The sequence below is a fragment of the Nyctereutes procyonoides genome, unplaced genomic scaffold, assembly GCF_905146905.1.
Source record: "Nyctereutes procyonoides isolate TBG_1078 unplaced genomic scaffold, NYPRO_anot_genome, whole genome shotgun sequence".
NCBI lineage: Eukaryota > Metazoa > Chordata > Mammalia > Carnivora > Canidae > Nyctereutes > Nyctereutes procyonoides.
The window spans coordinates 48,857,250-48,928,489 of record NW_026575052.1 but is presented as its reverse complement, the minus strand read 5'-3'; positions in this window follow the sequence as shown (position 1 = coordinate 48,928,489).

Below are 71,240 nucleotides of genomic sequence, written 5' to 3'. Positions count from 1 at the left end.
GACTCTGGGATCGCACCCTGGGCCAAAGGCAGGCGCGAAACCGCTGAGCCACCCAGGGATCCCCCCTTCTCCTTTTTCTTTTCTTTCTTTTTTTTCCCTCCTCCTTTTTCTAAAGAACTTTCTATAAGCAACTAATTAATTTCATCACATCCTTTCTGTGGAGCCCAGAACAGGGAGGGAGGGAGGGAAAAGAAGCACCTTGTCCCTTGAGGACAGTCAAGTGGACGAATGGCTACCCAAGCTGCTGCTAGGCAAGTCTCTCTCAGAGCTTCCACTCCCCCACTTTAGAGCTGGGTGCAGTGTGAGCCCAGCTCCAGGAAGGAGTGGGGGTCACCCCATCTGCTCTTAGCCCTGGCTAAGTCTCCAAACTGCCTGACAAGACCTGTATCATTTACTCCTTCCATTTGCTCCCACCAGTCAATTTTTCTCATTCCTTCTCAGGCAACTAACTTATGGGCTCAAAGATTAGGCACAAAGGACTTGAGAAGGGATACAGATGAGTGTAGAAGAACATGAGACATTCTTGGGTGGCACCAATGACCTTTCTCCTGGACGCTATGCCTGCCCGCCTGGTGCAGTGAATGACCTGGAGTGCAGTTTCTGCATGCAAATGTGCCCAGGCATCTTAGCCACTCCATTGACAGCCTGGGGCTCCTGGAGAGTCCCTGTGCCATCTGATCTCTTGTCACCCGAGGAATGGGACCCCACTAAGCCCTGGATGCACACAGCATGGACTGCCATGGAGAGATGGAGCCTGGCCTAGGCCTCAGAGGAAATCCAGAACAGGAGAAACATAGTGTGGGACATTAATTGTGCACTTACTGACACCAAGTCCTGAACTAGCCACACTGTGCATGTTAGAGCTCGTGTTATCCTCTGACTCTCCAGGAAGTTCTTAAGGAAACTCCAGTTTAATAATGCAAGAACTTGGCCCAAGATCACATGGTGAATAAGTTGTGAAACCAGAACTCAACCAAGACTTTTATGATCTGAGCAGAACTTAAAAGTGTAAATCACATAGTGCCATCCCCTGCCTAAATCACTCCTACCACTTCCCATTGCCTTCTGCCTGAAAACTTTTTCCTTTCCACAGCTGGTGAGACCCAGCACCTGCACCTCTGACCTCACCTCCTCTCCCTGCTCATCACACCCCCCTGAACCTGCTGCAGGCCTCTTTTTGTTCCCCTAGCACATGTGCTCATTATCCACTCAAGGCTCTTAAACTTACCATTCCTCTGTTTGGAACATCTTCATGGAGTTGCTCCTTCTCATCCTTCAGGCGAAATGCCACCTCCCTGGAGATCCCTTCCCTGATTACCCAAGCAACTGTGTGGTCTTCCTCCTTCCCTCTCTTATTCCTTCATCTCAATTTTTATTCTTTACACCATTTGGTATCTGAACCTATTTACATGTTAGCTTGTTCCTTGTGTCTTGCCACTAGAACATAAGCTCCTTCAGAGTGCTCACCATTGTATCCCCAGGGCCTGGTGCTTAGTAAGTGCTCAATAAATGTTTGATGGACAAATGACCTCAGAAAATCTTTCTTGGGCCCCAAGGGAGCAGCTAGAGGAGAAAGGGGGCACACTGGGCAGAGCACTTGGCTGCTGGCTTGCAAGCTACATTGAGGACTGATCCCTGAGGCTCTCCCCATTGAAGATAGTCCACCTGTCTATCTGTCCATGAGATGACCTGGCCTGCCTTTCTGCATAGGAAGTATGTGTAGACACATATTCTCAGACTTTGCGTGAAGCCAGGTGGAAGGCAAGGCTGCCTGGCATATCTGGACCAGAGCTGGGTACCCTTAAGCTCCCTGCGTGCTCCCAGCCTTTCTTGATCTTGGCTGAGGTTCATGGCTGCTGAGGAGTCCACCCAGTCATGGTCACGCCAGGGGCTGGTGGCAGGCATTGCCTGGAGGGGAGGGAGAGACTGCTGCTCAAAGAACCTGATCTTTTGCATTTGCTGACATTCTTGGATTTGGCATTTACAACCTCAGGGTTTTATTCCGAAGAGGCCTTTTGCATTTGATGTAAATATTATGGTGATGATAGGCGACACTGAGAATACCCTGTAGGAAATGTAATTCCACCCCCACCAGGCTGGGAGCCTCTTCCTGCTGCTGCTTTGGGTTGTTATTCAGGGGATTGATTCCTCCCAGTTCTTGGGTTAACCCAGAAGGGCCCCCTCCACTCACAGGCAGCAGGGTCTGGGAGTAGTACATTAGTTATTTTTCCAATTTGCAGAGGCACTTTCATCCATCAATATGGGAAGCAATCGGGGCAAGTCTGGAGCTGGCTCAGGCTGCATCTATTCTCTGGGTGGGGGAATGGCCCATTCTGGAGGAGGTTTGGGCAGTCGTCCACTTTAGAACAGTACAGTTGGGAGATCCAACCCAGTAATGGCACTGTAGTTCCCCAAAGTCAGCTGCTCTCTCAATCACTTCCTCAATGAGTCTCAGTTATCACAGGTTTCCCAGCAGGGTCTAGTCTTGAATCTATGTGTCTGTCTACTCTCTGTAGCATTGGACACTTCCTCCAGCTGTAGTGGCCCTTCGTGCCATATTCCTACTGTCTTCCCAAACTCCTGGGGAAATGCTATTTATAATCCCCAGGTACAGTCCCAGTGTGGATCTAGGACTGGAGAGCTGTTCCCAAATGGCTTGCAAGACAGAAGAGAGGGATGGCACCTCTACCTTGATATCTCTTTGATATGCTGTGTGGCCAGAGATAAATGATTGAATCTCTCTGAGCTTTGGTTTCCATATCCTTCAAATGAGGAAAATTATATCTATGATGTAGATCTAAAGAGAGAGTACATGTAAGGGGCCATACCCAGCACTTGACGTGAAGTGAGTACTCAAGAAATGTGGGCAGTTATTATTAGGTACAGAGAAGGCTGTGAGGGATAGGGTGAACAAAGGGCCAGTTGCTAGCCTGGAAGTCCAGAATTTACAGCTTGCCTTCTTGGCTGTGCTATGAACTTTATATCTATAAAGATATAAAGATATATCTATAGTGAACAGTCACTCAATCAATAAACATTGGTTATTTGGATGTGTAGTGAGTGCTTTTATCATCATCAGTTAGCCAGTATAACCTAGAGCTCAGGGACGCCCAGGTGGCTCAGTGGTTGGGCACCTGTCTTCAGCTCAGGGCATGATCCTGGAGTTCTGGGAACGAGTCCCACATCTGGCTTCCTGCATGGAGCTTGCTTCTCCCTCTGCCTGTGTCTCTGCCTCTCTCTGTGTGTCTCTCATGAATAAATAAATAAAATCTTTAAAACAAAAACCAAAAACCTAGAGCTTAGATTCTGCAGTTGGAGAAACAGTTTGAATCCCATCTTGGCCTCTAGACACTGGACTTTTCAAAGTTTTGTTTTCTTCATGTATAGGAGGGAGTTCTGGGGGTGCCTGGGTAGCTCAGTCAGTTAGGCGTCTGCTTTCGACTCAGGTCACTATCGTAGGGTCCTGGGATCCAGCCCAGGTCAGTAGGGCTCCTTGCTCAGTAGGAAGCCTGCTTCTCCTTCTCCCTCTGCCCCTCCTCCCCCACCCCCTGCTTGTGCTCCCTCTCTCTGTGTCTCTCTCAAATATATAAATAAAATCTTTAGAAGAAAAAGATGAGAGGGCTAATAGAACCACATCAAATGTGAAGATTGTAGGATACTGTTGGGCATATAGCAAGCCCCTCCTGAATGTGTACTGTGGGGGATGGGGAAGACTGCAGATTTGGGATCTGAAGGCCTGGGTTTAATCTACTTCCACCTTCTAATTTACTGTCTTACCTTGGGCAAATCACTTCACCATCGAAGTCTCTATTTCCCAACTGGAGGAAGTGGGATAATGTCAGCTGATTTTAGACTGCCATTAAAAAGGCTTAACATGGGATCCCTGGGTGGTGCAGTGGTTTGGCGCCTGCCTTTGGCCCAGGGCACGATCCTGGAGACCCGGGATCGGATCCCACGTCGGGCTCCCGGTGCATGGAGCCTGCTTCTCCCTCTGCCTGTGTCTCTGCCTCTCTCTCACACTGTGTGCCTATCATAAATAAATAAACAATTTTTTAAAAAAAGGCTTAACATTTGCCATAAGAAGGATGCTCCACATGTGTCTGGGGAGTGAGTGAATGATGTGGGGGATTTTAAGATATGGATTCCAAGAACTTGGATTGGCATCCCAGTTTTATCACTTACTTTCAGCGTGCTTTGCGACAAATGACTTCACCTCATTGAACCAAAAGGAAAGAAAGTTTCTTCCTCTACCCTCAAGGTCTTCCAGCTGGACTAAGGATTCAATTTACATGAGACATGTTAACAAGAGAAGAAAACCCAAAGGTTTATTACATGTGCATGGAGGCCCAATAATGAAATGGAGACCTAAAGAAATTACCAAGGCAGGCAGTTTTTATACTTCTTAGATGAAGAGACAATAAACTTGTGAGGAATTGACAAGACAAAAATGAACTTTGAAAGCTTCAATTAGTAAGGGATTCTCAATGGAATTTGAGCTGGAGTAGTAAATTAATAATAAGTAACAAGGGTGTTTATACAGTCTTCTTGGCTTTAAATTTCCCATCTCTAGTGGTAAAGATGTCTCTTTACCTCCTGGTATAGAAAGGGTACCTTTCACATGGGAGATTTACTTCCTGCTTTCAGGGACACAGAGAAGGGTCTGAGTGTCCTTCTTGCCCAGGCTGTCTCTTAAGGAACTTTTATTTTGAATAATTGGTATGCCAAATTGGCACATTTGGGGCAGCCTGCCTTTGATCCCCACAGAACCTCGGGATCTCTCAGTAGAAAACAAGATAATACCTAGCCCCCAGCATTACTGCAGAATAGACAGTTAATATTAAAATGCCTCGTAAACCATAGGGCACTGTGCTCACTCTGGTTTAATATTACTTTGAGCAAAGCCCTGGGTGAAGAACTATGAGGGCTCCAAAGATATGCAAAATCCTTGGCCCTGGCTCTGGAAGAGCTGTGAGAGATTTGGGGATAGAAGGCACAAAGCAGGGGCAGAACTCCGCAGAGTTGCACACATTGATTTTTTTTTTTTAAGATTTTATTTATTTATTCATGAGACACACACACACACACACAGAGAGAGAGAGAGAGAGAGAGAGAGAGGCAGAGACACAGGCAGAGGGAGAAGCAGGCTCCATGCAGGGAGCCCGACGTGGGACTCGATCCTGGGACCCCAGGATCACACCCTGGGCTGAAGGCAGCGCTAAACCGCTGAGCCACCCGGCTGCCCTCACATTTATTGATTGCACACATATTTACAGAGTACTAGGCATGCTGTTATAGGTCTGTTGGAGGTTTTAGGCTAGGCCCTCTGGAGAGCCTGGAAGGTCAGGGTAAGGCCCCTGGATCAACTGGTCTGGGGGTGGAGGTTTCTGAAAGCATGTGTCAACTGTGCTCCTGAGTTCCCTTGTGGGGCAGGCAGGTCCCTGGCTCACTCAGTCAATTTCCTCAGTCACTCTCTGAGGGAGCAGTGTACCGAGTCCATTGTAGGGAGAACATTTGAATCAGCCATTCAGTGGTCCTTTTCCAAAGGTCAGTGGCCTATCTGGCCACTGCAGCTGGTGGCCACAAAAGACCTGCTGAGAATCCAATCTAATGGAACAGCAAAGGCTCCAGCCACTCTTCCTGGGAGCCCAAGGGTGAGTTGCAAGGTGATTTCACTGCTATTGCTTTCTCCCTTTAGACACAGGCTGTCCTCAAGGGCAAAAATAGCAGCTCCAGAGGCGGGAGTGTTGTGACATCATCCCCAGGTTCAGCCAGCAAACCCCTCTCCAGACAGCTGATCCTGCTTGCCCCTTGGAGACCAGAGCCAAGCTCCTACGGGATGATTTTGGTGGCCCTGGGCCCCTTCCAGTCCCCTGGCTCCAGTTCTGGGCTGTGTCTGTGAACAAAAATCTTCCTACCTTGGGTTTTTACCTGGGTGAATAAAAGTGCACTCAGCAGTGCTCTGTGGCTGGGCACCTGCCCACCTCCACCTTCCCAGGGCTAAGCGCCGCAGACCTGCGGGGGTCTACAGCCTTTCTGGGCCAGGGGCACACAGGCTGAGTTGGAGACAGAGGATGACACCCAGCCTGGAGGCTGAGCTGAGGAAGAAGACATTCTGCATCCTGGGGAAGAGGGAGGGAGGAAGTAGGAAGGGAAGTGGGTTTGATTAGAGAATAGAGTTTGTGCTCAGGTGTGTGTGTGTGTGTGTGTGTGTGTGTGTACACACACACACTCTGCATTAGAAGATAGCAGGACTCCACAGTCTCTACTGATTAGAAGGATTTTGAAATTGATAAATTACTTTGTATTGGGGCAAAATGATTTGACCAGATTCCAAATGTCTCAGAGAAGGGAAGCTTCTCTTTGGGCCAACTATTGATTGTGTTTAATAGAGCTGGGACTTTCTCACTTAAAAATAACAAAATAAACATCTAAGAGAAACCACTAACTCACCTCTCTGCCTTCCTTCCTTTCCTCTTCCTTCTCTCTAAAAACAGAAAGGAACCCAGAGACCCAAACAAAGCTGGGGTGAGGGTGGGGCAGTGGGGGCAGTGCTGATATTAGAGCTATGGAGTTCCTCTGGGGCAGATAGATGGTAGGGGCTCAGGAGAACAGGGGACCCTGGGTTGGTCCCATTCTTCACAGATCGATTTTTGCCAACAGCGACTGTCGGAGCCTTTGATAAATCACTAACCCAAGTGATGAATGCCCTGAGGCCGGGTGGGGTGGGGGAAAGGATGCTGGTCTGGGAGGCAATTCCAGAGGACAGGGGTCAGTTGGAAGGTTGGTGAGCAGGGGAAGCCAAGTGAGTTAAAGCTGAGTTCTAGATATTCTGTAAGATACCCCTGGATAGCTAATCCTGGCTTTATCTTTCAATAGGATTTGACCACAATCATGAACTCAACAGTGCTTCAAAATTCATTTTCATTCTGTCTCTTGTCTGTCTTTTGCTGTCTGTCTCACTGTCTGCCTCTTTATCTGCCTTCCAAATGGACTCTGATGGTTTTCTCCCAGCAGAAAATTCCCTTGGGCCTGCTGGGAAATGGAAAAGAGTGTGAGGAGTAGCAAGTAGAGGGTTGGCAGTGGGTAGTGGGTGGAATGGAGTTAGGTGGCCTCTTGAAATGGGTAAAAGTTAGCATGGGGGGGCATAGGGAGGGGCAGAGCAGCAGAGAGAGGGTGGGGCTGGGGAATGAAAATATGAATTTGCAGAGCAGCCCTGACCAGAGAGAAGCCAGTTTCTAATGTCTCACTTCTCACAGAGGGAAAGGTCAGTCATGTGGTTTTCTCATCCGTCTCCGAACGCAGTGAGAGCAGAAACCTGCATTGATTGGGCTGGAATAGCAAAAAGTGCAGAGAGGGAGAGAGACCAACCCAGAGCCATAGAGGTGATCCCTCATCATGGCCAGATCCTGCCTTATGGACAACCCAACTCATAGACCATGAGTCTGAATTAGTTCTGGGTGACCTTGGACAGTGACTTAGCCTCACTCACCTTCTAGTTCCTCATCCATAAAATGGGATAAGAGAACAGATTTCTCATGAGATTTATATTAATTAATATCACATATATAAAGTACTTAGAACTGGACCTGCCTCATAGCAAGCATTCAGTAAATGTTAGCTGGGAACATCATTATTCTCCCCCAGTAGCAGCATGGCAGAGTCTGAAGTCCTGAAAACTCAAAGTGTGTCAGCCACACTGGAGTCAGAAGAAGGAACTCCTGGCTCTGCTTGAGGGTGGAGAATTCTACCCAAATGACCCGTCGACAGGCCAAGCCTGTTCTGTGCCCTGTCCCTTCTGTCAGTGCTGATGTGCCATGGGCTGAGTCTCCATCGCTCTGTAAAGGCAGCTGAAACTTAGTTCTCTAGATGCCTGCCCGGCTCCTGACTGGCCCAATGGCCTACAGGCTCCTGCCCACGCTGGTTGGGCTTGCCCCTCCTTACCCCCACCGACCTGGCAGCCGCTTCCAGGCTCCCGCCCTGGCTCTGTCCATGGTGCTAGCCCACATCGCAGCCCGACACCTGCCCACCGTGCAGAACTTCCCACCCCAACCATCTGCTTTTGTCCCCCCAACTTTAACATCTCTGATGATCTCCCCAGTCACCGAGAATGAATTCTGAGCTCACGTTCTGGAACGCTTCCAGGAAGAAGGAAGCGGTGTTAGTATAAAGAATCACACAAAAGGCCGCAGGTAATTATGTCTCTTTTAAGCTGCTAACAGGATTGGCCGTTTGATAAATGGGAGGATTTGAGGCTGTTTTGTCACTGACAAGCTGTTGTAAGATCATATTGGAAGCTGAAGACAGTTTATCTTCATGTGTGTGGTGGAGAGAGGGGAATTCTCCGTGGATTTTACACCCTCTTCAAATTAATGTGATTTCCTAGGCCGTCCTGTGCACAGGAGCAAGTGATCTTTATGACTCACCCCCTGATTAGATTACCTGGCTCAGCAGCCACCTCCAGCCCCTCTGAGTGCTCTCTCCCTCTCTAGGCCCCTCCCTGCTCCACTCTCCCTCCACCTTTAGCTTCCCTCTGACCTCCTCTAGCCCTGGTCTCAGGGCCAGTTGCTGAGCAAGCCTACAGCTCAAATACTGCTGGCTAGCCCAAGAGGTGGGGAGATCTGATTTCTTCCATTTCTCTGGAGGGAGCAGAAGAGCAGGAGGTGGTATTCTATGAAGAGGGAGGCAATGGGAAAGGAAAGGAGGGAAGCAGAGGAGGCGAGAATGAAGGAGACAAAGAGGGAGTCTAACCAGAGAAACAATGCCAAGCCAAGCCGAGGTAAAGAAAAGAAAGACTAGAGGGGGGAGAAAAAACAACAGTAGCAAAGGGAGAAGAACGGTTTTTTCTTTTATTTTCAGAACCCTCTTCTCCACAAGAACCAAGGTGGCCTCCTTCCCTGAATCCCTGAATTAAGCAGGTCCCCTGGCCACTTTCTTTGATAGCTCTGTTTTATCATCTTCAGAGCACTATTATCTTGTTTGTTTATTTATTTGCTTTTAAAATAGTTTTCCTGAGCAGCCCTGGTGGCTCAGCGGTTTAGCACCTGCCTTCAGCCCAGGGCCTGATCCTGGAGACCCGGGATCGAGTCCCACATCGGGCTCCCTGCGTGGAGTCTGCTTCTCCCTCTGCCTGTGTCTCTGCCTCTCTCTCTTTCTGTCTCTCTGTCTCTCATGAATAAATAAAATCTTTAAAAATAAAAATAAATAAAATAGTTTTCCTCACCTCTAAATTAGAAGACCCATTGGGCAGGGGTCATGGCTGCTATGTTCTTCCTAGGACCCCAGCACTTAGCACCTAGTAGGTCCTTGCTAAATACTTATTGACTGCATGAGGTGTAAGGTCTGGGGGCAGGGCTGGCTGCCCTCCTGGCAGTGGTCCAGGGTGGGATTGTCAAGGGTATCATCACTGACTAGATTTGGGGAAACATTTCTGGGGAAGGGAATGCTTCATTAGTCTTTTGGACAGAATTAGGTAGCCTTTAGAACAAAGTTTTTCCAAATGTGGCCCGTGATTCACTGCATCAGAGTCCCCTGGCAACCTGTATCTTCACAAGTACTCCACTTTGAGAAACCCTGTTCCGGGGAATGGGTGGACTGGAGGCTCCTGTTCCAGGGTGGTCTCAGCAGAACCAGGGACCTCGGCTGCTGTGTGTGTGTGTGTGTGTGTTGTGTATGTGTGTATAAGGGTCATTATTAGAATACCTGCAGGGGATTGAGGAAGCTAAAATCCATTATTTCCAGCCAGTTGTCACTGCATTCTACACACACTGGGGGCTACTTGTGTGAAAGGAAGTTCAAAGGGAAAGCTCCCTTTCCTTTGTGGAGCCTAACTGGAGACTGTTCTCCCACCTGACCCAGGAGCCTAGAGGAAGAAGAAGGCAGCAACAGGTGTGAGGAGGGGCAGTCTCATACTCAGAGGCCTCTGCTCTCTAACACATTGATGTTTCTATAGCTGGTAAGTCATGCCTCATTTCCTAAGCAAGCTGAGCAGATCAGCCTCAAGCCCCAGGCCAGGCTCTCTGCCTCTTCAGGAGACCTCCCCCAGACTTATCAGCAATGTATACTCCAGGATTGATTGACTGCTCCCCTAGCATATACCCCCCCGACACTTCAAATATCACAGCCCCATCATGTCAGATACATGCATGGCCCACACAGGACATGTGAAATACAGCAGTGTGTGCTTAGAGGTGAAGGACAGCATGCTCAAGCAGTGGGACCACCTCGATATGTTCATGCTGGACCTCTGCCTGGGCCTGAGAATAGAGAGGGAATATGGAAGACAAGGGCCAGCCAGTTTTAAAAGATAGCTCGCTCTGTGCCGCTTCTGCCCAGTAAAATCAGAGCATATAGATGGAACTAACACCACCTTCCATTCATTCTATGCTCCAGCAACTCTGCCCTTACTTCATGCCTGGAGCATTCTGGGTTCTCTTCTGCCTCAGTAGTACCCTTACTCATGCTGTTCCTTCTGCCTGCAGTGCTCTTTTATACTCTTCCATCCCTCTTATCTGATAACTCCTACTTCTCTTCCTTTCTGGACCTTTCCAGATCCCCTGGCTTCTTCTTCTTCTTTTTTTTTATCCCCTGGCTTCTGATACCACAGCTCTACAATCTCTGCTTAACACTCAGCTCTCTTGTCATTATACACTCAGTATCTATCTTCCCCACTAGACTGTGAACTCCATGGCCAGAGGGATCACACCTGTGCGTCTTGTCCACTACCATATCCCTGGTACCACCACTCACAGCACCCAACATGTGGTGGGCACTCAGCTTGGAAGACAGAGGCTTAGAGCAATTTGTTCAACAAATGGTTCTTGAGCATCAGTTATGTGTCAAGCACAGTGCCAGACCCTAAAGATGCAGTGGCAGGCAAAAGGGCACTCTCCCTCCTCTCACAGGGGCTGCAATCTGTTGGAGAAATGGATAGTTGTCAAATATTCATATAGATGACTCTATACAACTGTCACAGGTGCTTTGTGGAGGTTGATGTTGCCAACAAGGGTATACAAAAGGGGGATTTGGTTTGGTTAAGTAGGTCAGGGAATTTCCTGAGAAGGTGGTATTTCTCTGAGATGGAGAAGGTTATATAGAGCAACAGTAGAGGAAAGAGCATTCTGAAGAGACAGAAAAGCATGTGTGAAGGCCCTGTGGCAGGAAGGAGTGTGTCTTCTACAAGAAACCAAAAACCCAGAAGGTCTGGAGTTGTGGGTTTGAATGGGAGGCTGAAGGCAGGCAGAAGCCAGACCATGCAGGGCCTTGCCAGGTGAGGTAAAGAATTTATTTCTTCATCTAAGAGCAAAGGGTTTAAACACTGAAGAGTTTAAACAGCAGGGGGGCAGGCACAGGCAGCAGTGATACAGCAGTGATATAATCAGAATTGCATTTTGAAAAGGTCACTCAGGCTTCAGTATGAAGAAGGAAGGGTGGGGCTTGAGTGAGGCAAAGGGACCAGTAAGCAGTGCAGGGCAGCCACCTGGGCTCGGACCGTGAAGATTCTGGTGGCAATCAAGAGCAGTAGATAGTTTTTGAAAGAAAGTTTTCAAGCAACATCCCAGACTGGTGGCAAAACCAGGACTAGTACCGTCCCCAGGCTTTGCACTTTCCTGTAGCCAATGGCCTCCTTCTGGAATGTCCAGTGGGCCACCATAAAGAGGGGTTTGTTCCCAGGCCTCCCCTAGAAGTATGCCTTGCTTTCTGGCCCCTCAGTTTCCCATATTCTCTACTTTCTCTGGGGGTGTCCATATATGCCCCCTTACAAGCTGGAAGGCTCTGACTAGATACCCAGGGAAGAGGTGGTTTTCTGTCATAGCCCCTATGTGCTTTGCATTCTGGGAATTGTAGTTCTAGAGCAGGAATGCTAGGTCTGCTCCTGACTGTGGGTCTGGCAGGCAGCCTGGTTGTCATGGCAGCAGCTGGGCTGGAGCCACCGAACCATTTCATCCACAGCTCTGCTGGCTCAGAGAGCCTCCCAGCAAGAAAGCTTGGGCTCTGGGGAGGAGGAGGAGGGAGGGAAAGAATAGAAGAGAAAGGAAGGAGGGGAAGACCTCATGGGCCTTCCCCAGAGGCCTGGGCTAAGCTTCACCCTGCTCTGGGGCTTGTGGACAGAATTGCAGAAAAGTCACCAGCTTACGCTCAGAGCAGGACTCCCTAGCCACTGGGAACCAGTTCTGTTGCTCAGTTCTTGTCAGTCAATCAGACCCTATAATTCAGCTCTATGAATGCTTAAGTCTGCACCAGACACAGAGAAAGGAAGGAGCAGCTCCCTCCCCTGGGGAACATGGAGTCTGGGTAGAAAGGCAAGAAGGTCCAAAATAATTACTGAGGAAGGAAAAAGTCCTGCTCATTTCCTCCAAAGTAACTCCAGAATCCATTCTCTTCTCTCTGCCCCTTGGCCACAATCCTGGTTCATTCTATCTCCCCAAGAGAAGGCTTTCTAAAACACAAATCTAGTCCTGTCACACCCCTGCTTAAAATTCTTCAATGGCTCCCCTTTGCCCACGACTGGATCAAGTCCAGATTCTGTAGTAGAATTCATGGCCTCGCAAATGCTAGCCTGAGGCTCACTGTCCAGTTTCTCCTCCTGTTTCCCCTCTGCTCCAGTCATACAGAAGTTTTCTAGTTCCTACTTTCGTACCTCCTGCCTTTGCACATATTCTTCTGCCTAAAATACCCCTCCCTCCCTCTTCCAGCCTCTGAGAGGACCCAATCCAGCTGAAATACCTCCTCCTCTGTGATGTGTTCCAAAATCTTTCCCCACCAGGGAAGAATGAATGGTCTGGTGCTTTGAGCTCCCAGAGCACTTTGTACATCCCTCTTAAGCACATATCACCTGTGTTGTGATTATTGTCTCTGTAGCTGCATCTCCCTCCCCCTCTCCTGCATCTGAGCCAGCCTGGGGGTCCCAGTGCCCAGCACAATGTCTGACACAAGCGAGGCACTCAGTAAATGGTGGACAGGATTGAATTCACCGAAGGAGGGCTATTAGGGCCTTTGCCACTCTCCTGCTGTCCCCCTCCCTGGGCTGGCTGGCTTTCCTGGGCCCCTTCCCCCACCTGCTCCTCCCATGGGACTGCACACCTCACACACAGCAGCAGACTGGCAGGCCCTATCGAGCAGTGCCTTCTCTTCTGTGCAAGGCGGGGGGGGGGGGGGGCATGTGTAACAGCACATGGAGGCTGTAAGCCTCTCCATGTCCCTGGAAATGTGTATCAAGTCACACCCAGGTCTCTAGAGAGGAGGTACTCGTGTCTTAAATGGAGCTATGATTTATGGACCCAGTTCCAGGAACTGAAAAAAACCAATTAGGTTTCTCTGCTTCTCTACCTGGAGGCAAGATAATTTCAGAAAAGTTCTTTCTCCTGGGCAGAGGCTCCATCTGCCTGGGCCTCAGCCCTGAGGCTTCTTTATCTGGTTCTTCACCCCACCCTTGTTACCTTACTCTTTGGTCAGTAGTCTAAGCTTCCTGGGCCAGCTTTCCCTGTGTTAAAATCCTGAATCTACTGTTTAACATCTGGGACGCCTCTTCCAGGTTTCCATCCTTTCTTATTTCCCCACCGTAAGAGGATAAAAATAACCTACCTCCATCATTCATTCATTTATATGTCTGTCCATCCATTTATGTATTCCCTTGCATGAATATTTATTTGAGGCCCACTGTGGGCCACATACTGAGTTAATCATTAAAGATGTAGAAGTGTATCAGAAATACATGATCTCTGCCCTCAAGGAGCTTATAATCTGTGAGGAAGACCAATTGCAAAGTGTTCCAGGGTGGAAGTGCAGACTATCAAGTAAAGTCCAGGCCTGATGGGGAACCTCAGTATTTATTTCCTCAGTGATTATGCATCTCTGATCTGGCAGATGTAGAGGATCAGCGCAAATGCAGACAGGCCTCCTCTTTACTCTTCTCAGTGCAGAAACAGGCATGGCACCGAGAGGGCTCAGCTTTCACTGTATACTACAACTGTGAGAGGACCAGGAAAGAGAAAGTTGTGAACTCTGCAGCTGAAAACAGGGGACCCAGACTCCCCGGAGCTTCAGGGAGGAGTCCCTGAGATGGGGGGGGGGGGGCTCACCAGTAGAGATGAAAATCAATGGGCCAAGCCTTGGTAGCACTGACTGGGCTGAGGCGAGGAGCAGCCTTCCCTGGTTAGGATATGGGAATAATGGAGTAAGGGACTCCCACAGAGGAAGTGAGAGATGGCAGGCGTGCCAGCCACTCAGGGGCTGGAGAGGCTGGCAGGTTCCCAGAGCACACGGAGGCTACTGTCAGCCCACGCTCTGCCATTCAGCAAGACCTTTATTTTCTCTCTCCTGGAAGAGCCTGGTCCAGATGTCAGTCCAGTGAGTGGGTGGGAATGACAGAGGTGCTGGCTCAAGCTAGTCTCCATACTACAGCCCCTAATGCTGAGCTCACAGCCCTGAACTGCTCTTCAGGCCTTCTCTCTGCTCTCCTTGCTGCAGTATCTTAACTCAAGGGGGTACAGTCTCCAGGGGTTGGAGGAAGAGAGAAAGTAAGAGGGAATGAGGAATAGGATGGGTCAGTGGAGATCCTTTGGGATCCTCAGCATATCTAGAGCAAAAACCACCAGCTTGCTCTGTGAGCCAGGATCTCAGTTCCTTCATCTATAAAATGGTGGGGTTGAGCTCTCTGGAAGGGTTCTTTAACTTCTGCTCCTCCTGCTCCTGGGAAATGGTGGAGGGTGGCTTTGCAGAGAAAGGCTGGCTCCACCCTCTGTTAAGGGACCTAAATCAGCATTTGTTGACATTTCTCAGGATGCCCTAGGTGCTGGTGACATTTCAGAGACTTGCTCCCTGAGGGGGCTGGAGGATACAGAGCTGACCCCTTGGCCCCTGATCCAGGCTCAGATGGGCTTAGGCCACAGCACCGCCCACTCCCCCACCCTTCTGCCCCTGCCTAAGACAAGCCTCACATTCCAAACAGCAGCAAAGTACTATTTTCTGGGGTAGGTCCTGAGCTGGCTTGAGGGTGGGAGGTGGGGACAAAGATCCCTTTCTAAAAATGCTGATTAGTGAGGGAGTGAGCAGCTCTGGGCCCCAGAGCTTTCCTCACTAAGTCTCAATATCTGCATCTCTAAAATGGAGCCCGTAGTCCCTGCCTCCTTCACAGAACAGTTTTGGGGCTCCAAAGAGAAAAAGGAAGTGTTTCCTTTTTTTATGATTATTTATTTATTTATTTATTTATTTATTTTTATTTATGATAGTCACACACACACAGAGAGAGAGAGAGAGAGAGGCAGAGACACAGGCAGAGGGAGAAGCAGGCTCCATGTACCGGGAGCCTGACGTGGGATTCGATCCCGGGTCTCCAGGATCGCGCCCTGGGCCAAAGGCAGGCACCAAACTGCTGCGCCACCCAGGGATCCCAAGGAAGTGTTTCCTAAGCTGTGGGTTGTTGTGCAGTGTGAAGGGCTGTGATGAGGGCATTGAGCCTTAGGGTGGGCATGGGGGTGGGGGTGGGGGTGGGAATGGAGGCTGGAAGGGATTCGCTGGGTGCAGAGGCTGGAGGAACCAGATGAGATTCTGGCAGTTTCACAGACTGGAGAGAGCTGCTTGGTGAGTAGAGGCCAGCAGAGGAAATCCAGGGAACCCTCTGATGCCCTGGTTAATGCTGACAGATGGCTACAGACCTGTGGGCAGTGTCAGAACCAGACCACATAAGGAGACCCAAAGACTCTCGCTAGCTTTACTCTTCAGTATCAGGATGGAAGAAGATCAGCTTGAGAGGCCAGATCAGGGTGATTATAAAGTGCCTAGAATTTGGGGTTGTAAGAACTAGTCCTAGCTCTATTGATCACTAGCTGTGTGGTCTTAGGCAAGTACTTCACCTCTCTGGGTCTCACTTTCTTCATCTGTAAAATGGGGAGAAGGGTAGTAATAATGCATACCTCGAAGGTTCGTTGGGAAGATCAAAGAAGCTGATGTTAGATGGGTTACCACATAGCTGGCAGTCTCATTGATGGCACGGAGGCAGGTTGGGCCTCACCAGGGACCTCTTTACCTCTGATCAGACCAGTTTACAAAGAGGGAAGACCCCTTTTTAACCACTTTTTGTGCATTTTTAAAAATATTTTATTTATTTATTCATGAGAGACACACACAGAGAGAGAGAAGAGAGAGAGAGAGAGGCAGGGACACAGGCAGAGGGAGAAGCAGGCCCCACGCAGGGTGCCTGATGTGAGACTTGGGACTCCAGGATCACAGCCTGGGCTGAAGGCAATGCTAAACTGCTGAGCCAACCGGGCTTCCTCCTTTTCATGCATTTAAATGTGTACCAAGCACCTAATGTATACCTAGCTGACTTGGTATGGTGGAAAAGAGGACAGAAACTTGACTACTTGTCAGATTCCTAGCTTGTTGATTATGTGAGCTTGAGGGACTTTCTTCCCCAACCTGAGTCTCAGTTTTCTCATCTTTGAAAATCCACAATCGGGCAAAGATTATGGACTAGTATTAAAAAACATTAGGAGAATTTTTGATGGGGAAATCAACATTTGTTTAGAGCTAGAGTAACCCACAAATGTTATTTTCTAGAATCAAGGTGGGGAGAAAATAAGCTGGTGTCCACCTGAGTGTTTCTAATGGTGGAAGGATTAATATTATATGTCTTCTGATGTGATGCAAAGTGAAATAAATGACATCACCTCACATGTGTGCTAGCTGAAAATGTTTAACTTGAGTTATTCTCAGCCTTTAGATCTAATTTCTGGTTTATAGGAAGTAAACCAGTGCAAGGAAGTAACCAGACATCTGAAAGAAGAGATATTGGGGATCCCTGGGTGGCTCAGTGGTTTGGCCCCTGCCTTCGGCTCAGGGCGTGAACCTGGAGTCCCGGGATCGAGTCCCATGTCAGGCTCCCTGCATGGAGCCTGCTTCTCCCTCTGCCTGTGTCTCTGCCTCTGTCTGTCTGTCTGTCTGTCTCTCTCTCTCTCTGTGTGTGTGTCTCATGAATAAATAAATAAAATCTTAAAAAGAAAAAAAAACAAAGGATATTCTATGGGGAGAGTGATCTGGATGTTTAGGTCAGTGACCAAAGAAAAAAGGGGGGGTAGAATGCATCATCTCAAACAATTTAATGCACTTAATGATCAGATGGCATTAATGGCCCTAAACTGGGTTCTGACAAACCAACTGTAAAGGATTTGGGGGACCAATAAGGGAGATTTATATATGGGATATTAAAGGGTCAGGTGCAAGAAGGGGATTCTCCATGGAGAATCCCTTCCAAGGCTATATCTCTGGTTCTAGCATCCCCAGAGCCTGGTAGGGATGAGGAGGAGAGAGAAACATCCCAGTCCAGTGTTAGGAGGATGGGGTAGGGGCATGGGTGTGTGCTGAGGGGCCCTCCAGCAGAAGCAGAGGTGCAGTGCAGAGGAAGAGGGAACCAGAAGAGTTTCTAGAGACTTCAAGCCACTGAGGTGGTCCCCTATAGCTGGAGAGGAACCCTGTATGCATGGATAGCGCCCCATTACCCCCAACTCCTCCCCTCAGAGCCTGCTGGGCTCCTTGCTCATTAGGCTGACATCTCCTCCTTAATAAAAAATACATGAATAAATAAATAATAACAGCCATAACTGAGTGGGAAACCGCTTTCCACTCTTTTCTGTTTCCCCAGCTCATTCCTCTCAGGAGTGGTCCTGGGGGCTCCCAGGCTGAGTGCATCTGTAAGCCCCCTTCCTCCCACCCCCAGTGCTACAGGCATCCCTCCTCTTGGGAGGGGACTGAGGGTGGCACTTTTAGAGTGACTGAACAGGCCTTTTGTGCCCTGATTTGCTCCTGGAGAGGCAGAGGATGAGAGAAATCTGGAGAGAGGTCTCTCTTAGGATTCAGGGAGAAGGCAGCAACAGCTGAGCCTTTAGGGTCAGGGCTAGCAGTGGTTGCCAACACACAGTTACCTCAAGTCAGGGAGGGGCAAGAAACAGAAAGTGAAAGGAGGGACTAGAAGGTGGTACTACTAGAGAGTTCCAGGGACAAACAGGAGCTGGCATTTGCATGAGGTAGGGGAGGGGCCTTGACCCACACCCAAATATCCAGAGGGAAGATTTACCTTCCTTAGAAGGGAACAATAGTCACTTTCTTTTTTCCTGGCAGGCTCGTGTTGATCCCTTTCTCTCTGTCCTGTGTCTCACGCTGTCTGTCTCTCTTGTGTCTCTGCACTGCCTTCTCTTCCACTTTTGTCTCCTTCCTTACTTGGGTCAGTATGCCTTGGAGATGCTGGCCAGGTGTGACCCACTCCTCAAAGCTAAGAGAAGCAAGTCTGCCCCCAGACCAGCTGATTCAGGACCATGGAGAGCATCCTCCATAGGCGAGGCCCTCTCCCAGAACAAAAGAAGAATTTGGATTGCCAGTAGAGGGTAGGAGAGCTGGTGAAGTGGAGGTAAAGGAGAAATGGTGGGGAAAGGCACAGACAAAGGTGAGGCTCATTTCCAGCCTGGCCCCCTTAGGCTGGGTGACTCTGAACTGGGACTCAGAAATTTTGCTGCCCCAGACCAAAGGCCCCCCACTACCACATCAAGAAGAGTGGGAGGGGGAAGAGCAGCCTGTGCTCTGGGGTGCGAGGTTCTGGAGCACAGTTCTTGCGGGAAAGCTCTGGGAACCCATTGTGTATAGAGTGCAAAGCTAAACAAATGGACAGATTATGGTTTGGGGTGAGGTTTTTTTTTCTTTTTTCAATTTTTAAATTGTGGTAAAGTACATATAAAATTTACCATCTTGGGATCCCTGGGTGGCACAGCGGTTTGGCGCCTGCCTTTGGCCCAGGGCGCGATCCTGGAGACTCGGGATCGAATCCCACGTCGGGCTCCCAGCACATGGAGCCTGCTTCTCCCTCTGCCTGTGTCTCTGCCTCTCTCTCTCTCTCTCTCTCTCTCTGTGACTATCATAAATAAATAAAAATTAAAAAATATTAAAAAAATAAATAAATAAAATTTACCATCTTAACGATTTTTAAGTATACAGTTCAGTGATGTTAAATATATTCATGTTATATATTGTTTTCAAGAGAATTTAAGTGACCCTTGGTCAGACATTAGGGAGGTTGTGCATTAGAGAAGGGGATAGTTACAACCTTACAGGTGAGTGGGTGCCCAAGGGTAGGGAAAGTAGAAGATAGGGACCAGAGTCCTATTAGGTCTGTTCATTCTGGCAGCTGTAGGCTGGGAGTAGGGAGTCAGACAGAGACTTCCCTGGCCCCAGCTCAGGATTAATGGGACCCTGGAGTCTCCTCTTCCCTTCAGCAGCTCCCTCTGGATGGAGCCAGGAGCCAGATTTCAGAAGCAGTCCAGATGTTCAGGGGAGATGCAGGGAAGTGGAGCAGATGGGGCCTGGGGTTCCTGAGGGGGTTGAGAGGAGGAGGGCAGCAGCTGGAAGATGTGCTAGGGCACGTGCTAGAGCTGAGGTTGGCTCCAGCATGTGCCGGGGCATGTGCCACAGGGTGTGCCTAGGACGTAGGACTTGGGTAGAGTGCAGGCTAGGTCAGGTAGCCCTTGGTACCTTCCCTGGACCTACTACTAAGGTCTGTCCTGAGATCCCTCTAGCTGTGTCAGGGCCTGTGAGGTATAATCTCTCCTCCACGTGCTATGCCAGGATACAGAAGTGGGGAAGACAGACCCTGCCCCTATCTCTGGAGAGCTCAGCCTTTCCTCCAATGCAGGATTTTTGGCTTGGACCTGGGAGACCTGACCCTTCTCCGAGGGCTGATCCTTAGGGACTCAGGGAGGAAAGCCTTGATAAGAGGCTGGAGTGAGATGGCCCAACCTGTCTGCTTCTTTCTTTCTTTCTTTCTTTCTTTCTTTCTTTCTTTCTTTCTTTCTTTCTTTCAAGATTTTATTTATTTATTCATGAGAAACACACACACACACACAGAGGCACAGACACAGGCAGAGGCAGAAGCAGGCTCCATGCAGGGAGCCCAACGTGGGACTGGATCCTGGGTCCCCAGGATCAAGCCCTGGGTCCGAAGGCAGAGCTAAACCACTGAGCCACCCGGGCTGCCCTGTCTGTCACTTTCTACCCTAGGAATCCACAGCTCATCTACCCAGTCAGAGCCTCAGTCCTCATGTCATCCTTGCTGATCAGTGCAGTTTCTTTGTTTCTGGGAAAAGTGTGGAGCATGAGGCAAAGAATCTAGAACTGGTGTTTGCTCCTGCCTGCCCTGAGGACTTGAGGTCCCAGGGGCTTTTGTTCCCCACCCTCCCTTTGCCGTATCTGGCTGTAGTCAATTCACCATCCTCACACCAGCCTGGGAGAATGGTCATGAGCCCCATTTGTCAGATGAGCAAACTGAGATGCAAGTGAAATCACTTGTTGGAGGCACACCTCTTCAACAGAGCCAGGATTTGAACCTAAGTTTGCATGACTTTTTTTCCCCTACAATTCCTCCTCCAGGCAAGGGGGTAACATTGGCTGTGTACACCAACCAGTTGTGTGGCTCCAGACTATTAAGTACCCTTTCCTTGCTGGACCTCCATTTCCCTCTTTATAAAATGAAAAGTTGTAAATAGGATTATTTTGAAGAGGGGGAGCAGTGGGGACAGACTGTGAACCGATGGTACTGAGGGCAAGGCAGTGACCAATTGGCAGTGACCAATTCCCCACATCTGTCACGCTGTTGGGGCACTGGAGGATGTTAAGATGCTCAACAGGGGTGAGCTCCTCTGTAGGCTATAGTGGTGGGTTTCGAGTGGAGTCTGGGGGAAGCCAGGCCTGGAGGCCAAGCTCTGCCTGCTGGGGAGGGAAAGCAGAGGGAGGTCTGTGATAGAGAGTGAGGCCAGGCCTGGAGGCCAAGCTCTGCCTGCTGGGGAGGGAAAGCAGAGGGAGGTCTGTGATAGAGAGTGAGGCTGGCTGGTCAGGTCAGAGCCAGGCAGGCAGAGCTAGGCAGGCAGAGCAGAATGAGCCTCAAAGCTCTAGGGCTTTACAAATGGATTTTGCTGAAATGGAAATTTCCACCCATCCCTGAAATGAGCCTGGCAGTGAGGCCAGGTCTGGTGGGGCTGCGGCAGCTGGGAATGTGGACAGGGACAAAAGCCAAACTGTCAAAACCTATTCACCCCTCCCCTTATCCCTCTTCCCATATTCCTCTTCCTCCACTCCTCTCCCCTGCTCAGGTCCTCTGGATCCTCAGGAATCTTCAGAAGCCTCACACCTTTTTGTACCTTTCTCACTTTCTCCCTCAATCACTTTGTGCCTCTTACACCCCCAGACACCTGACACTCCCCCCACCTCCCTCTCATCCTCGCACTGTCTTCTCACCCCTCATACCCCTCATGCTTCCCCACCCTCTGCCTCACATACCCACACACACCTGGCATTGTCCGCACCTCTTACTTTATCCTTATACTGCCCTTTTACCCCTCACCTCCTCTCCCTCCCTTACCTGGGCCCTGCCACTCCTCCATACTCCCTCTCCCACACCCGACACACTCCTCACCTCCTGTTTCACTCCTCACACTTCACTCTTCCCAGGCTGCCCCCCTTCACTCCTCACACACTTTTCCCTTCCTCCTCACCCCTTCCTCACATCGCTTTCCGAAACCCTCTCCTGCTCCTGATGCTGTCACCTCCAACTTCACTCCTCTCATCCCTACATGAGCCTCTTCCCTCACCAGGTGCCAAACCACCTTCTCACCTACTTGTGCCCTCCCTCAATAACCACGAGGGCCGAATATATCCTGGTGAAGCATTGGGCACTGTGCTCAGACTCAACTCAGTCCTTGCTGGCTGAGGGAGCCAGGAAATCATCTAATTTCTCTAAGACTCTATTTCCTCTTCTGTAAAATGGGGCTGATGACTTCCCCTCTCAGGGCTGTGGGGCTGCTGTGCAACTGAGCAACCCAAGGCTTGACAGGCCCTTGCCCCCCCCACACACACACGATGTTCTCTAGGAAAGTGTTGATCCTGTTTGTCATCATTTTTATAGTTAATTGATCCTTTGTGCCAGGCCCTTTGCCGGACAGTGCTGGGTGGGAGTATGTGGGTAGAGTATGTGAAAGATCTGGAGAACTGGTGAGAAAGTACCAAAAACCGTTCTGGGCAGAGAGGCAGGGCTCTCCTTCCCCAGCTCTCACCTCTAGACCAACTGGACCCCAGACACTCCAGCTTGGGCACCCTTTCCTCCCGAGGTCACTGCAATGGTGTGTGGAGGGCAGGGAGAGGAAGGGGACGCTGCCTTCCCATCACCCAAGAAGCTCTCACAGGAGTTGGGAGGAAGAGGACAGGGGACTGCCTGGAACTGGGAGGGTCTCCAGAGGTCTCTGGCCTTACAGGCTGGGTGAGAAGCATGGGGTAAATGCTGATGGAGCGGGACAGACTACGGGAGCCAAATGGAAGAGGCAGAAGAGATGTGGATTCTTTTGGAGAACCTCTTGTTGCAAGTACTTAAGGCCTGGGTGGGGATGGGGGACTGGCAAAGCCCTTCACAAAGTTGTGATGCCAGGAGAGCCTGAGACCCCTGTGACTTTGGGGAATGGGTGCCTTCTGCCCAGTGGAGAAGGCAGGGGACAAGGAGCTGGGGCAGCATTGAGTGAGGAAGTTCCTGAAGGCTCACTGAATGGGGAAGACGGGTCAGAGAGCCAGCCCCAGGACCCCGGATGAATCTGAGAGGGTGAGGGAGAGGGAAATCTGGCCAGAGACAAGAGTCTGGAGGTGTACAGGGGCATGCATGGAGGGGCTCCAGCCCACTCCCTCAGGGCAGGGTCCGCAGAGCACAGGAGCACAGCCGAGGCCCTCAATTGCATGTTGACATTAAACAGGAGCTCTGAGCTGCTCCAGACTTCCTCCTGCCCCAGTCCCAAGGGCTGGGCACCAGACTCAGAGCCCGGGCTGAGCGGGACCACTGAGTGGAGAGAAACAGGGATGGGGATAGAGGTGGTAGGTGAAGACGGCTACACACAGGCTTTGTCCATTTGAATGAGAAGTGACCTGGGTCTGGGGTCTGGGAGGCAGAGCAAGGGACTGGAATAAGAAGCCTGCACCCAGGGAGCTGGGAAGGATAGAGAGTGGCCAAGGCCAGAGGTGTGGAGAGGCCAGGGGTGAGCTGCGCCTCCAGGAAGGGCAACATGTGCCTGCACCAAGGGGGTGCTGCCTGAGAGCAAGGCCACACAGGCTCTGCACTTTGGGTTTGCTCCTCTAAAACTGGGTCTGCATCTCCATCATGAACACCCAGGGCCACGGGGGAGGGGAGGAAGCTCGGCAGATTAAATTACCTTTCAAGTCTAAAGCCCGGATTCCTCTGAGCCTTGTAGGTGGGCGTGTGCACACATTCCCAGGAGCATTGTGGGATGCTGGCTGTCACTAGGGATTCAGGAGACTCCCTCCTGCTCCACAGGCAAGGAAAAAGAGGGGCCTATGACCCTGAGAGCAGGCAGAGTCAAGGGAAAGGGGAGATATCCGACCCGGTCTGCAGCCCCTCAGATAGGACTGGAAAGACTTAGTTCAAACCCTGACTCTAACATGCATGTGACTTTGACACATGACTCAAGCTCCCTGGTTTCCTCACCTAAAAAAAAGGATAATAATAATGATAACAGTGGCATGAGCCAGCCTGACTATGTGCCAAGCACTTTCTTTATATCCTCACACAGCCCTCTAAGGTAGGTACTATTGATCTCCCCGTTTTACAGATGAAAAAACAGGCTCAGAGAAGTTAAGTGATTTTCCTACAGTCACACAGCTGGTAAGTGACAAGGTTGGGACTCCTCTGGATTTCAGAGCCTTATACTGAATGTATCTGGTACCCACATCTCACGGTTACTGTTAGGAGTAGATGAGATAATGCACATAAAGAGGTGTTTAGCCCAGTGCCTGGCACAAAGCAAGTGCTCAAGAAATAGTGTTTTGGGTTTTTTTTTTTTTTTTTTAAGATTTTTACAAAATTTATTCATGAGAGACAGAGAAAGAGAGACAGTGTCCTAGGCAGAGGGAGAAGCAGGCTCCCTGTGGAGAGCCTGAAGGGAATCATCCCAGGACCCCAGGGTCACGCCCTGGGCCTAAGGCAGACACTCAACTGCTGAGCCACCCAGGTGCCCCTCAAGAAATAGTGTTAATGTTGCTAGCATTTATTCATCAGCACAGAGCTTTCCTTTTAGGCTGTTCAGATGGCAGAGAGCTGAGGAGAAGCTGGTTGTGGGGTTAGGGGCTGGGAAGGCAGCTGTAGGGAGACTGTGGTCCAGGGGGCAGAAGGGCAGAGGGAGGAAGTGAGGGCTGAGTGCAGAAAGCTGGGGACAATGGAGTAAGCAGAGTAGAGGAAAAGGAAGTGAGTGACCATGTACTTAAAGATTTTGCTCCAGTGATCACCTCATTGGCCAGACATCTGGTTTTCCTGGACATCCCCAGGGAATGTAAGTCAGACAGCATTACTTCACCAGCTTCAATGCCATCTACCCCAGGCTCACTTACACTGGTTGCCTCACAGAACTCAGGACACTACCCTCCAGGATAGGAGCCAAGAGAGTAGCAGGTCTGTCCCTGGAGCTCACTGGGAGGGAGTAGGAACCCACCTGCCTGTCACTCTCCTCGCATCTGCTCAGAGCTAGAAGCAGTGGGGTTTGGCTCCTCCACAGGCTCAACATCCCCATGCTGACCTTCCCTCACAGGTATGGGGGTATGAGGTTGTTAGGAGCTCAAGAGGGCACCTTCCTCCATGCGTCTCCTCTCCTTAGTCACCTGGAGAGGAGATTCAATCAATGGAGGGAGGCCAACCAGGCAGCTGCCCAGGGTACCCATCTCTACGGGGTGCTAAAGCTTCACCAGTCACTTAATGAGTTGGGAAAAAAAAAGAGTATTTACCAGGCTTGAGCCTCAGGGTGGAGGATGGAGATTGGTAGGAAGGCTTCAAAAAGCTGCGGGGCAGGGAGGTAAGATCCCCACAGGGTGCTCCAACTATGACAATTGTTCCTTAAACTCCTTTAGGAGCAGGAGAGTCCTGGAGAACCAAAGGATTTTGGTGTAGCTCAGTGGAACTGGCAGGGTTAGGGCCAGAGCTAAAATCTTTGAGCTGATGGAAGAGAGGCTGTGTGTGGCAGCCCGCAGCCCCGGCAGTAGTGGGGGCTTCCTGCCCAGTCCCTATGCAGCCTGTCTCCCAAATAAATATTAAACAAATATTGAAAGAGTGTTGGTTGAAAGAGGCACCGAATTATTAGCATGCCCTTGGCTCTCTTATTCATTAGTCCAGTCCTGTTGCAAAAGTACCATAATAATAGCTTTAATGATTCCTTTCCTGTCTTGGGTCCTGACTGCATGCTATTCAAGCATTTACTCATCCTTTCAGGCACTCATCCAACAGATATTCCCAAAGTACCTACTGTGTGCTGGGAGCCATTCCAGGTACTGGGGACACACAGCAAACTGCTTCCTCTCTCCCATTGCTCAGCACCCAGTGTGTGATTGAGCCAGCAGAGATCTAGAGTTTTTTGTGTGCCTAGATTGGATTGGGCGGGGGAAGGTGGGTGAGGGGGTAAGGGTGGTGGTGGTGGTGCATCAGAAGAGGTTTCTGGCCTGGTCTCTGTCCCAGGAGAAAACCATCTCCTTGGGCGACAGGGAACTGCAGTAGAGGGATCTTTTTCATGCCTGTCCCTAGCCCAGCAACCAGCTTTTCATGCCCTCAGGACCTGGTGTGTGCTTATAAATTCATACGGTGTTCAGGAAGGTGTGTGTGTGTGTGTGTGTGTATTTCTCCCTGAGCAGAGCTCCAGACTGGGCAGCTGGAGCAGGCTGAGGGATGCCAGAGGGGAACAGCAGAGCCACCAGACACCTCCCCCAACCCCAACTGTGGACCCCTCCCAGGCCTCTCTGCTGGGTGCTACTGCCAGATAGGGAGGGAGCATCCAAATGCAGGTCAGCAGTGGTTTCTCTCAATCACCTCAGGAGAGGACCTGCAGGAAGGCCAGGAGGCAGGAGGGACCCTAGGGCTTGAAAGGCATCCTCCCTGAAAAATGCCGAGACATTCTTAGAACACACCTCCCCTCCCCTAGCACTACTGCTGAGATTGATCCGTTTAGCTGCCTGGGCTTCTGGGCATCGTTCCAATATTGAAAGGTATGGAGGGGTCCCAGTCCTGATAGCCCTGGCCTCTCCACCTTACCTGACTTGGAGGAAGAGGGGACCGAAACCCCTGCAGTCAAGTGTTCCACTCCTCTACACTGCAGCCCTGACCTGGACCCCTCCCTCCAGTCAGACACCAGTGAGAACGTTCCTGGAGGCTTTGGGGGAAGCAGCAGATCCCCTCCACCTCAACCTTGTGTCCAGGGCCAGGGCTGTTATGGTAGAGGAAAGCCTAGGGAGGCAGAGGGTGTGGGGGGGGTGCGGGGGGGGGCACTGGGAGCTGGCTGAGTCTCACGTGCCCAGAAGGGGGAAGCTATGTCTGCACAGGCGTCCCCCCCACACACACACTGTCTGATGGAATGAGCTGCGTCCTTGTGTCTCTATTTTTAGTCAGAACTGGAAGGAAAGGAAGTTCGGGGGCCAAGCCACCAGCCCCATCTCCTGCTGCCAGCACCCATACCACATGGTGCAGGGGGGGGGGCGGTGGGCGGGAGGAGCCCCAGCTCCTCAGGGAGGCAGGACTGTGCTCTCTGTCACCTGCCAGTACAGGTGCACAGGTGCTGGGCCTGATGGATATGATGAGGGGATGTCGGATTGGGGCTGCGGAGAAAATGCTGCCTCCCTTCCCTGCCTGAACACCAGTGCTCTGCACTATGTCCCCCTGCTATGGCAGTCTCCTGAAACAGGACTTAGGTAGAGCAGCACTTTTGTTCATGCTTTGGCTCTTTGAGTGGAGCCCTCCCCACCCCCCACCTCCTCTTTCAAGGTTTAAACATCTTGACCTCTGTTAGGTATTTGGGGGCCTACTTTTCCTCAGTGGAGGACTTGTATGAGGCATGAGCCCTTAGTCTCTACTCCACCTAACCCAACAGCAGAGCTGCAGGCAAAGAGGGTCAGTTTTTCAGCGTTGCCTCCTCCCCAGCAGGAGAAGGACTCCCTGGCTTAAACTCCACAGCTGCTGCGGCCATTACCTGTGGGACAGGGAAAGGCAGTTTCGGGGACAGTAGAGTGTAGTTAGAGCTTGGACTCTGTGGTCAGACAGACCCAAGTTCAAGACCTTACTCCTCCACGTACCAGTTGTGTGACATTGAGGAAATGGCTATGTCTCTGGATGTCTGTTTTCTTGTCGGTAAAAGAGGGATTATTATAGCACCTGCCCCATAGGATTGCTAAAGATGAAATGAGATAATGTGAGAAAATACACACAGTAAGTACTTAACTATGAGTTAATGAAATCTTAAAAGCAGAGCCAGTCCTGGGCCTGAGCTCCACGGTGTGGCCACTCCCAGGCCCATGTTGCAAGTATTTCCTCTCAGATCTGGCCGGCTTTGTTCACCCCATTACTGCCCTCCCCCGCCCCCTGCCCAAAGTCCCAAGCTTCTGACTCCCAGACAAAAAGTAAATATATAGCTCAGCCTCTACCTGCAGAACTGGAAAAATGGTTCTCTCTAGCCACCAGCTGCAGTTCCAAGGGCTTCTCACCCCCAACAGCCCACCCTGCCCCTAGGTGAATCCTGGTGGAGAATGGGCTGAGGCACCTTGTCAGGGGTGGGGTTGGGGAGAGAAGGTTGAAGGCCATCTTCAAGACAGTCCCAGGAAAGAGAACAGAAATGAAGTAGTGAAGACAGCGCAAATACAGAGTGAGAGTTTCTGTGGGTGGTAAACACTTTGGAGGAACTGCCAAGTGAGGTGTACAGACCAGTTTTGTGGGGGGGGTCCACGAACCTTCTAAAAGTGTATTCCAAGAGAAGATCCATAGCCTTCTGCAGATCTTCTAAGGGCTCTGGGATCCCAAATCGGCTAAGAACCACTGTGAACTCTGGTCCAGAAGTCAGGAGATCTGTGCATTAGATCTTGTCTGCCTCTCACTCCTCAGGCAGCAGCCTTCCTCTTCCGGGTTCACCCACCTGCTCCATGAGGGTTAGACTGAGGTCTGAGATCCAGGTGGGTCATCCCAGGACTCTGTGAAGTTTAGTGAGCAGTGACAGAGAGAATAACCAGAACTGAGGCTTGGGAGGCAGGCCCTCATGAAAGGGGGCCCTATCCTACCCCTTCCTAGAAGCTGACTTGGTCCATCAGCCAACATGTCAGCCAGCCAGCCAACAGAAACTGAGCTGCATCCCTCTACCAACCCGGGAGGCTGTTGCCATGGCAACTTCATATTTATCCACTTTAGCTCCTAATTAAGGGGAAAAGCATATAACATATTGGATGTCAAGGAGGCTTTGTGAGCCTCAATTTAGCAGCCGTGCCTGGATGTCAACCTCAAGCGTGATTGCTGTTAATCACCTTCCAAATTACCTAGACAGGTCACAAAGGGAAAGGTCTCCGTGATGGGGGACAGTGGGGCCCAGGAGAGGTGAGGTGTTGGGGAGGGCAGTGGGGGAGAGCTGCTCAGTATCATGACCTAGGAAGCTGCTGTGTAAATCTTGGCTCCTAGGGTGTGTGATGATAAGGTCTGTGGGGACAGTGGCTAGGTCTGTTCCCACTAACCTTGAGTCAGGGATCTCTACCCTGGGGACTCACAAATCAAGGCTCTTGGTCTATAGAGAGGGACTGGCAGATTGATGAACCAAGAAGCATATAAGGACCATCTCGTGGCCTCTGATGTCAGAAGGAAGATTGACAGATGACCAGGGCTAGTAGGTGGAGGCTGACCTGGTAGCCTGGTGGGTGGATGACTGCCACATGGCAGATGGAAAGGCTGATGAGTGTCCACTTAAGAGGCACTGGCTGGGCCTGGACTCACCAGTACATCTGTGATCTCCCAAGGGGGTGCCTGGCCTCTGTCCCCCAACTCAGAACCCAGGCATTTTGAGGTACTAATCTGAGCAAGCCCTGGTGGTACTTCTTGCCTGACCATCTGAGTGCCTGCCGTCTGAGCTGTGGCCAGAGCCACATTCCTGGGAGAAGCTTTAGCAGGTCCCTGGGGATGCGGGAGGCAGGGAGTGGAAATTAATGGCGCCAGGCTAGGGGTGGGGGCATCAAGGGGAGGGCGGCAGCAGAGAGGTTAAGAGCATAAGTTACAGGGTCAGGCCAACCTAGGGTCGAGTTTCAGCTGGGCTATTTACGCTTTGTGACTTTGGTCAAGTCACCGAACCTCTCTATGCTTTGGTTTGTCCCATCTCTCAGATGGGAATGGTGAAGATTCCTACCTCCTAGGACTCTGTGAAGCTTTAAGAAGATAATAAGTGTAGGAAGCTTGGAATGGTGCCTGGCACTCTGTAAGCGCTCAATAGCCATGTAGGCATTATTAGTGAAAGTGACAGCCCTGGAAAGGAGGGGTCGGCAGAGGGTGACTGAGCCAGGACCCAGAGGCAGTTGAAGGAATGTTTACCCTCCATCAGGGCTCCAAGACAAAGAACCTACAGAAGAGAGCCCCGATGAAGGCAGGGGACAGGCTGGGAACTGAGCCAGGGTGTGAGGACAGTGGGTACTTGCAGAGCCTGTGTAGGAGGCTTTTCAGCCTCAAGGGAGAGGCAGTCATTGTACTCAAAGTCTTGATGTCACCTAAGGGCCAGAAAGGACTTAGTGTAGCCTGAACCTGAGAGAACATTAAGACTAACTAGGATGATCCCAGAAGATCAATTGTCTGTGTTCACTCCACATCTCCTGAATGAGAATCTCAGGGGTAGAACCTGGGAAACCAGTTTTAAAAACCTCCCAGGAGGGATGCCTGGGGTGGCTCAGTGGTTGAGCATCTGCCTTTGGCTCAGGGCATGATCCCGGAGTCCCAGGATTAAGTCTTGCATCTGGCTCCCCACAGGGAGCCTGCTTCTCCCTCTGCCTGTGTCTCTGCTTCTTCTCTCTCTCATCTCTCTCTCTCTCTCATAAATAAATAAAATCTTTAAGAAACACAAATAAAAAATAAAGAACTCCCAGGAACGGGACACCTGGGTGGCTCCACCAGTTGAGCATATGATTCTTGATTTTGGCTCAGGTCATGCTCTCAGGATCATGAGATCGAGCCCCACATCAGGCTCTGTGCTCACGTGGAGTCTGCTCGTCCCTCTCCCTCTGCTCCTCCCCGACTCACACTCTCTCTCTCTCAAATAAATAAAATCTTACACACACACACACACACACACACACACACACACACACACACACACCTTTCCAGGAAGGCCTGATAAACCACAGGCCACTGTGGGTCAGAGCTGGCAAGAGCTGGAAGAAGGGTTGGACAAGCTCTCCCGCAATCACCTCCCCTTTTAGCAGTATCAGGGTTCTGCTAAAAATTGTATTAAAGAAGAATGAATTCTGCAGCTAAAAAGTTTGGAAAATATGTATTAGGTAATAATAATAATTACAGCTAACATTTATTGATTGTTGACTGGGAGCCAGGCACTATGCTAAATATTTCATGTGGATTAACTCCTTTAATCTTCTCAAGGACTGTTGAGGCAGATCTTCCCATTTATACAGATCAGGAAACTGAGGTTCAGAAAGGTATATCAAAGGTCACACAGCTTATTAGCGGTGGATCCAGCATTTCAACCTGGGTGGTCTGAATCCACACCTGGGCCGCTTCCTTCCCATGGTACAGTTGAGGAAACATGAGTGCTAGAGAGGTGGTGATGTGATTTTCCCAAGGCCCCACAGAGGCAGAGGAGGGATCAGAACCCAGGAGTCTGGAAATAGCAGGTGGAGTGGACGGAGACGGGAAGGTTCCTGACTTGAAGGAGAAGGAGAAACTTTGGAACGTGGTGACCGTGGCCGTGGTAGCCTTACTGGCCTGGTAGGAGGAGTTGCTGTGCCCTGGTTTCCGCAGATGTGGGCTGCAGCCGTCCTGCTGAATGGGAGGCTATTAAGGGAAAATGCTTTGCAAGGAGCTGAGCAGCTGGGAGCAGAGATCTTCGGAGCCCTGAATGAGGGGCTTTGTCCCCTCAGGGGACTGGAGGGTGCTTGCTCTCAGGGTCTGTGTCTGGGAGACTGGGCTGGTCAGGAGGCCAAGTTGGTCACCCCCAAGAAGGCTCCATTCCCTGCCCTGCCCTGTCCCAGGTCCTCTCTCCCAGCGCTGTCCCATATTCAGAGCAGCCAGGCAGTTAATGTCACAGGCCCTGGGGACTGACAGCAGGGCCACATCCTGTAGGTGTGGAAACGTGGGTGTGTTGCTGAAAATCCCAGTGTCCTCATTTATAAAATGGAACCGATAAGGGTATCTCTTTATAATGTGGTTAAGAAAATTGAGCAAGAACACGGAGTCAATGCTTTATCATGTTGGCTCTTGTCATAGTCTCTACAGCTGAGATCTTCCTCCTCCTGGGTTATGTCCATCTGCAGCCAGGGTATGAACTCCTCTCTCGGCTCTCCCCCATATCTCCAAAACCTCGGCAGCCAGGCAGGGGCTCAGGATGGGTCTTCTTACCTAGACAGAGACTGTATGTGCAGAGAGGAGGAAGCATCAGTCATGTCCGATCTTCAAAGGAAGAGCTCTGAGGACAGAATGCCACGCTGATACATTATTGCCTCTGGCCCCATTTCCACTCTGGACACTTCTGAAGCCGTACATCTGCTTTTCTCTCCCCCCCTCCCCCCACCCACTGCCAGGCCTTCACCAGGTCTGTGTACTTTGCCTGGAAAGCTTTTTCCCCAGTTAGCTCCTACCTGGCCTCCAGGCCATAGCCTGGACCATCCTGCTTTCCCTTAATGCAGGGGGTTCTGTGCGCCTCCCATTCTGGTGCTGATAAGCACCCAGCCCCCTATCATCTGGGCCATGAGCACTGTGAGGGTAGGGTCTTCGACCTGTTTACCGATCTCCCAGCCTAGCATGGGGCCTGATCCAGAAAAGTCAATCTATAAATATTTATTTTTAAAAATTTTTTTTATTTATTTATGATAGTCACAGAGAAAGAGAGAGAGAGGCAGAGACACAGGCAGAGGGAGAAGCAGGCTCCATGCACCGGGAGCCCGATGTGGGATTCGATCCGGGGTCTCCAGGATCGTGCCCTGGGCCAAAGGCAGGCGCCAAACCGCTGAGCCACCCAGGGATCCCTATAAATATTTATTAGAGGAAGGTGTGAATGAGTGAATGAACGCACGAATAACTGGATTGGCCCAGGCTGGAGGAGGGGAGTAGAATGTCTGGTGGGATGAAGAGAAAGGGGAACAGACATCTTCAGGCAGGAATATAAACAATATTAAACATTCTCTCCCCAGGAGATGGACCCAAGCTGACCTCCTCTTTTGGGACCCAGTCTTGAAGTTAGGCCACCAGTGTCTGCAGACTTATCATCATAGGTAGAGTTTACTAGGACTTACTGTCAGCTACTATGTGCAACAATTTATACACACATGTATCGTATGCTTCCTCATTTTTAAAGCAGCTCTGTGAGATAAGCACCATAATTACTTTCATTATAGAAAACAGAAAACTGAGGTCCAGAGAAGCGAGGACAGCTTGTCCAGGGTCACACAGCTAGCCAATGATGGGGCTGGGAGTGCACTTAGTGTCCAGACATGTCTGTTTGATCCTGGAGCTGGAGCTCTTAACCACTAGGCCATCTTGCACCCCCTGCAAGCTGGAGCGGAAGTCACCATCCCACTTCTTAGGAAGTGGAAGTTGCTGGGAAACGAAGCTGGAGAAAGTTCAGACCAAACGTTCAGTTAGTGTTTGGTGAGCAACCATAGTGCACGGGGCCCAGCAGGAAATGCAGCGTTGGCGACCAGCCTGGCCAGCCAGCTCTCCATCTGAGCAGACAGACAGACAGACCCCAGGAAGAGGGTAGGATGACGATAGCTGGTTTGGGGGTTGCCAGCCCACGTTGTGGCAACAGCTGGCATTTGTCACTGGTGGCTCAAGGGGCCCCGGGAACAGGGCACAGGTACACAGAGCTGTTCTTGGAGGGGCTTTTTGGAAGGCTTTGCACATTGGAGGCTTAATCACTCAGCATTTGCTGAGCTCAGATGGTGGCTTCTTGGCACTCAAGCCACTGACAGGGATAACTTCTATGCCCATCCCCAGGGAGGCTGTTTTTCTGCTTCTAAGGGCTCAGCAAAGCACTCTGACTTGCTCGTCGTCTCCCAGTGGCTACAGGATTCCAAGCTTTCACAGTGCCCTTCTCTCCTGCCAGATGGAAATGTCATCATTTTAGCAGTGCGCAGAGCCCCTCATTCAGTGGGAGACCCTAGGGGCTGCTCTCCCTGATTGTCCAGTGGGCTGGAAGCAGGCTGCCCATTAGGCTCAGCCTTCGGCCTTGTAGAAATTACCCAGTGAGGTATGAGGAGTGGCAATGGTGGGGCTACTTTGCAGAGTGCTAATTTCTCACCATTCCTCAGGAGAAGCATGGCTCCTCAGCTGGGGGCACTGTCACATCCCTCCCCGTGTCCTGGTGTCATCAGGCCGATTGCTGAGAGCTGAACACAGCAGAGGGAGCCCAGATTCCTGCACTCAGAGTTGGGACCTGGAGCACTCAGAAATGGGAGGCACCATCCCAGAGTTCCTCTGGCTGCGCAGCTTGGCTCCAAGGTGGCAGTCCTCTAATCCACATGCGACCTTGTCGGGTGCCACAGGACCAAGCCAGGGGCCAGGTGTAGTGCCAGGATAAGGGGCTAGCATCATGTGCAGCAAGTCAACTTGGGTTGGAGAGAGGGCTGGGTCAGATGATAGGTAATCACTGGAAAAGCAGGCAGGGCCAGGCAGGGCCCCCCTTCCTTGTAGGTAGAAACTAGAATGAGGACACATGGGACAGGCGTGAAGTTAGGGAGAGGTTGGGAGTGGAGGTAGGTGGGGGGTGGAGTTGGAGTTGGGATTGGGATTGTCATCATTGTTAGGGTAAGAACTCAGGGTGGACCTTGGCTTGATTTTGGTGCCAGAGAACAGGATCGGGATAAAGTTGTAGCTGGGATGGGGCTTGGAGTTAGGGTCAGAGATGAGGTGAGGGTCAACAGGTCCGCTGTTAGCTGACATTTGGCTCAGGATTAGACTGGGAAAGAGTGGGAACCAAGTTTTCTGTTCATTGACCAATGTATGTACTTACCCAGCAGAAGGAAAACCCAAAGTGGGAAGACTGGGCTGTCTTAGAGCTTACCTGCCATCGGCCACTCATCTCATCCACTTACCTCCACCTTCCCACCCGTACCCTCATCTCCTTAAATTTTCATCTCTTGCTCTTGGGCAAAGGCAGGGCTAACGTATTGTCTCCTTCCAGATCACAACAGATGGAGTTTGAGGGCTGTGCTGTGTCCTTTTTTCAAGCAGCTGCTTTATTGCAGAGTCCTCCAGCTTTGAGAACAGAGCTAGACCCGAGGCATTTTGGGTAGGGCTCCATCAGCGGGACCCTCATCCTAGGGGTGAGTGGGGACATGGAGCGCCCCCTCCCACTCCTTCCTGGCCTTTGCCAGGGCTCTGACCTCTCTCTTCCTTTCGGCAGAGGCCCCAGCCCCTGTATGCCCCCTCTCGCTTCTCAGGGTGACAACCTGACATCCTCCAGCACTCAGTGCTGGGGTCAGGCTTTTAAAGCTGTCATGGAGAGACCATGGCCCCTCTCCTACTTGTTCCCCTGCCCCAGTGTCTCTTCATGCAGAAACAGGCATCAGGGTATGAAACAGAGGATGACTGTGGCACTGCAATGCCTTTTAAATGCAGGCAATTAGTGGCTAAATAAAATATAGAACAAGCATCTCTGCCCACTTCTGGCAGGAACTCACTGAAAGCTGCCTGGGTTAGGGGCCCCAGGAATGGATTGGGGAGCACAAGATGGTGGTCCCAATCCTCTGTTCTGGAGCCTTTTGCTGGGACAAGGTCATAGATGTCTGAGAGACTCCTCAGCCCTGTTAGAGGATTGGGGAGTGCAGGGAAGCTGAGGGAGCTGAGGGAGCTGAGGGAGAAGCCTATAGAATAGCAAGAAAGAAGCAGAGGATGGTGGCTTTGGAGTGTGACAAACCTGGATTTGCACCCTGGCTCTGCCACTTACTGGCTGGGTAACTAGCGAGGGCTGCTCACTCTTTCCAAGCCCCAGTGGCCTTGGCTGTAAAATGGGGGTGATCGTAGCCATACCAACCTCTCAGCAATGTTGCAGGATTGAAATGAGGTCATAAATGTTCCATACTTCCCAAAAAGAGGCCTCCCGTAAGGGAGTAAGGCTGTGGCCAGAAAGGGTGAGAGATACGGGTGAGAGATCCTGCGTGGGTAGGAGGACAGGCCCTGGAAGGGAACTGGGAGCCCAGGGAAAGCTGAACAGATCCCACTCTTGGGCTCTCTCCTCACTGATGCCCCCCTCAGGTGTTCTAGAGAGAAACAGGTAATTAGACTCAGACCATTAGATGAAAGAGGAAGAGCTTGGACCTAGCCTCTGTCAGTGCCCCATTTAATCCTCCTGCCCATGACCATCCTACTGGGTGGAATACCATGCATACATAACCACCTTGGGTGACTCACTTTCTGTCCTGGAACCTCAGTTTCCCCTGTAGTATGGCTTTAACAACAGCATGTCCCTTGGCCCTAGCACTCTATAACAAATGCAGTGTCCTCACAAAATTCTGGCACCTTCTTTCCTTCACACATTGGTCCCTCCCATACTGCTCCCAGGCTGAGCAGAGCCCTCACAGGGGTGCTTCTCAGGGGACCGGGCAGGGTCGTGAAGCAGCTCAGCAATGGCAGTTGGGGGGACAGAAGAGGCTGGGCCACGAGCTGGGATGGCCAGTCCCTTGGCTCCTGCACCCACGTGAACCCCCATCCTAAAGCTCCAGCTCAGCCCTTTTCTTTAAATAAAAGCAATGACGTCATCCTTGTTCTTAGCTGCCGAGCTAGAAGGAGATTATCTGAGATACTGCGGAGGGGAAGCAAGATATGCCGGGGCTGGGGGTGGGAAAACCAAGGGGCAGATGAAGGACAGATACCAAGTCCCCCCTGGGAGCACTTGTATGTGTGTGTCTCCTGGGGTCTGCCCATGTGTATGTGTTGGGAAAACTGCAGAGATGAAACCACAGGGTACTGCTAGAAAAGCAGAGGCTAACAGATTATGTGGTAGAGTCAGATAGATCTAGACAAGGCCCTTTTTGTTTCTGAGTCTTGGTTTTCTCATCTGTAAAATGGAGTAATGCTGGGATTGGCCTCGAAAGCATTTTGTCTGAAAGGATTACAACGGATAATGGATGTAAACACCTGGCACACAGTAGGTGCTCAAATAAATGGTGGCCATGGTAACTATGACTGGGTAGAAGTGTTGCTGCCAGCAGGTGACCATTGGGCTGGCATCGGAGGCCTCCCCTGGGATCAGCCCAACCCTTCCCAGCAGAACTCCTGGGTCTGGGCTCTGCCAGGCGAGGTGCTTTGTGGTCCTCACTTTGTCTTCAGACTCACCTGCCAGCAGCTCCCCTCCAATCCCAGGAGGCCTGGGAAACGCTTCTGCTCCCCCTGTCCAGGTACAGCTCTAGATCCTTCTGTGGACGCCCTGGATTCTGATTTCCCTGCAGATCTCTGAGACTTCCCCTCGGGGTTTGCTAGTGCTGCTGGCAGTGTCTGAGCTCTCACTCCTGGGTGACAGCTCCTATTCCCTCTTGGGGGTCCCTGTTCCTCCCCACCCCCACTTACACCACCCGCCCATCCTTTTGCTCATCTGCTCCCTTCGCTCTGCATTTCCTCCTCAGTCCCTCTCTCTCTCTGCTTGTTTCCAGCTCTTGGATGGTTGTCTCTATTCAGTCTCTGGACCTGCCTCTTCCTTGTTTTCCTCCTCTGTTCCCGTCTCTGATCTGAACTCTCTTGCTGCCTCTCTCTGCCAATCACAGGATCTTTCTCCATCTCATCTTTTTTCTGCCCCCTAAACAGTGAGTCCCAGCCTTGAGCAAGGAAAGGCCCAAGGGGCCAGGTCAGGCCAGTTATCCAGAAAGGAAGGGCCCCCTCAGCCCTCTTCCCCAGCCCGTGTGGAGCGCAGCCCTGGCTCTCTGTGCTTCCTGAGCACGGGTGTGTGTGGGCCGAGGGCAGAAGGCCCATCTTGCCTGTCATCTGGAGAGACGTGTGTGCAAATGTTAGCTCTATGGCTCTGATTCAGCTCCCGGGCGGCTGGCTGCGGAACACGATGACGGAAGGGGGTGATGGGGGCCCGGAAAAGGGAGCTGAGCTAGGGATAGAGTCCTGGGACTTTCACAGAGGACCCAGGCTACCCAGAAAGGACCCTGGGTGGGATGATGGAGGGGAGTGGGGTGTCATTGGATGTAACAAGGTGGACTAGATGGGGTGAAAAGGAAGAAGTTTCAGTGAAAGGCAGGATTAGAAGAAGACAGCGTTGGGTGAGATGAAGGAACTCTGGGTGAGTGGAGGGGACCTGGAGTAGAGTTACAGAACATTGGGTAAGGATTTAGGAGGTGGTAAGTGTGGGTAAGGGGGCTATGGAATTGAACAAGAACTGGCTGCCATGAAAGGCCATGGTATGGGGCTCCTTGGGGCCTCCCCTTGCCTGAACCTTACTTGTCTCCCTACTGGCACCCCTGCCAGGCTCTTCTGCCCCTGTTACTCCTTTGCTGCTTCTAGCAATCTGTAGGCTTGCCCATCTATCCTCTCCCCCAAGCAGTTTTGAGTTGCTAATGGTCCTTTCCATTTAGGATATTCCCCTATAGATCCCCTCATCATTTTGGTCTGGTCCTGAAGGTGAACAGACTGTATTTCAAGGCTGACCCTGCAGAGACCTCTCTGGTCCAGAAAGAAGAGCCTCAGTTCCCCCTTTGCCCTGGTCTGGTGGAATCAGCGGATCTCCTGAGGAGTCCAGCTCCTGAGCCAGTGGTCTGCGAGTTGGGTGCTCTGCTGGTAAGGATCAGAGCAGAGACGGAGTCTCTAGCACATCACAGTCAGCACTGCTAGGACCTCAGGACATGCCCAGGGCCTGTGTGTGTCCAGGCCAAAGAGAGCAGGTGCAGTGAACTCAGGGCCAAATTCACTGGCCACTTCTTGTCCCAGGGACCCTCGTCCCATGTCTGTATCCACAGGGGGCTGGAGGAGGCCCATTTCAAAATGTAGTGTGATGATGATAGTAATATTGGCAAAAGCCGTCTCTTCCTGGGAGCCTACTCTGTGCTAGCCTATGAGGAAGCTCTGTACATTTTTAATTCAAAGAAAATCCTTACAACTATCAATGAGGTGGACCTTATTTGTATCCCCACTTCCCAGAGAAAGAAACTGAGGCCCAGATGTGTTAAGTCATCTGCCTGTATTCACACTGGGGCCATTTGTTCCCACAGCTTGTGCTTTGAATCCCTGCAGATCCCGAAGAGCCCCCACAGACGACTCCTGCTGTGGGACCCTGGGAGGTGTGAGTGATGGAGCTGGGTGCTCATGACTCTTCCCCCAAGACCTGGGACAGACTTCTGGAACGCAAGAAGCACTTCCAGTCCCACATGGACCTGAAGATGCCCCTGCCTCCACCAACACCCTCAGAAAGCCGTTAATTGGTTATGCTCCTAGCCAATGGGGGGGATGTCCTAAATTTAGGCTACCTTCCGGGGCTGTGGATGCGGACAAGGTGGGGGGATAGGCAGTGAGGGTCTGGCCAGGGTCCACTTCTGTCTCAGCCCTGTCCTACAGGCAGCGGGCCCCTCTGGCAAGCTGTGGAGGTGCACGGAGACACCGCCCCGCCCCGTCTTTGTGTGGGTGCACTGGGCTGCTGTGTTCCTGTGGCGCCGGTGGGTGCGTGACGATGGCAGCTCCCACCCGGCAGAGCGGCAGAGCCGTGAACAGAAGGGACGAGCTGCCGGCAGCTTTAAATAGCTCCTTGCTGCATCGCACTTGCTGAAGCCCCACCCCCCCAAGTCTGGCTGCCCCGCGGAGGGGCAGCGTGAGCCCCAGAAATGAGGCCAAGACAGAGGGGCTCAGTCCCCCCAACTCAGAAACACCCTCCAGTCACGGAAATGCCTGCCAAACACCACCTGTTCTTCGCTGTGCCTAAGAGGCACAGCCTGCTTTTTTCTTGGTGGGGGGTGGTAGGGTGGGGAGTGGGGGGCTGTCCAGGAAATCTCTTAAGAGGCCGTGTATCTCTGCTGTGCCTGTACTCGGCTGCAAGGCTGCAAGGACGCAGCAGGCAGATTTTCCTTCAGGCCCTTCCTGGGGGTGCATCGTGGGGCGCACCATTACTCTGAGTGCAGCCTGCCAGCCCTGCTCCCCGGGAGCAGTCAGGGTTGACCCCCTTCACCCATCAGCTCACCTCCTCACTTCAAGCTACAGCTGTGTACACTCTACATACAGACCTTGATGATCTGACCCTGCGGCCCTATCCATCATCACTCCAATCCCCTGCTTCACTTCAGCCGTCACACCTTGTCTGTGCTCCCTGAACACACCCCGCTCGCTCCTACCTCAGGACCTTCGTTTCTGCTGTTCCCTTCCCCTAGAATGCTATCGTGTGAGAAATGCTCCTCTTCTGTTACATGTGCGTGACTGGCTGATGAACCCCTGTTTAGTCCACCAGACGATAAGCTCCAGGAAGACAGGGACTCGGCATTTTGTCTACTTATTATTGACCCCTGGGGCCCAACAGAGTGCCTACTACGTTGTAGGGGCTCAGTAGATATCTGTAGAAGAGAGGGTTACAAAGCCCTAAATGTAGGCAAGCAGCCTGGTGTGCCAGGAAAAAGAGCACTGGACATGGAGTCTAAAGCTCTGACCTCAAGCCTCTGCTCAGCCACTGCCGATGCTGGTGCAACCTTAGGAGCACCTCTCCCTTCTGGGCCTCAGTGTGCTTGAGTGCATTGAAGAAAGTGGCTCTGAGCCCTGAGTGGTGGCCTCCTCTCCTGCAGCCTCAGAGGCAACGTGAAGCAGAGCGTACGCATGTCCCTAGGGAAACCCCCTATAAATCTGCCTCCCCTCAGGGGCCTGGAGGAGGGTGGTGGCAGAGGCTTGGCCCAGAGCTTGTAAGAAGCAGCCCATGACTCAGCCCTGGGAAGGAGGCATCCATCACCCTGGGCAGGCAGCAAGGGGAGAGAAGCAGGGGAGGGACAGCGTGGGAGCGAGGGAGCCAGGGAAGGAGGAGGTGGAGCTGTCAGCCCCTCTGCTCCCTCTGCCACTTCTCAGGCCTGGGACCCAGGAACAGACAAGGAGGACTCTAAGCACAGAGAGAAACCTGAGGAGGAAAGCCGAGTGGGATGAGGGTTGGTGGGGGGGTCAAATTCTATGAAATCCTACAGGATTGAGAGAATGTGGCCCTGAACTACTTGCAAATCCTGAGACTAGTTACACAAATTCCTCCCCCAGATCCATTTATCTGGCTTCTTCTCAGCTCAAATGTCATTTCAACAGAGAGGCCTTCTCAGATCAGCCATCTGTCTCCCACCCTTCCATCACCTCTTTATTGTCCTCAGAGCTCCATTACTCTTTGGAATCACTGTAATGAATGGTTTCCTGGCTTAGAGTGATCTCCCCACATCCTCTTGGGATATAAGCTCCCTAAGGGCAGCCGCCTCCCTATCTTGCTCACTCCTTTCCCTCTAAGGCCTAGAACAGCGCCTGGCACAGAGCTACAGCCACCTTCTCAGGTGCTAAGAACTGTTTGAGATGACTTGCATACATTATTCCATCATGTCCTGATCTTTGAAAGAGGCAATATATTTCTCAGGGATACCTGGGTGGCTCAGTGGTTGAACATAGGCCTTTCGCTCAGGTCATGATCCTGGGGTCCTGGGACTGAGTCCTGCATCAGGTTCCCCACAAGGAGCCTGCTTCTTCCTCTGCCTGTGTCTCTGCCTCTCTCTGTGTCTCTGTGTGTCTCTCATGAATAAATAAAGTATATATATATATATATATATATATATATACACACACACATACATATATATAGTCTATAATAATATATATATGATTATTTCTCATTTTGCAGATGGAAACACTAAGGTCAGAAAGATAAGTGACTTGTCCAAAGGTCCTACAGCTAGGAAGAGGTAGAGCCTCTATTTGGACCCAACTCTGTCTCACCCCAATATTTGGATATGAGAGCAAAAGGGCTGTTGGAAACTCTGAGGGGGAGGGGGGTGTTGACCCCAACCTCCCAAGTTACTGATAAAGAAACATTAGCCCAGAACAGGGAGGTCCCTTCTGAAGTTAGTTACTTAATTTAGGATTTCTAAAGGGAAGTCCTGCTTGACACAGCTGCTGTCCAACTCCAGGAATTTGTTACCCTCAAGGGGTCTTTGCAAGCTGAAAATAGAAAGGAGTTCAGAAAGGGTTGCATAGAATTAATGGATGATGGGGTGGTAATTAGAAGAAGTGAGAGATACTGGGGTTCAGGATAGACGGTGGTAATTAGAAGAAGTGAGAGATACTGGGGTTCAGGATAGACGTTTGAGGTCAGCATCACTGCTGGGGACTGTCATGGTCTCCACCAAATGGGTCCCAGGTGCTCCAGTAGAGAGAGCAGCAGGCTGGGAAGCATGGAAAAGGTTCAGGATCTCAACTTCCCAACTTATTCTGGCAGGATTGGGCCACCCAGCCAATTCCCCCCCTGCCCCCTTCTTTCTACCTCCCCCACCCCACATCCCCAGGCCCAGCTGGGCTGTTAGGGCCTGGATGACTTGGCTTGCTGACTCACTCACCTGCCCAAGATGGGCGATTTGCATATGTTCTGGTTCTCTGAGTGGTTTTTTTTTTTTGTTGTTGTTGTTGTTACTTTTTTTTTTTCCAAAGGAAAAAGCTATTTTTGCAAGGTCTTCATTACTTCCTAATTATTCATACTCCTTCCATTTGTTGGCCTTGTTAAATACAAAACTCAACAAGCAGCTTGCTTTCTCCTTTGTTTCAGATTCTTTTTTATTGTTGTTGTTTCAGATTCTTAATGGATCTCAGGCCCACACCCCTTTCTTCAGGTTAGACTAGGGTGGAAGAGGCCCCTGTGCCCCCTCCTCCCTGAGGATTGGGCATCCCTAATCCTTAGTGACTCTCCTCCATCCTGCCCCCTATAGGTGCCTGTGGGATCACCACTCTCACTCTCCGCTGCCTGGACCTCCTCCACTCCTTTCCCTCCTCTCCTCCACCTGAGCCTCACTTCTCTTCTCTTGTCCCTTCCCCTCCCCTCTACCCTCCTCCCTTACTCCTCCCATCTGCCCATGTTTTCATGGTCTCCTACTCTCCATTTCACCCACTTCTTCCTAATGCCCTGCCCTTCCCCATCCCCTATCTTTACCCTCCCCTTCCCATCCCTTCCCTCTCCTCCCCTGCAATGCCCTCACACCCCAGAGCTACCCTAGGAACCTCCAGGGATTGCTTTTACTCTACCCTGCCTCCCACTCCTCCTCTCTAAAATATAAAATATTTGGGTGTAGCCCCAAATTGTGCTGCATTGCCGGCTGCTCCTGCGGGTGGGTACTGCCTCTCTTGGCTCTCAACTGATAATTCATTTCCCCCTAGCCCTGCATAGTCCTTCTTAAATTGCTTAATCCCTGAAAATTCACTTCCTTGAAGCCCAAAGGCAATGGCACCTGGAGGGATGGAATCGGGGAAGGATTTAAGACTCTAAATCCCTGGAGTAGCAGAGCCAGGATTGGGTCCTTCCTTGAAGCACATGGAGGAATCAGAACAGAGGCCAGCACCCCTCAGCAGATTCTGCTCCCAGGCCTACTTTATGGAGGCCTTGACAGGGACAGTTGGCCTCTCTTAGCCCCCTCTGATTCCCAGCCAGGGGGTCCTGCAGCCACCCAGGAAGCAAGAAGTCCTGGTTTCTCTGGTGGCTCCTGGTTTCTGCCTGGGACTTTTCTTTTCTGGCCTCTGGCTGGGGATAGAGGTCTACATGCTCGACACCTTATATGTATGTGCAAGTGGCCATGCCCACACAGCACACACACCCACTTCACACATCTCTACATACACTATACATTAGAGCAGGGCATCTCATACCTGGGTGCACCAGAGTCATCCAGAAAGCTCATTAGAGCAGTGCCTGGGTGGCTCAGTCAGTTGAGTATCTGCCTTCAGCTCAGGTCATGATCTCGGGGTCCTGGGATAGAGCCCCACATTGGGCTCCCTGCTCAACAGGGAGTCTGCTTCTCCCTCTCCCTCTGCCCTAACTCTGCCTCTGCATGTTCTCTCTCTCTCTCTCTCTCTCTCTCTCTCTCTCTCTCGCTGGCTCACTCTCTCTCAAAGTCTTAAAAAACAAACAAACAAAAAAGCTCATCAGAGGACTAGGCTCCACATCTGGGTTTCTGATTTAGCAGGTCTGAGGTAGGGCCTAGAATGTGTGTTCTAAGCAAATGCCAAGTGCTGCTGCTGGTGGTCACGGTTCTGCTCTTTGAGAACCAGTGCACTAGAGATGCACGCACACTGGAGGGTACACATTCATGCACAGAAGCCTGTGCAGAACAGCAAGGGCAAGGCGGCTGGAAGAACTGGAAGCTAGGAGCTGAGCCTGGGGGTCACTTGGTCCAAGAACGTGGATTTGCAGTACCATTCTCTCTCACTGTCTCTCGGCTCTTGCTCTTCCTCCAGCAGTCTCTGGATTCCTGCGTATCTCATCCTCAGTCTCCCCCTGTCCCTGTAGCCTCCTAGCCCCAGCCAGGCCCTGTAGCCTCCAGGTGGCTTCCCAGCAACTCTGCACACATGAGCTCATCCATCTCCATCACCCTACGAGTGAGTTGCAGGCAGGTGAGAGAACAAGATTACAGAAGAACAGGCTCAGCTCCCCACTAACAGGGAGCTCGCTCACCGTGAGAACGCAGCCAATTATTCCTCCTGTTCTGGGGAGTAATCATTAATGCCACAGGAAACTCTAAACAGCGATTAAATCATTACTGGGGAAGGTGCAGCAAGCCTGTGCCACCATTAAGTGTCCCTGGTACCATTGGTCTGGGGAAGACTTACCTGGAAGGGGGGGAAGACAGGGAGAGATAGACATTGTTCTCACCCCTGCAGCCAAACTGGCAGGGGCCAGCCCCAAAACCTTTGTCCTCACTCTGAGCTGCACACCTAGCTACTGGCCCCAAACCTCTTCTGACCCCCAGTGATGGAGGCTCTCTTCCAATAGGCTGATGAATCTGTTAATTTATGGACATATATTTATTGAGCACCTACTATGTGCCAGGCAGTATTCCAAGGCCTGGGGAGATATTGGTAAATAAGACAGTTGAGGCCCTTGTCCTCATGGAGCTCACAGTCTAGTGAGGAAGGCACAATCAAAAAGTGAATAAGTTACTAAGAACATAATCACAAGTTGTGGCAAGTGCTGAGGAGCAAATAAACAGGATGGTAGGCGTTTGAGTGGAGCGTCTACTTGGAGGACCTTGCAGGCCACCCACATGGCAATAGATAGGATTGGCCAGCAGTCTGTGCCTGTCTCCTGGGCCTGCAGAGCATGTGTCATATGAACATCTGCGACATCTGAGCAGCCCTCTTCCTACTCTGAGTCTCCACCATGCTAACTTTGGGAAGAATGTGAGTATCCACAATAGCTACTGTTTTTGAGCACTTCCTATGTGCCAGGCATTGCACTAAGCAACTGATGGTCATTACATCATGTCACGGGCAGAACAGCAGCAATGTTATGAAGTGGGTGTTTTTATTTTTTAAAAATTTTTTTTAAGACTTTACTTATTTATTCATGAGACACACACACACACACACACACACACACACAGAAAGGCAGAGACACAGGCAGAGGGAGAAGCAGGCTCCATGCAGGGAGCCCAATGTGGGACCCGATCCTGGGTCCCCAGGATCAGGCCCTGGACTGAAGGTGGTGCTAAACCGCTGAGCCACCCGGCCTGCCCTATTTTTAAAGACTATTTATTTATTTATTCATGAGAGACACAGAGACACAGGCAGAGGGAGAAGCACACTCCCTGCAGGGAGACTGATGTGGGACTCGATCCCAGGACCCTGGGGTCACATCCTAAGCCTAAGGCAGACACTCAACCGCTGAGCCACCTGGCCATCCTGAAGTGGGCATTTTTAATCCCCATTTTACAGACAAGCAAATGGAGGCCTGGCAGGTGTGAGCCACTTGGCCAGAACAGACAGGGGGTCATTGAGAGGTTAAACTGAGGTCTATCTGAGTCCTAAGCAGAGGCATTTAACCCCTGACTCATACTACCTCCCAGGAGAAACATGAGAGGTCAATGTGGGCTTTGCAGACTCGATTTCAGGACCCAGAGACCTTGAAACCTGGGGTCCCTGTGGACATGGGGCTACACGGAGCTGGCTACTGGTCACTGAAATATACCAAGAAGGGGCTCCCCTTCTTCCAGATCTCCAAAATGCAGCCCAGAGGGAGGAAACAGGGGTGGCCAGCTACAGCGTCTCACTAACTCAGGGACTTTAGGACAGCCCCCTTTGGCTTCCCAGCCATGGGTCTCTGTCTTGGAGAGACCATGATCCGATGTCCCAGGCTGCCCCGGACCCAGCTGCCTCAGGAGGGCTCCTCCGACTGTTCCTTCACGCCTAGATCGCCTGCACTTGTGGCCAGGCCACACTCCCCAGGCTGCTGGGGCAGCCAGAGGCAGACAGGCCCAGAGCCTGGGTCTGCGGTGACTAATCGGCTGGTGCTTGGGAGGCCCTGGTGAATTATTCACACAGATTCTGTGAATTATTCAAGTTGTTATTATTTATTTTTCAGATGTGCCTGCGGCAGAGCCTCCAGGCCCATGTTCAAAGGATGATATAACTCCTGACTCTTGATCGCCTGTGTCTGTGGAGAATGAGTCAGGCTTCTCTCCAGCCTCACCCAGGAGTCCCAAAGAACAGGCTGAGGGCAGGGAGCTGCTGCCTTCGGGGCAGACTCCTGCAGAGCTCCAATCCTAACCCCAATTATAGAATTAATAGTTACCGTTTACTGGGTCTCACTATGCCCTGGCACTGTGCTGTCCACGGGTAGGCTCAAGTGAACAGCACAACCCCCCTAGGGAGACTATTATAACCCCATTTTAAAGACGAGGGAACTGAAGGTCAGAGATGTGATGTCCCTTGTCCAAGGTCACAAGTTCATAATTGGGATTCTAGCCCAGGGCTGTGGACTCTAACACAGTGGCTGTCACCTTGCATAGGCCAGTGGGTATTGTGCCTGACCCCACCCCAACCAAACCCCTTCATCGCCCTAACTGCACCCCTACCCCTCCCGCCCCCTGTGTCTCCACAGCAACAGGATCCGGAGCAGCCCAGCTGAGTTGGGAGCTGAGTTGGGTCTACCTGCGAGGAGTGGAGGTGGCCTTTGCCTGCAGAGCCCCCCAGGTGTCCCGCTCTGAGCAAGTGTGACTCAGGTTACCTGAGCCACCCCCCAGTTTCACCAAGCCTTCCCTCCAGCCCCAGACTCCTAGCACTCCTCCCTCACAGAGCTCTGACAGCAGAAGAAGCAGCCCAGCCTCCCTGCCTCCTTCAACTAACTCTCCCGCTGCCTAAGCCCACCCCTCTAGCAGAGGCCCCAGTCCTTGTCCCTAAGGACTCTTAGGCTCTCTAAGCTGCCGTCTGCAGGAGGCAAAGCAAGCAGAACAGATATGAGGACTCAACCCTGGGGACATTCTGAGGGCTCCTTGTCAAGGTGACCACAGTCTCAGAGAGACAGCCTCCCATCTGGAAGCGCACCTTTGTCTTCCTACCACCTCATTTATTCATTCAGTCAGTCATTCATTCCACAAATACTTGTTGGATGTCCGCTACGTGCCAGGTCCAGTTCCAACGTGCCCCAGAAGTGGCCAAGAGCAGCGGGGCCTCCAGGTCAGGGCCCTTCCCCTCCCAGGACCTGTGTCTCCCAACGTGAAGGAAGCCAAGCCACGGGCAAACTGGATTGTGGCCTGGCCCCACTAGTCCCTGGCCCTCTGGGTGATCTTGGACCAGCAGCTCCCCCATCTCTGCCTTTCCACTTCTTAAAATAAGGGAGTGGGACCAGAATCTGCTTTCTAAGGCCTTACCAGCACTGCTTTTCTCAGGTGTCAGTAGCTCAATAACAAGGACAACATCATCATTTCTATCCCACAGCTGTGAAAGTCAGACTCTGGGCCTGCTTCATCTCAGGCAGACTTAATGGCTGTTCCTCTCTTCCCAGCTCCGTGCATTGTAAAGGGGAGTCTTGGGATGGTTCTGCTGCTAAGGATGGATTTCAGTTGCCAGAGAGCCTTGGGAGCTGGGAAGGAAAGGAATCAGACAATCGTAGAATACCTGTGCTTCCCTTGCAAATGTTGCAGGTTAATCTGTGTGGAGGTAGATATGATTATTCCCATTTTACAGATGAAACTGGGACTCAGGCCATACAGCAGGTAAGTAGCAGGGCTGGGATGGGACTCGGGTCCGGTCAGGGCCATGCTCTTGCTGCCACACTGGGCTGGATCTCCAGCCTCTGCTGGGCCCTGGGGATGGAGTGTGGCTCCCTCTGGCTCAGCCTGTGTGGGAGCTGGGGAGGAAGACCTTTTCACTGAAACTGCCTCTAGGGGGGTGGGTGTGGCCGATTTCCACCTTCTCCACCAACAGAGAGGAAAACCTTGGGCCTAGCTATGCTGAGTCATCTGGAGACCAGGAAATCCAGGTTCATATTTACCACAAGGCAGCCACCGCAGCAGGTCTGTGGCTGTATTTCCCCAGTTTGGGGCTGTTTTATCTCAGAGTACCTGGACTCATTCCCTGGCTGGGAGGCAGGTGAAAAGGGACCACAGAACTGGGCACCATCCTGTGTCCTTGGGCACCCACACCTGCAGCCCAGCCCACTGGGCTGGACACTGCTCTCCACTTCTGGGCCTTTACCCACGGTTCCTCGGACTGCCAGCATCCGAATCCAGGGCTTGTTAACGCTGCCAACCTGTATATGCCTACAGACTTCAAGAACTGGGCAGGGGAAGGGGTCCCCTTCCTGGAGGAGTGTGTGTAGCACAGGCCAGGTCATTTGCAAGCTTCTCCCTCCAATTCAGAACTGCTGTGCTGTGCCCTGGAACAAACCTGCCTCTGAATGCTGGGGCTGACACTAGTTAGGCAGCTTTGGGCCTTGTACTTCATCTCTCCGACCTCTTTTTACCCATTTGCAAACTAGGGATGATACCTGGGGGTTGTGAGGATTGCACAAGATGATGAGATGACATAGATAAAGTGCTCAGGAAAGGCCACTCGGGAAGAATGTCACACCCTCCCTCCTCTGTTCTGGGCTGAGGCTAGCCTGGGGCTGCGGCTCTGGGAGGACTGAACTGGTCCAACAAGTTCTCAGGGCCTCTCAGCTGCATTGTATCTGGGAGTTTCTAAATAGAACTCACCTCCAGGGCAGCCCGGGTGGCTCAGCGGTTTAGCGCCGCCTTCAGTCCAGGGAGTGATCCTGGAGACCTGGAATCAAGTCCCATGTCCGGTTCCCTGCACGGAGCCTGCTTGTGTCTCTGTCTCTCTCTCGTAAATAAAGAAATAAAATCTTAAAAAAAACTCACCTCTGGATCACAGTCACTTGTCCCTGTCAGCAGCCCCTCAAGGCTCTGGAAGGAAGCCAAGCTTTGTAGACCTTGGATAGAGGGGGAAGTGGCCCCTGCTGGAGCCCCTGAGGTCACAGTCAGGGAGAGCTGCTTTGTGGTCTCAGGGACAGAAGATTTGAGGTGGCAACCTGGGGTCCAGGAGTCAGTGGCCATCAATCAGTCAGTCCTGGGGAGCTACAGGGAGAACCTGCTTCCAGGCAGTTTGCCTCTCCTCATGCACCTCACCCCTCCCGGGCTGAGGTTAAGTAGTGCTAGTAGATCTGTTTACAGACCTCCTCCTAAAGCTGGTCAGTGGAGGAGTGGGCTCTGAACCCAGGTCTGCATGATACCCAAATGTGTTATGTATGCCTCAAATGTGATACCACTTCCCTCCATCATCATCATGATGATTTACTGAGGGCTTGGTAAGGACTGGGTTCTGAGCTAAGCACTCTACATGCTTTTTCTCATTTGACTTTCCCAATAGCCCTCTGAGATAGATTGTTATTATGCTCATCGTACAGAGACGGAAACTGCCACTCAGAAAGGCTAAGGATCTCAGCTACTTAGCTTGGCTTTCACTGTTCTATCGGGGGTCCTGGGAAGACATCCCTCCCCACTTAATCTTCCATGATTGTGCTTCACCTCCAGGGCCCCCTCTGCCTCACTACCCACCTGTGTCTCTACCCTTCCTTCTATTTGAGGGTTTCCTTACAGAACATGTGTCCTCCTCCTAGCCAGTCTGACCCTGAGCCCAGGGTAGAGGTGTGCCCCCACCTCCAACTCCAAACAGCCTCCTGCCCTCCCCGCCCCCAGCCTCCAGGTCCCCTAGGAATTTGCCCCTAATTGCATCTCAGGCTGGGAGGCTATTAGCCTCTGATTGCTTCCCCAGGGCCTGCCTTGCCCCATGGGTACCTACTCTCAGCTTCCCCAGGGGGGCTTAGGATGACATCAATCACCAGTCCAAGGGCCTGAACAGCTTGGCTTCCCAGCACCTCTGTCACCCAGGTCTAAGTGGGCTCCTCCCCAGGGAGCAAGGTCCCCTCACCACAGGGCAGCAGGAAGGAAGGTAGTTTCCCCACCAGTCAAACACACACACACACACACTACAAGTGCTGCTGCTGGGGATCCTCAGATTGAACCCTCCCCCCATTGCACGCCCCTATGCACTCCTGCTCTGCACCCTGCCTCCCATTCCCCACCTCCAGAGCCCACCATAGGAGGCCAAGATCTCAGTAGTTAGAACACGGGAGTTTTTTTCCTGGTTCAGACACTCTCTCTCTGTGACCTTGGGCAAGTCCTTTCCACTGTCTAGGGCTCAAAAATAGGAGGTCATCTTGGTGATCTCTAACTGGCTTCTGGCCTGAAATGGAATACCATTTTACTAACTCCTGGAGTTTTTCTTCCACTATCTAATGAATACTAGTCATAGTGCCAGGCTTTGAGGATTCTAGAAAGGCAAGTTCCTGCACTCAAAGAGCTCACAGCCTTGAGAGGCAAAAGGCTAGACAGTTACAACACAGAGTGATCAGAGCTGGGAGGCAAAAACCACAGGCTAGAGGAGTGGGGGAAGGAGGCCCTGGGGCCCAAAGGTGGAATCTTTACTAGCTTAGAGGGGTGGTCTGAGAAAGTTTGCTTCCGGATGTCAGAGACCTAAAGAATGAGGAAGAAGGGTAAGGTGTGGGGCTAGGTCAGCCAAGGGAACAACAGCGGGAGGAACCCTGGAGGTCTTAGGTGGAGGGGTGTCAATGTAGAGGAGGCGGGAGGGTGGACAGAAGTCCTATTTGAGAGTTTGTACAGGATGCTGAGGACACTGAGGAGCTATAGAAAGATTGGGGGAGGGGTGCCTGGGTGGCTCAGTGAGTTAAGCATCTGCCTTTTAGCTCAGGTCATGATCCCAGGGTCCTGGGATCAAGCCCCACGTCAGGCTCCCTGCTTAATGGGGAGTCTGTTTCTCCCTCTGCTCTTCCCCTCTGCTGTCTCTGGCTCACTCTCTTTCAAATAAATAAAATCTTAAAAAAAAAAAAAAAAAAGACTGGGGGGCCAGAGGGTGAGATGGCTGCCATACAGAGGAAAGACTGGAGACCAGGGGTGAGGGCAGGAGACCTTCCAGGAAGCTCCGAACCATCTATCTTACCTTCCATACAAGTGAGAACAACCTCTTCATCCCCAGTACAAAGGAAGGCAAGACTTTCCTCCTTCCTCAACTTTTTTCCCAAATAGTCTCCCTCTCCCCAGAACACACACACACACACACACACACACACACACACACACACACACACACGGAGAACAGGAGCCAGACCTAAGGGGGAAGGTCAGAGGCTGGGGAGGCACCTGGAGCCATGAGCCCTAGGAAGGAGCTAGAGGGAAGGTGTCTGGAAGTTTGACAACCAGCTGAAGCTCCAGGAGGGAGAGCTTTTGGTCACTTCCAGCACAGCAGTACTCCTGCCCTCTCCCTGAGGGTTAATCTCCGCTTGAGCCAGGGAGGCTGCAGCTGGGAGTATCTTCCCTACCCAGTCCAGTCCCTCTTTTCCCTCCTCCTCCTGTGCTGCCTCCTCTCCTGGATGCTCAAGGACCCTGCCTCTCGCTCTCACCTCCTGCCAACCCATTTCCCCCTGAGCTCATCCCCAGCCTGGAAACACTGTGTGTGTCTGTATGTGTGTGTGTGTGCACACACGCACACATGGGTGGGCTAGAGGGTGTGTGTGTGTTTGTGAAGCACAAGGGAGGTGCCATTACCCCTGCCACGGGGCCGCCATCGGGAAGTACATTTAGGGGCCACTCAAGGCTCGAAAGGGATTTCCAGAGGATTCAGAGATTAGGAAACTAAAGGTCCAGCTGCAGCCTCTGGTAAGCCTGGAATCCTTGTGGCCCCAGCTGCGTAGAGCCCTGAGCAGGGCCAGGCCAGGGTGACCTGAGACCCCTGGGCTCCTGCTCTAAGCCCTGTCTCCCTCAGGCAGCTTCTTAGATGGAGACCTGGGCAACAGAATTCCCCTACCTGGGCCCAGGCATGCAGTGTACCATTCTGTCCCTGTCCTTGTACCTCTACTGGCCCCCACCCCAAACCTCTACTGGCTCAAGCCACACTGCAGCCAACCGTCATTTCCACTACCCTGACTGTCCGCCTGGATGGCCCTGCCCAGGATTGCCTCTGTGATGCACACATTCACTTTTCTCCAGCTCCTTCCCCTGCCCGGGCCCCACCCACATTCTCGCTATCTCCCCACATCAGCCCTTGCCTCCTCCCCCCTGGTCCCCACACTGCAACCAAATAGATGTTTCTTTAAGAAAACTCAGACACCTGGGTGACTCAGTGGTTGAGCACCTGCCTTTGGCTCAGGGCCTGATCCCGGTGTCCTGGGATCCAGTCCGGCATCAGGCTCCCTGCAGGGAGGCTGCTTCTCCCTCTGCCTGTGTCTCTGCCTCTCTCTGTGTGTCTCTCATGAATAAATAAATAAAATCTTAAAAAAAGGAAGAAGAAGAAAGAAAGAAAACTCAGGTCATTCCTTTCCTCAGTGTCCTTCATTGGCTCCATGTTGCCCTCAGGATAAATACCAAACTCCCTGTCACGGCTCACCAGGCCGGGTTTACCCCTCTGGGCTCAGCTCCTGAGGGCCCCTCAGCACCTCTGCAGAAAGAGCACTCTGCTAGGAGCTCTCACCTCCAGGCCTTTGCCCTGACAGTTTCCATTCTCAGTACCTCCTACTTATCATCTCCAGGCAAACTCCTCATTGCTCAGCTCTCAACACAAGTCAGCTCCTGCCAGACCCTCTGATTTCACACAGGCATCCCATTTGGGTTCCCATATCCCTGGAACTTTGCCTGTCATAGCTCTGATCACACTGCAAAGGCCTGTGTAACATACTCATCATCCACACTTCACTGTATCAATAAGCAGTCTTTGTATTCCAACTGGATGAAGGAAGGAAAAAGGTGAGAGAAAGGATGGTGGGGGGATCCCTGGGTGGCTCAGCGGTTTGGCGCCTGCCTTCTGCCCAGGGCATGATCCTGGAGTCTTGGGATCGAGTCCCACATCAGGCTTCCTACATGGAGCCTGCTTCTCCTCTGTCTGTGTCTCTGCCTCTCTCATGAATAAATAAAAGCTTTTTTTTTTTTTTTTAAGGATGGTGGGTACCATGGTGCAGGATTCAAGTGCAAGAGACCCTATAACCAGCAGTGTGCTTGTAATAGTGCGTACCAGGCATTGTGCTAAACGTTACCTCCTTTCATCCCCTCAGTGGTCTTGAGAGGAGCATTACTGCTATGATCCCCATTTTGCAGGAGGAAACTGAAACCCAGAAAAATTAAGTTATCCAGAGTCATAGAGGCAGAAAGTGGTATAGGCTAAATCTTCCTAAGTGGGGTGCCTGGGTGGCTCAGCAGTTGAGCATCTGCCTTTGGCTCCAGGGCATGATCCCAGCATCCTGGGATCAAGTCCCACATCGGGCTCCCTGCAGGAGCCTGCTTCTCCCTCTGCCTATGTCTCTGCCTCTCTCTGTGTGTCTCTGATGAATAAATAAATAAAATCTTTCAAATCAATCAATCAATCTTCCTAAGTGCTGGGGTAGGGGGCCATTCGGCAGTCCTGAAGAAGAGATTGCCAGGGCCCTTGTCTTCCGCTGCACCAGGAGAAGTCCTGCCTCCCTGGCCATGGAGTAAGGAGTTGCTGAGTCCCTAAGGGAAAATGTGTCAGCCCACTTTGGAACTTTCCAGGAGGTGTAAGAGAGCCAGGCCCTCATGATACCACTGCTCCTGCTCACATCTCTTTCAGAAGCAGGAGAAGGCCAGAAAGTCTGGAGCACATCCCCTCATCATCAGGGCAAGAAGTAGGTGCTGAATTTAATAGGAAAGTAAATTTTGCTTGAGAGGAAATGAGATTTCTTGGTCAAGGTGAGTGTGTCTGAGAGTGCCAGGAATGGGATAGAGTGGGGAGGATGGCGGCCTTTTTTTGCGGGGGGAGGCTGCAAAATTGGGGGAGTGCAGATCTGGAATTATTAGAATGTTGATTATGTCCTCTTGATTGTTAATGAAATTCTTCACCTTGGATTTCTGGACTAGGGGGAAAGCTCCCAGAGCTCATTTTCCTGCTGATGAGAGCAAAAGAAAGGGCAGGGGGGCACAGAAGACTCTCAGCTCAGGGAAAAATTAAATTCTACCTAAACAAATGGGACTGAACAAGCCTGGCCACTGCCATTTGGAGGCAGAGGCTTGGGCTGACCCAAGGTCCCCCATGGAAATGGGATGGAGACTCCTGGATGGTGAGTAACCGAGGAGCCCCCCTCACACAGCACAGTATAGTTCCCAGAATAATAAGAGCCAACAGTATTGAGCATCTTCTGTGCAGCTCAAGCTAATGGCATGTACTGTGCCATTTAATTCTTCTAACATCCCTTGGATGTGGGTACTGTGATTGTACCCATTTTGTAGATGAGGACTTTGAGGCACAGGAAAGACAAATCTTGTCCAAGGTCCTGTAGATGGTAAATGGAGGCACCAGGCATCAGCCCACACAATCTGGCACCAGTGCCTGTCCTGAGATCAGCAGGATGTCCAGCTCTCCCACTTCCTCTACCACCTACCTGAGCCTCAGCTGTGCCATCTGGAATATGAGCCCAACAATAGTTTTCACCATGAAGGGCTATTGTGAGGAGCCAAAGAAATCACAGGAATTAAATTAAGAACAAGTCATCCCAGAAGTAGTATTCCCTTTGGCACCTTGCTCCTTACTCCCAGCATCGGGAGGTATCTCTTCTTATCCAGCTAACTAAAGCACCCATGATGGCCTAGGCACTGTTGTAGCCAAAGGGGATGTAACCGTGAACAAAATGGACAAAATCTCCACCCTGTGGAGCTTACATTTAGAGAGGGGAGGCAGACCACAAGCAAAGTAAATAAGTACGTTATACCTGTATTAGGAGTGAGAAATTCCATGGAACACAAGCAGGCAGTAATGGGCAGGGGGCTGGTGGGGAGGACCGCAGTGCAAACGGTGGTCAGAAAAAGTGACTCTGAGCAGAGACTGGAAGCAAGTGAAGGAGCGAGCAAGCACATATATCCAGGGAAGAGCACTGCAGTGAGTGGGAACAGCAAGTAAAAAGTGCAAAGGTGCTGAGGAGGGACCATGGCCGGCAAGTGGCTGCCACAGCAAGCAGGCCCGAGTAACTGCGCTAGCAATGGTGGAGCAGGACTTAGAGCCACAGAGGAGTGGGGAGACTGTAAGGCCTCGTGGGCCTCTGTAAGAACTAGCTTTTGTCTGAGACAAGAATCTACCAGAGGGTTTTAGGCATGATGTGCTTTATGTTTTAAAGGGATCACTCGGGCTGTGGTGTTGAGAATAGAAGGTAGGGGGTCAAAAAAAAAAAGGGGGAACCCTGGGTGGCGCAGCGGTTTGGCGCCTGCCTTTGGCCCAGGGCGGGATCCTGGGGAACCGGGATCAAATCCCACGTCGGGCTCCCGGTGCATGGAGCCTGCTTCTCCCTCTGCCTGTGTCTCTGCCTCTCTCTTTCACTGTGTGCCTATCATAAATAAAAAAAAAAAAAAGAAGAAGGTAGGGGGTCAAGGACAAAGGCAGAGACAAGAGGAAGGAGGCTCCTGGGTAATCCAGGGGAGAGCAGCTGCTGGCTTAGTTCAGGGACGTGGCCGTGGTGGGTAGAGGCCTGATTCAGGATAGACCGCCGAGGTAAGCCGGCAGGATGAGCTGACGGATCAAGTGTAGGGTGGTGTGAGGAAGAGGAGAATCCCAGATGATTCCAGGGTTTTGCCTTCTCTGGCTCTAAATTCCCTGAGGCAGATCCCCATCTTTAGCATCCACTGCATCCTCCCGAGTCCTCCTGAAACAGCCTCAGCTCATGGGGCTTTGTTTCACGTTCACTACTTCCCACCCCTGTCTCCTGGCACAGCCTGGGAATGTGCCTTCCAGAGCCCAGGCTTGAGGACACCAGATATACATAGAAGTTAATCCAGAGTATACATCTGCCTCATGGCCCTCTAGGGCCCCCCCAAGTCGTTCCTCAGCTCAAGGGGTCCCATCATCCCTGCTGTCCACCTCAGCAGCCCCTGAGGTCCCTGGCTCCTCCCAACTTTGTTTTCTTCTCTTGCTCCCTGGAACCAACCAGCTCTTGCTCCTAGGAACAAGGCTCCGTGCTTCCTAGTCAAGCAGCTGCCTCCCATGCTTCCCCTCGCTGGTGGCACGTCCCCACCCAGCACAGGAAGCCTGCCCCTCTAGATGAAGCCCTCCGTCCCAGCCCTAACCCCTACCATAGATGGTAGGTTCATGTTGACTTGTGTGATTATTGATGAGAGCCTGTCATCCCACTTGACTGTAACCTCCACCAGGGCAGGGGCTCACCTGTTTCCCCAGAAGCAGGCAATTCACTGAAAGAGACATTCAGTAGATTTGACATGGAGCCTTAGGCTTTTGGTAAATTAGCTTTCATTGACCAAAATCCTCCAGCTGCTAGGTAAATGCCTGGCACATAGCAGGTGTTTGACATATATTTCTTGAATGAATCAGTCAATGAGTCAGAGTTCTCCTGGAAGACTGTGGGCATGTGACAAATTTTCCGAGCCTCAGTTTCCCCATATGTGATGACGGGAATAAGAATGTCTACTTCGTGAATTGTGAGGATTAAAAAACATAAGGCATAAGCAGTGCCTCACACTAGTAGCTGCTCAATAATTGTTCCTCTGATGCGTGTTCAGACAATCACCACCTTCCAGCTCCCCCATGCTTCCCCTTCCCCTCCCCCATCCCAGCCTGTCCTCCCTTCTTCAGCCCCCTCCTCCGCTCCCCTCTCAAGGACTCCCAGTGGTGGAATCACCACAGCCTCCAAACACTCCCCTTCTCCCCCCAGATCCCCAAATTCACCACTGGTTACATATCGATCCTGTTTAACTTTCCCAATGGATGATAAACATGAAATTAAAATGACTTCCTGGAATATTAATATAGTAAATGGCCCTATTAAAAGAAAGAAAATACAGCTGAGAAAATTCGCTTTGATGTAGCATTTCTGCAGGAGGCTCATTTATCTGCAGCTCAGACTCTCAAAATGAGATTCTGAAGGTTTCTCTGATGTCTCTTATTTTTCCCTCACCCAGAATTTAAACAGAAAATAGAATCACAAGCTGGTGTCATAAAAACCCAGGCCTTTTCCCTTCTCAACTAGAAAGCAAATGAAAACAGAGCCAGGTAGGTGTCAGTCTCTGTAAACACTGGTCGGAGCACTACACCTGCCTTTCCTGGTGGCGCCAGCATCTGGCCTACAGGAGCCTGGTCCAGGCTGCCAGGCTAACCTTCGAGGCTCAGCAGGTGCTCAGAGACCCATGCAGCTGCTGCTGAAATCAGGAAGGGGGCGGAGCGGCACACAAGGCTGCATCCTGGGGTGGGCCAATAATTCTGGTGGTCTTGAAATCTTGGCTCTGTCACTTACTAGTGATTCGTTGTCGGGCACCTTTCTGAGTCTCCGTTTCCTCACCTGTAAGATGAGGGTTATAAAGCTGAGAAAATCTATCTGGCATTTGGGAAGTTTCTTGGGGTTGCTATTGTCTGTTGCTATGATTACAAGTAATTATTTGTGTTATTATTACAACCAGCCATTCAGGCCTGGGCTGAGACACCACCCTCTCCGAGAAACCTTCCCTAAGCTGGGTGATGTGCTTCATTTGAACAGCCACCTCCCTGAGCTCCCATTCCCTTTCTCAGTGCTGGCTCCTCCCCTGCAATCCCAGCAGCCTGCTGCTCCATGGGGGCTGCCCCAGTCTTGCTCACGATGGTGTCCCAAGGGCATGCAGGAGAACTTGAATGTCTTGGAATCAGAGCCAAGGTGCTGGTAGGTGAGGTCCCTGCCACCTGGCATGGTCTACAGATTTGCGTCGTGGCATAGGGTCCTTCCACGCGGCCACCAGAGCTCAGAGCGCCCAGCTTGGAGGTGGCTGTCCACCCACCTCCCTCAGACCTGGGGTCCCTTGTCTGCACCTACCCTGGGCTTCATCTGGAATCTCTGGAGCCCACTCCTTCCTTCCTGGCCTCAGGGAGGTGGCAGACAGAGCAGTTCAAATCAAGGCCTCCTGGGATTAACTCCTTCCTTCACCCTTCTCTCACTTATCCTCCTGCTTCCCCCTCTCCTCAGCCACCTCGGTTGAGATCCTGGAGCTCCTTTACCTGGATGGGGCCCTTTGAGCAGAGAGGGGACGCTACATGCCCTCTGCCCAGGCTGAGCTTCCCTCGTTGCCCTCGGATAAGCCTTGGGTGGACCCATGACTTCCCCAGCTGGGAAAAGCCACTTTAGACTCTTTGGGCCCTTCTGTGCTGCCAGGGGAACTCAGGACCGGGGTGCTGAGACACTAAGACTGAGAGAGCAGCCCCACCCCTCCCAGGCAGCCAGGGCCCTGTCACAGTGCTTCTGATCCATTCCCATTCTAGAGCCAGTCCCTTCCTCTCCCACCTGGTGTGTCACACACGCATGTGCACAAACACACACATGCACATACATACAAACACACACGCAGTCACAAGAGCAAACTGATACCCAATCATACTATCCCTGTCCTCCACAGCAACAGGAACGAAGAAAGAAAAGGAATCCCTGTGGACTGGGGGTGGGGGGGCTGGGGTCTGTGAAAAATCAGCTTGCCTGCTGGGGGGACTGCCCTCCCGAGACCCCTCCCCAGCCAGCCCAAGGCCCCACAGCAGGAAAATGAGAAGATGGAGCAGAGGGGTTAATTTGGGGGAAAGCAGCAGCTGCTTGAAACAGTGAGGGCGGGACCCAGGGCAAGAGCTGCTCCTGCTGAGATAATGATGGTGAGGGATGCTGGGGTGGGGGCCACCCGCACACCATCCCCCAAGCCAGCACACCCCCCTAAAGCCCTCATGTTCAGGCAAGTTATCTGTTGGGGCATGCACACATGCATGTACACACACACACACAGAAAAAAAGAAGCACCATAACCGTCTGGGCAGAAAGCACAGTCCCTTACACACAATTATACCAGCACTGCGGGTGCTCCCTGTGTTGAGCATAAACCCATTCAGACACAAGCTGCAGGCAGGCCTGGCACTCAGAAGCCTGTAACGGACACACACACACACACACACACACACACACGGAGCTACACCTTCCCAGTGTCCTTGTGCCAGGTCTGACAGCATGCCAGGGTGACCCCCCCATCACTTACAGGGCAGAGGATGCCTCTGTGTGACAGCCAGCAGAGATTTGGGGACCAATTGGCTGGGTCCTCCTGCTGGAACTCAGGGGACTGGCCAGGGCTGTCTCTGGATGTTCTTGGGTCTTCTTCCTCCTGGATGCTATCCATTCCATTACATTTTTTTAAAAGATTTTATTTATTTTTTCATGAGAGACACACAGAGAGAGGCAGACATAGGCAGAGGGAGAAGCAGGCTCCCTGCAAAGAGCCTGAGGTAGGACTCAATTCTGGAACTCCAGGATCATGCCCTGGGCCAAAGGGAGGTGCCAAACCGCTGAGCCCCCCAGGCATCCCTATCCATCCCATTTCAAACACAAGAAAGCACAGCCAGATCCCCCATCACAGATCATTTCTATATAACCCATATGAGCTGAGCAGCTTTGCAGGTGGCACAATGTTACATTTTGGAGACATATAATTAAGCATTTATTACTTGCAGCCTCTTCATGTGATTTCTTTTCATATTTGAGGGCCTAGATATTTTTCAGCAGAACCCTCAAAAGCCTTTGGGCTCTGGGTCTTGGGCCTCTGGCGTGTGGGTGGGCATGTGTGGGCCCCCGTGAAGAGAGAGGGGGCATGGAGTGAGGGAATGCCCAGCCTGGCTTTGGTGGCAGCTAGCATGGATAGACCAGGGACTATCCATGGGTGGGAGGCCCTCTTAGTCCAGGACCCAACTTAATCGTTACCAGTTCCTATCTCTTGAAGCCAGAGAGAAAGCCAGATAAGGACTACTGGCCAGGAAGCCTCCACCCTGAGCCATGCTCTACTCACCTGCAGACACCTGCAGCAGCCTGAGCCTGGACAGCTGTGTGCAGACAGCAAAGAGTACACTCTTTGACAGATGCATAGCCCTGCCACTTGGATGCATATCCCAACGGATTTACATCACCCGGTACCTAGGTACACACCTGTGCAGAAACGCTGACTCAGCAGATTCACTCCAGATTCACCCCAAAACACAGAGAGGTGCATGGAGTGGAACAGAGGTACTCCTTGAGAAAGCTTACCTATGGACACCCCAGTCCGACTTTCGAATCCATACGGTAAGATGTAATATGGTGGTGGCAAATCATTAGAGAGACACCCATTTACCCATCCTTCCTCCTCCTCTGTGTGACGCCCACCTGTACATGTTCCCTGTCCTGTCATGGGGAGATGGAGCATCCCAGCTCCACAGAGCCCAAGGGGCCTGATTAACAGGAAATTCTACGAATGCCAATTAGAGCAAAGTTTACTGAACAAATTGTTTGCAGTTGTGCCCCGGAACCATCATGAATTTTAATCTTGCATTGATTTACCCTGATGGGAGGTTTGCAGATGCCAGGGCCTTTTGTGCCTCCTGCCCCTCCCCCTGATCTGGGAGGAGTCATCAGGCTTCAGACTCAGGAGCGTGGTCCAGAGGTACCAGCGTGGGGCCAGCACCCCCAGAGAGACCCAAAATGCCCAGAAGATGGGCAAGAATTTTGGAAACGCACAGAGTATACATATGTGGTATGGAGGAAGAGATCCTAGGTTTTTAAGGATCCCAGTAATCTGGGAAGGGGCTGGGGACTGGAGTTTCTGGCGCTGGACACAAAAGCAAGGACAGAGATATGGATATGGACACAGAAGTAGCAGAGACATGGGAATCCCTGGGTGGTTCAGTGGTTGAGCGTTTGCCTTTGGCCCGGGGCGTGATTCTGGAGACCCAGGATCAAGTCCTGCATTGGGCTCCCTGCATGGAGTCTGCTTCTCCCTCTGCCTGTGTCTCTGCCTCTCTCACTCTCTGTGTCTCTCATGAATAAATAAATAAAATCTTTAAAAAAAAAAAGTAGCAGAGACAAAGAGATGGGCACAGATGTAACAGTTCCAGTACCACCTCAATTAGCATAACTACCAGGATGTATTCAACCTCAGTCCAAATGACCTCTTCCTAAGTGAATTTTATTGTGTCTTCTTCTGCCTTTGACTAAACCTTCCCAAAGCTTCCTATCACTTTAAAAAAAATCCTTGCCTGATCTGCAGCTCCCACCTCATCTCACACTTGTCTCTCTGTTATCCAGCCCCCTTGTAGGAGCCATGGTCCCTCTCAGCTTCAGGGCCTTTGCACATTCCATTCCTTTGTCTGGAGTTTACCTAGTTAACTCTGTTCATCTTTCAGGTCTCAATTCAAGTGTCACTTCCTCAAGGAAGCTTCTTTGACCCTCTACCTAGATCAACCCTCCTTGCCTCCCTGCTCTCCTAGACTTTTGATCATTAAGAGTATAAACTCCGGGGATCCCTGGGTGGCGCAGCGGTTTGGCGCCTGCCTTTGGCCCAGGGCGCGATCCTGGAGACCCGGGATCGAGTCCCACGTCAGGCTCCCGGTGCATGGAGCCTGCTTCTCCCTCTGCCTGTGTCTCTGCCTCTCTCTCTCTCTCTCTCTCTGTGACTATTATAAAGAAATTAAAAAAAAAAAAAGTATAAACTCCATGAAGGCAGGGACTGCATTTGGTTTACTTACTATCCCTCTGCCTGTGTCTCTGCCTCTCTTTCTCTGTGTGTCTCTCACAAATAAATAAAATATTAAAAATAATCCCACCAGCATTTGATTTAAAAAAAAAAACTCAGGGTTATACCACAGTAAGTATTTCTTGCAAGCTGACTAGATTTCAGTTTATCTGGACTGGGCTCAGGTGGACTTGGTTTTAAACTGTGGATGGTGGGACACCTGGGTGGCTCAGCAGTTGAGCATCTGCCTTCGGCTCAGGGATGATTCTGGAGTCTGAGATCGAGTCCTGCGTCGGGCTCCCTGCAGGGAGCCTGCTTCTCCCTCTGCCTGTGTCTCTGCCTCTCTTTGTGTGTTTCTCATTAATACATAGATAAAATTAAAAAAAAAAAACTGTGGATAGAGGGGCGTCTAGCTGGCTCAGTAGGTGGAACATGTGACTCTTGATTTTGGGGTGGTTTTTGTTTTGTTTTGTTTTTTAAAGATTTAATTTATTTATTCATGAGAGATACAGAGAGAGAGAGAGAGAGAGAGGCAGAGACACAGGCAGAGAGAGAAGCAGGCTCCATGCAGGGAGCCTGACGTGGGACTCGATCCCGGGTCTCCAGGATCAGGCCCTGGGCTGAAGGCGGCGCTAAACTGCTGAGCCACCCAGGGATCCCCTGATTTGGGGGTTGTGAGTTCGAGTCCCATACTGGGTTAAGAGATTACTTAAAGATAAAAGCTTTAAAAAACTGTGCATTGAGTACAAATCCGCCGCATATTTCTCTAACCATTGCTGGACCAGCAGCTACTTAAGGCATGTTCTTCTGCAAAAGCCAAAAATGCAAGAGAACGTGGCTAAGCATGCCAGCACCCTCTCTGCCAAAGCAAGACATGAGGTTATGGCAAGGGTGTGGTTATAGTAGAGGGGGAAAGAATTGGGGCCAATTAAAACTACAACATGCTCAGTAAATATCATGGTGCAGAACTGAGTGCTTGCTCTGCACTACGTACTTTACATGTATTAATTTATTTAATCTTTGAGTCAACCCTGTAAATCTGATTAACCTCATTAAGAAAAACTCTAATTGAAAAAATAGAACTTGCACAAAGTAAACACTTCAAATAGTACCAACGGTAGTCAGTGAAAAGTAACTGTTCTACTCCCACCCCTCACTCTCTGCCCCAAAGGGAAAGCACAGTTTCCACTGTCTTGTGGACTTTCCAATATAGTCTATTCATAACAGGCACACACGTATACGAGGACCCCTTTTTAAAAATTCAACAAATTTTCCTCGGTGCATAGTTTTGGGGCACCTGGGTAGCTTGTTCTAGTTAAGCATCTGAGTCTTGATCTCAGCTCAGGTCTCCATCTCAGGGTCGTGAGCTCATGCCCAGCAATGGGCATAGAGCCTACTTTAAAAAACAAAACAGGGATCCCTGGGTGGCGCAGCGGTTTGGTGCCTGCCTTTGGCCCAGGGTGCGATCCTGGAGACCCAGGATCAAATCCCACATCGGGCTCCCGGTGCATGGAGCCTGCTTCTCCCTCTGCCTGTGTCTCTGCCTCTCTCTCTGTGTGTGTGACTATCATAAAAAAAAAAATAAATAAAAATAAAAAACAAAACAAAAAACCTGTTCTGCATTTTGGTTTCTTCTGTTCTGCATTTTTCTTTTCAATGAGTAATGTATCTTGGAGCTCCTTTACAGGTTGGTTTCTCTACATTATTTTTTACTTCTTTCCAGAATTTTACAGATGAGAAAACTGAGGCTTAGATGAGTTAAGAAATTTGCCCACAGTATTATACCAGGAAAGAGGCAGGGCTGGGATGGAAATTCAAACCCGCCTGACTTCAGAGCCTGTGTTCACAGCAGCTCTGTCCTGTTGCGGCTAGGTCTGGGCTCTAGCTGGGGGGCATCCTCAGGGGGCGGGGATGGCAGTGGGGACCCTTGTGGGGGTGGGCCTACCCAGAGTCACAGGGGACCCTATGAGTAGTAGGGCTGAGGAGTTGAGCCCTGGGCCTCAGAGTTCACCTGAGACCACCCACCCATGTCGGGAGCCCAGCTCTGGGCAGCTGTCTCCACCCCAGTCAAGCCTCATTTTCCCCTCCATCCCTTGTGCAAGAAGAAATTGCCTTAGGCAGGGAGCAAGGGGGCCCAGGGCCCTTCTTGACTCTCTCACTTGTGTCCAAGGGCAGGCTGCTTCCCGTGGCTATGAATGCGAGCACCCCTCCCGCCTCCTCTTTGCTTGGGAGGAGCAGGGAGGCCCTCCACTGCACCAGGTCAGAACTCAGAATGCTGTGGTCTGATGCGAGCCTGGGGTGTGGTAAAGACTCTCAGGCTTGGTCGGGGGCTCTGATCCCCGTGCCCCACCTGGGTTCTCCTCTGTGCACCCACAGAGACACCTCCGGATCCAGCGTCTCTCCACGGAGCTCGTCTCTGTGTAATGGCTGGAATCCTGGCTCCGCCGCTTACTGACTGGGGGACTTTGGCTCTGCTAATATTGGTTGTGATAGATGGAACTCTTAGCATGTTCAGGATGTCGGCAAACCTGCCACATTTCACTCTCCTGATGATTCTATACAAATGCCATCCCCAGTTAATATAGAAACAGACTCAAAGAGACTTAAGTGATTTCATCAGGGCCAGGAAGTAGGGAAGCAAAACCTTTGAGCCTGTTTGCTCCTCTGTAAAGTGGGTGCAAGTAAGACCCATCTCTCACAGTTGTGGTGAGGATGAAACTAGTATCAGCCAATTAAACTGGCATAGTAGGTGCTCAGAAGTGTGACTTCTCGCCGTCTTGGAGATGGAGCCTGGAACAGTACATTGGGGTCACCTGGGATGTTTTACGAAGCACTGGTGCTAGGTCCTACTCTCTGGGACTCTGATTTAAGTAGTCTGGGGTGCAACCAGGGTACCAGGATTCTTAAAACTCCCCAAGTGAGAGAATCTTAAAAGCCACTATATTCTAGATCCTAAGGGGGTAGAAGATGGACATTGAGGAAGGCTGTCTACCCTGTTAGCTCCTGAAATAACCTGCTCACCACTTGCTGCTTGCACTCTCGTCCCTCTCCCTAATCCATTCTTCACTCAACTGCCAGAAAGGTCATTAAAAACTTAAATTGGATCACTTTTCTTCAGTAACTTCCCATTCATGCCTGGGTCCTGCTGACTCTGTCAGTGGGTCTACTTAGAACCTTCCCTCCCCAACCGGCCCTTGGCCAATTCCTGCTCAGCTTTGATACTTTATCTTAACCAGCATTCCCACGAGGAGGCCTCCCTGGCCAGCTGTCTAGAGTTGTACTCCTTAGTTTTGCTCTTCCAGATATTGTCAAATGCACGATGGAATGAAGAAGATGCTTTTGAAATCATTTCTTTATTTGTGTGTTTGCCTATTTAAAGTCTTGGCTCCCTCACTGGACTCTCTCTCTTTTTTTTTAAGTTATTTATTTATTTATTTATTTATTTATTTATTTATTTATTTATTTATTTATTTATGAGAGAGAGGGCATAAGCAAGCAGTAGGGAGGACAGAAAGAAGCAGGCTCCCCACTGAGCAGGGAGCAGGATGTGGGGCTCTGTCCCAGGATCCAGTGATCATGATCTGAGCTAAAGGCAGACTCAACTGAGAGAGTCATGCAGGCACCCCTCTCACTGGAATCTAAACTCTATGAGGGCAGGGTCTGTGTTATTGTTCATTGCTGTACCTCAGTGCCTTGCAGAGGGTCTGGCACAGAGCCAGTGCTTAATAAATATTTATTGAATGAATGAATGGTAGATGAAATGGATGGATGGGTGGACGGATGGGTGGATGGGTGGATGTATGTTAGGTAGGTACCAGTTCTACAATGTCTTAAGAGGGCTTGGTGTTTGGGGAATTTCTTATTTATTTATTTATTTATTTAATTTCTTAATTATTTAAAAAACATTTGTGGAAAAAAAATGTGTGTGTGTGTGTGTGTGTGTAATAGCTCCCATCTAGTGGGTACCTACTATGTCTTATGTCAGTAGGAAAATGTGGAGAGCACTCCAGGGCCTCCCCCCTCTCAAATTCTCTCTCCACTCTTAAAAGCTTCTCTGCTCTCTCTCTAGCTTCTCACTGTCCTGAATTATACTGTCCCTCCTCCCTGATCTCCCCTTCACACTCTGGTCTGCAACATTACTTCCACCTCCTATGTCTTCCTTTGGGCTCCTTGGAGGATACCCCACACCTGTCAAAGCAGCAGGAGCCCCAGGCCTCCTCTAAAGACTGAGCCCACTAAGCAGCCTTGTTAGAGCCCCAGTGGAGACTCAGGGAGAGGTGCTGGTGGGAAGCTGGAGCAGGATGCAGCCAGCTGGTACCTCAGGACCAGTTAAGCTTGCAGGGGAATCTTTTTTTTTTTTTTAATTTTTATTTATTTATTCATAGACACAGAAAGAGAGGCAGAGACACAGACAGAGGGAGAAGCAGGCTCCATGCAGGGAGCCCGATGTGGGACTCGATCCTGGGTCTCCAGGATCACACCCCAGGCCGCAGGCGGTGCCAAACCACTGCGCCACCGGGGCTGCCCCCTTGCAGGGGAATCTAAGGGTCCTGGGGAGAGAGCAGCCAATGGGGATTAGGATAAGAACCATGGTCTGTTAGGCCTAGTTTGGGGACAAGATGAAGAATATGTGCCTCAAAGACCATCATGCTGGGTTTCTGGCCTCTGCCTCACCCTCCCCACCCAAATCCGCGGCCTGCCACCTGCCCTTAAGGGAAGACAGATCTTTAGAAGAAGCTCAAGGAGCAGTGTCTGGTTGTCTCAGTCCCTGGAGCATATGACTCTGGATCTTAGGTTTGTGAGTTCAAGCCCCATGTTGGGTTTAGAGACTACTTAAAAATAAAATTGTAAAATCTTAAAAAAAAAAAAATTAGAAGAGGGCACCTTAAGTGTCTGACTCTTGATTTTGGCTCAGGTCAAGATCTCAGGAGTCATGAGATCGAGACCCCCCTCAGTTCAGGCTCCACACTCAGCAAGATGTGATGTTTGAGATTCTCTCTTTCCAGATCTCTCTGCCCCTCCCTCATGTGTTTTTCTCTTTCTCAAATAAATAAATAAATCTTTTTTTTTAAAGACAGTTTTTTATTTTTAAAGATTTTATTTATTCACTCATGAGAGACAGAGAGAGAGAGAGAGAGAGAGGCAGAGACACAGGCAGAGGGAGAAGCAGGCTCCATGCAGGGAGCCTGACGTGGGACTGGATCCTGGGTCTCCAGGATCACGCCCTGGGCCAAAGGCAGGCACTAAACCGCTGAGCCACCCAGGGATCCCCTAAATAAATCTTAAAAAAAGAAAAGAAAAGAAGCTCAAGGCAAAGGTAGCCTTATAAAGGGTTCTAAACCCAATTCCAATGCAGAAAGGGGCTTTTCCCACACCAACAATTCTCTGACGTAGCGGGGTATCCTGCAATTCAACTGAATTCTGACAGGATCAAGCTGGAGACAGCATCATATTCCACAGGTTAAGGCCTCAGTGCTACAGGACTCCAACCCCACTTCAGATGCTGATCACAAGTCCAAGTTGTCACCTGTGCTTCTGACCAACCAACTAGATCAGAGGTTCTAGTGACCCCCCTTTCTGGGTTCGATTAATTTGCTAGAGAGGCTCACAGAGCTCGGAGAAACATTTTACTTACTAGATTACTGTTTTATTATAAAAGGATATACAATTGATCCTTGAAGAATACAGGAGGTTAAGGGCACCAACCCTGCCCCGCCATTGCAATTGAAAATCTATGCATAATTTTGGACTCCTTGAAAACTTAACTAGTAGCCTACTGTTAATCACAAATTCTACCGGTAACATAGTCAATTAACACATCTTTTGTATGTTGTATGTATTATATAAGTATTTTATACTCTATTCTTACAAAAAAGTAAGCTAGAGAAAAGAAAATTATAAGAAAATCATAAGGGAAATACATTTACAGTACTGTCCTGTATCTATCCCAAAAAATGTATGTGTAAGTGGACCTGTGTCTGAAACTGTGTTGTGGGACACCTGGGTGGCTCAGCGGTTGAGCGTCTGCCTTTAGCTCAGGGCCTGATCCTGGGTCTGGGGATTGAGTCCCGCATCAGGCTCCCTGCATGGAGCCTACTTCTTCCTCTGTTTGTGTCTCTGCCTCTCTCTCTCTCATGAATAAATAAAATCTTAAAAAAAAGAAAGAAAGAAGAAAGAAAGAAAGAAAGAAAGAAAGAAAGAAAGAAAGAAAGAAAGAAGAAACTGTTGTTCAAGGGTCACCTGTAACACAGGAACAGATGGAGGACACAGAGGTACAGGGCAAGGGGACAGCGGTGGGGGTGGGTCTTCCAGGCCACTCCCCCAGCACTTCCCCCGTGTTCACCAACTAGGAAGTTCCCAGAACCTCTTGGGTTCTATGAAGGTGTCATCAGCTAGGCACAATTCATTAAATCATTGGCCTTTGGTGATTGAAATCATTCTCCAGCCCTTCCCCCTTCCCCAGAGCTGGGGGTGGTTGGGGGTGGGGGAAGACCCAAAGTTCCTATCCCCTAATCACTGGATTGGTTCCCCTGGCAACCAGCCCCCATCCTTAGGCAACCTAGGGACTTTCCAAAAGTCACTTCATTAACATAACAAACAACACCTTTGTGCCACTCCTCACTTCAGAAATTCCAAAGGTTTTAGGAACTCTGCCAGAAATGGACAAAGACCAAAGATTAATTTATTTTAAATCGCAATGGCATACCACATCGTCAGCATCATCGTCCCCTCCTCTTCCTCTTCGCCACCTTCATGGCTGACTGTGGCAGACACTTCGAAGACATCCTCTCAGTTCATCCCCAAGCCTCCACAGAAACCAGGCACTACCACTATCCTTGAACAGATGGGGAAATTGAGGCTCATGGTGTTCGTGTCCTTTGCCCCAGGTCACTGCACTGTCAGACCTCAGAGCCCAGCTCTTCAGCACAATACTTTACTGGGTCTCTAAAAGGCTATGTAGCCTAGAACCATCAGGAATCCCTAATCCCAAAAGGACAGCCTCAAACCGGGTGGGGTCTGCATGCTTTCTTCTCAGGAAAAGAATGGCAATAAGGTAGAGCTCTCCTGTCATTTTGATAGTAGCTTGCCCTTCCCGCTTAGTGAAGGTGCTGCAGTTACTGTGGCCACCTCTGGCAAGGGGAAATTTAAAGGAAGACAGAGAGTGTAGGATATCAGGCTGGGAGAGCCCTAATGCCACACCTCTCAGCTTGCAAGTTAAAAAAAAAAAAAAAAAAAGTCCACAGAGACTTCCCACACCCACCTAAGAGCAGATACCTAAATTTGCAGTTTGGGTTCTCTTGATATTTCTGCCCATGTTCTCATGCCTGAGCAGCCGGCCTAGCGGCTGCTTCGGCAGATTTCCATTTTGAATTTCAGCTCTCTTACCCGCAAGCCCCTGGGAGCCTCCTGCTTCCTCTCATTTCTTGTGTCTTTAAAGAAAACTCTCCTTGCCTGAGCTTCCTCCCATTGGATTTTGTCCTTTGGAGTGGGGCCTGACTCCCTCCCTCACTCCCTCCCTCTCTCGTCCTTCCCCTCTCCCTCTTCCCACCCAGACATCATCCTCTCCCTCATTCAGAAGGGGGAGCGACCTTCAGAGGCTTCTGACTCCAAGCACCCCCAACCCAGCCTTGACCACACAGCCGTCCTCCCGTCCTTCAGGGCGAGGGGTGTGGGGGTTCTCTGGCTGCACTGCGGTGCCTCTAGCTGCAACTTCTCCCCCTCTCTCAGAGTTGCTGGAAGATTATTAGATAATTTTCAAATTTGTAAAGCGCCTTAAGCTCCTCGGAGGAAAGGTGGTATATGAGTGTAATAACAATAACAATCCTATCTGTCAGAGCCATTGAGAAAATGAATCTTGTTATCCTCAGGAACCAGCAGTAGGAACCTCAGCAAGAAACACGAAAATAAAGCGCAGAGTGCAGTCTCCTGATCAATCAGAGGAGGGGAAAGTGCCACCCCCGGGGCCAGGGTGGCATTGGAGGACCCCCCCCCCCCCCCCCCGCCCCAGCTCAGCGCTGGTGGAACAGGGCTCTCAGAAAGTTACCCAAATTGCCTCTGATGCTTCACCAATTAAAATGACTTTAGGACAAGTTGAAATCAACTTAGGGAGCAAAGCATTTTGATTCCTGAAACTCTCCGAAGGCAGCAGGGGAAGGCAAGTGTCTGAGCTGGTTGTCACTCATTCAGGAGTAATGATGGGAAAATCCATCACAGTAACGTGATTGAGTTTGGTGAATTAGCGAGGATGTTTACACTGTGCGCTGGAAGCCCACGTGGGCCTGGCCAGGCGGCCTGGGGTTTTGACATGTGGCAGCTTCACTCCTAATGAGGTTCTCGGACTCCCCACTCGCCCTGGCTGGACTCACTGTCGCTGACTTCAAGTCAGCCTGTCTCACTCTTCGGGCAAGTGGCTGCGGGCAGGGCAGGGGTGGGCTCTGGTCACAGGGCTGCTTGGGTACTGGCTCTATCAGCAGCAGCCCTGCGACCTCTGGCAGAGCACTGGGCTTCTCCAAGCCTCGGTTTCCCCATGTGTAAGACCTGTGGTGATGTCATCCAACTCATAATGCTACCCAAGGGGGAAATGAGATGAGCTTCCTTTTAATTTTTCCATTCACCTCCCAAGCTCAGCCTGGTCACAGAGAGAAAGGAAAGTGGATTTTATGTCCTCTCACCTGGGGTCTTCATTCCCCTGAGAAGCAAGAGGAGTCAAGGAAGACAGAGTCCTATGGGAAAACAATGCGCTCGTCAAGTCCTGAGGTTGCGTCTTGACAGCTGTGTGATCTCGAACAAATCACTTAACCTCTCTGAGCCTTGGTTTCCTCATCTGTAAAGTGGGGATAATAATACAAGGCCTGTGACTGAACAGAATTTCTAACGGTTCCAAACAGATATTTGTCAGTATGCAAGGGAAGACAGCAGGTTGTCCTTCCTGCTCACCGTGGCTGCCTGATGGAAGAAGGAGATTCAAAGGACAACAGGGGAGATTTTGAAACCCAGAGTAGGAAGCAAGAGTGGGAAGGGCGGGCGGCCCCGGTGGCGCAGCGGCTTAGCGCCGCCTGCAGCCTGAGGTGTGATCCTGGAGACCTGGGATCGAGTCCCATGTTGGGCTCCCTGCATGGAGCCTGCTTCTCCCTCTGCCTGTGTCTCTGCCTCTCCCTCTCTCTGTATCTCTCATGAATAAATAAATAAAATATTTAAAAAAAAAAAAAAGAGTGGGAAGGGCCTGTAGGATTCATGGACCAGCTTGCTAAGAACTCTCCAGAGGAAATGACACAGTACAGCAGTATGAAGGATTCAAGTCAGACTGCAGACAGACTTCCAGACAGTCGGGCAGCAACAAGCCCACTCCTTCCTGGGAGTCTTTGGCTATACCTGAGGAAAATCTCCGCCACAGAGATGCTCAACCTGACTGTACCAGAAGCCTGAAGATGCTTCTGTGGGGCCAGAGGGGGCACATGGTGGTCCAGCAGGTCCTCCTCCAGGTTCTCTTTCAAGCCATGTCCTCTGGAGGCCTCTCAGAACCTACTCTGACTGGGTCTATTCCGGAGCAAGGGCCATGTTCTTGCAGACAAGCCCAGGTCAGCCCCAGGCCACAACTCTATTATTTAAGGATTTCATAAAAGAGCAAACCTCCGGGCCTGGAAGAATGACCGGGATCCTGACTCTTCCTGCACAGGAAATGCAGCAGCTGTGCCAGAGCCCCGGCTTGACCTGCTGAGGACTCAGAGCCCCTGCAGACCGTCCCCAGCCCAACAGGGCCCCATTGTGGCTTAGAGGGTGACACCTGGACTGGACTGGGCTCCTCCCTTCCAGACGGAGCTGGGACCTACCACCAGACCAACTGCTTGTGGACTCTGCAGTGATTTTATTGTAATTTCCTCTTGTCGCAGTTAATAGCATTAGTTTGTTAATTACTGTATATTTTAAAAGTAAGAGAAAAGGGAATTCCCACCGGAGATTTGTTCTTGGCTGAAACAATGTGATGTGAAGGGAGAGAGAGTATATGCAGGGAGGGGCCTATGAGCATATGAGCATGCTCTGCTGGTTTCAGCTCCTCCGACAGGGCCTGGGGCCAGAGATGGGGCTGCTCCTAGAGGCAGGGCTGCCCTCCCATCCTCCCCCCATCCCTCCCCTGCAGAGCCAAGCCCCTCCCTCCTTGCAGTCCAGCTCCTCAGCCCCAA